Source organism: Sus scrofa, unplaced genomic scaffold (genome assembly GCF_000003025.6).
Source record: "Sus scrofa isolate TJ Tabasco breed Duroc unplaced genomic scaffold, Sscrofa11.1 Contig1914, whole genome shotgun sequence".
Classification (NCBI taxonomy): Eukaryota; Metazoa; Chordata; class Mammalia; order Artiodactyla; family Suidae; genus Sus; species Sus scrofa.
Genome location: NW_018084979.1, coordinates 3,136,450 through 3,198,383, shown reverse-complemented (window position 1 = coordinate 3,198,383; position 61,934 = coordinate 3,136,450). Strand labels below are relative to the sequence as shown.

The following is a 61,934-nucleotide window of genomic DNA, read 5'->3' as shown; positions in this document are numbered from 1 at the left end:
GGTAGTGTGTTGGCTCGGGTCTGAGGCCACACCACACAGTCTAAGAGGAGGTTTAGAGTGGGGCCTGGGGTCATGCGTCGTGGAAGCCCCACCCACAGACCCTCCAGGGTCCTGCCCTCTGGCCTCTCCTCGGGGGGACTGAAATCTGTATCCCTTCAGGGTAAAATCAGCCATGAAGTGGATACAACAGATTCCATCAAGTTTCAGGAGCACTGGGAAACTTGAACCGGGGGAGGGGGGCCGTGGTGACTCCCAAGCTCACAGTGGGTGTCAGAAGGGAGGGCAGTCTTGTGGACAGGTCCTAACTCTGCAGTAATATATTTAGGTTGCTAAGCATTTTATTTTTGTCTTTTTAGGGCCGCATCGTGGCACATGGAGGTTCCCAGGCTAGGGGTCGAATCGGAGCTACAGCTGCCGGCCTATACCACAGCTCACGGCAACGCGGGATCCTTAACCCACTGAGCAAGGCCAGGGATTGAACCCACAACCTCATGGTTCCTAGTCGGATTCATCAACCACTGAGCCACGACAGGAACTCCTTAATTTTATTTTATTTTTGGTCCTTTCAAGGGCCGCACCTGTGGCACATGGAGGTTCCCAGGCTAGGGGTCTAATTGGAGCGGTAGCCGCTGGCCTACACTACAGCCACAGCAACGCGGGATCCGATCCATGTCTTCAACCTACACCACAGGGATCGAACCCACAACCTAACGGTTCCCAATCCGATTCGTTAACCACTGGGCCACGACGGGAACTCCTGGATTTGATTTGTTAATATTTTGTTTGGAACTTTTAGTTTGCTCAGCAGAGAGACTAGCTTATGGTTTTTCCTGTCACCTTTTTCAAGTTTTAGCATCAAGGTTATGTTGGCGCCGTAGAACAAGTTGGAAAGTTTCCGCCTCATTATTTAGAAGGCTTTGTGAATGACTGCTATTTCTTCCATGTGCGACTTTTTCGTAGATTTTAGTTCTTCTTGTCATTAATTTTCTGGAATACAACTGCTGTTTTAAAAACCTGCTAACACCAACATCTGTGTTCACCCATGAGTCAATCTCTGTTTTCTGGTTTTTTCCCCATGTTTTTCTACCATCTTTTTGGTCTTGTGTCCCGGGATGACCGTTACTTTTTAATTTTATGCCGGACATTTTGGGCAAATAAGAGTGAAGGCTCTGGAAGACATTATCTTGCTCCAGAGCATCCTGGACCGTGGTCAGTCCGACAGCGTAAAACCACATCAAGCTAGCGCTGGCTCTAGTTTGCGTTCCCACTCGCAATTTGATCAAGTTGAGAGTATCTTATTTCCTTCGCTCTGTGTTAACATCTCTTCCCACTTTCCACTGGTTTGTAGATCTTGTCTCTCTGGCGGGTTATCTGTGTAGGAAGGAACTTAACCTTGCGTTCAGCCTGTGGCGAGGAGCCAGTTTCCTTTGGGCGTCCACCTTGTTTGCGGGGAAGTCGCCTATCACGGTCCCTGTCTCCGGCCCCAGCCCTGCAGTGACCCAATTGGACTTTCCGCTTCCACCTAGTCTGTTCCCACGCCCCGCCTCCTCCCGCCCCCCACCCCCAGCCTGCTCCCCGCCCGCAGACCCCCCGCCCCCGCCCCCAGGCTTCCCTGCCTCCTCGAGGTGTTCCTCAGACGCCCCTTGTCCTAGAGGCTTGTGCGAGCGGGGTCCCCACCTCCCCGTGCTTTCCTGACAGCACCGCATCACGGGACACCGCAGAACGCCGGCTCTGCACGGGTTATCACTGCAGCCTGCAATCAAGAAAGCTGCCAGAATTGACGGAGTCGGGATTCTGTATCCTATTTAAGACCTGTCCACTAAGAAGTTATTTTTCAAAGAAACCTCCCCCGCTTTCGACTTTTACGATTTAAGGGACTATCAAAGGAGCTGCGGCTGCCACGCAGCTGCCTCTCCCCTTTCGCCCCCGCCCCCGCCTCGCCCTCTTCCCCGCCTCTATCCGTCCTCTTCCGCCTTCCCCGCCCCGCCCCCGGGTGCCCGGCGCAGGCGCACTAGGGCCGCGCGAGGAGACCTGGGAGCCGGTGGGCGGGGCGGCCGAGGGCGCGGGCCCAACGGCCAACGCGGCCGCGCGGGAACTCGCGCGCCAGGCCCCGCCCGCGGTTTGAACCGGAGGCCCCGCCCCGGCTCTCGGCCAATCAGCGGGCGGGGCGGCCTGCTCGGCGGCTCTTTGTGGGCAAAGCTGCGCGGCCCCGCCCCGGCGGCTCCTCCTCCGGCGGCCCCGCCCCTCCCGGCGGCCCCTCCCTCCGCGGCGGCGCGGGCGGCGCGGACGGTGTGCGGCCAGGTGAGCGTCTTCGCTGGGGCCGCGGGCCTTTGTGCGCCGGCGGGACGGCCCGGCTTCTCCGTCTCGGGGCTTCGGGGAGGGTACGGGCAGCGGCCCGGGGCGCCTGGGGGGTGCTTGGGGGAAGGCCCGAGGCGTGGGACCCGGAGGGCCGGGGGAGGAGGGCCGCCGCGACCTCTCCCCCCGCCCGCCCGCCCGCCCGCCCGACGCGCGAGCCGCCACCTGGAACTCCCTGTGCTGCTGCCGCAGCCTCCACTTGGGCCGTCTCGCAGCGTCTCAGAAGTCGTATCGCCTTGGCTTTAACCAAACTGGAGCTTTTTCAGGAGGAGGAGGGACCCTTAAGAAGGGTCTGCGGGCTGCCTCTGCGCGGCACCCCGCGCCGTCGTCCTGCCTTTGACTTGGAAGGAGTCCGAGCAGGCCCTCCTGCTTCTTTAGCGGCGGCTGCCCCGGCCCCCACCAAGACGACCTGTAGGGACCCTGGCTCCTTGTCCGGCCGACTTGGAGTTACAAGCCCTGAGCGGAGCGCCCCCGACTGCCGCTCTCTGTCACCCCCATCCATCCTCCCGGCCTCCTTCCTTCCTTCCATCCGTCCACCCTTCTTTCCTCCCACCCACCCGTCCATCCGCCGTTTTCTGTTTCCCTCCTAATGTGCATTCCTTGCAGAATGAGGAGTGGGTGGGGGGTATCAGCAAGGGAGGGCTGGGATTTCCATTGGGTCCTTCTGGCAGAGCTGAGGTTTGCTGGGACTGTGTTGCCCTCCAGGCCGTTGCCTCTTTCTCTGGAAGCCCGAGGGCAGGGCTGCCTCCCTGTGGCTGGCTGCGTGCCCGTGCGTGTTGAGTGTAGGTTCTTTTCCTTATGTCTTGGTTTCAGCTGCTTCGAAAAGGATTGCTAAGGATATTTCGCAATAGTTTCCCTCCTCCCGGTACCCCTCTTTAAGCGGGTCAGGGAGTATCTGGGAGCAAATGATGCCAGCCTTGGGTGGCCTGAAGCTGGCGCTCTGCGTGTGTTCCCTGCCGTCTAGAGGAAGCAGGGAGGGCCGTAGGATGTGGGAGGAGACGGATCCCCGGACCCCGCTGCTAAGGGAACTTCTTCGCTGGGCTCCTTGTGCCTGCCCGGTCCGGCCTCGGTCGGATAACTAGGAAAAGTACCAGACACGCGCTGCCACAGCAAGCTTATTGCCCCCAAAGCAGGATTACCAGGAAAAGCGTCTGCCAGCTAGCTGTTTGCCTGGAGAACCTGTGGTCCCGGCAAATAGAGGGTTCCCCTTCCTGAGAAGTTTGCTGTTTCCTTTTCTGGGGCCCGCGGGGCCTGTGCACAGGGCCAGCAGGACTGAGTTAGCTGTTCTGTTAAACCAGCCAGAAGAGGTACTCTCCGTGACAAGGTTGCGTTTCCTATTGTGTGACCTCCCTACGTGCAGTAGCTCTTTATTTTCAAGTTACGCTGTGTCTTATAATTGCAGTTTCAGACTAAGCAGTCAGTCACGACCTTTTGCGTTTTTACAAACGGTGGCACGTTTTATCTTGGAAAGAGGGCTTCGAGTTTCCGTCAACTTGCTATTAAGCGCATTCCCAGGTCTGTATTTTACCCCAAGCACCAGAAGTCCCGGACGTCAAGATTAGCGCTGGCTTATGAGAAGAACCGAGACGGACAGTGGAGGGGTGACCCCCGCGCCCACTTGGAGGCAGTGACTCGCCTGCTCCATCTTCTCCCATTTTTCTCTAGTATTTCAAAGCAGATCTGATCGTGAGACGGAAACGGAGAATGTTCTTGCTGATGTGCCTTAACCTGAAGCTCAGGAGAGTGCTTGGCAGTGGCTGAAGGTCATGGTGAGAGTTTGGCCTTGGCCCTCCCAGCCTGCTGCTCTGGACCTGGGAGTCTGCATCTTCCACCAGCTCTCGGGATGGCTGGCCACACGGTGTGGGAGCTGCTGCAGGATAAGCAGCCTGGGCGTGACTGGGGTCCCCTTTGCCGGGGGTGCTCTGGGCGGGCTGCCCTCGGGCTGCAGCATAGGCCGCTTCCCAGATTAGGGGCCAAATCAGAGCTGCGGCTGCCCGGCCGCAACCACACGGGGTCCGAGCTGCTCCTGTGACCCTCGCCGCAGTGTGCAGCCACCCCCCTTCATTTCCCTCGGTGCGCTCGGCGCTTGCTCTGGAGGAGGCGAGGGGCAGGGCTGTGCCATCACCCAGGGCAGACCCTGCAGGCCAGCTGTCCATTGACATTGGAGGGTTTCGAGTGGCCCACGCTGAAGGCTCAGTGGGACTGGGGCATGGAGCAGACACGAGGTGAGACCTTGTGACGGACGCGGAGGTGCCAGGCGGGTGATGCGGCCTGTTGTTTTGTTTGTTCAGAACTTGACCGCCAGTGAGGCACTGCTGTCAGGACAGCCTGCGGGGAGCGGGGTCTGGGGTCTGTCACTGGGTGTTAGGAGGGTTCGGTGCCTTCAGGCCACAGTCCCAGGCTGGGCAGGGAGCTGGGACAGCCCAGCCTAAGGGCTCTGTGTCCCCATGTCTGCCCCAAAACATCTCTCAGGGGCTCTTTCGACCATGCCGTGTTCTTGGTCCCACGTACAGATGTCTGCGGGGGGGATCCTCATAGGCCACCTCCTGGGCTCAGCCTCCTCCAGTCCCCCCAGCATAGCCCCTGGGGGTCCGCTCTGGGGTGAGCACTGCCCGTGGGCTGCACCCTTCCTCAGGAACCAGTCCGCAGTGTGGCACAGGAACAGTGGAGGAGCTGCCTGCCTTTGGAACATGACTTTGAGTCTGTTGTGTCCTGGCACACGTCCGGCAGCGGGTGGTGCAGCAGTATCTGAAATTCAGATTTAAATTACAATGTGGCCGGCCCCCATCACCTTGTTCATTTATTTATGCGTTTTTGTTCATAACGAAGCTCATTTCCTGCAGCGGAGGGCACATTCTGCCACGTTGTCTCGTGCCACCCGAGCTCCCGCCTGTGTGGGCTCTAGTTCCAGCACCCAGAGGGCTCCCTCCCGCCTCGGCCCTCGGTGGGTTAGCGCCGTCTCTTCTGCAGGCTCACACAAGCAGCGCCACTCGATACCCGTTTTCTGTTGTGCACGTGGCGGGTTTTTATTGGCGTGGAGGAGGTTTCTGTGCTGGGCCGGTTTCTGCCGTGCGGCACAGTCACCCAGCCGCCCGCACGCACGCATTCCTTTTTCACCTTTTCCATCAGGTGGTTTATCCAGGAGATGGGATGGAGTTCCCTGTGCTGTGCCGCAGGGCCTCCTGGCTGATCCATTCTGCATGTCGGAGTTTGCATCTACTGACCCCGACCTCCCCGTCCAGCTCCCCCCCCCGCCCCGCCCCCTTGGCCACCGCTGGCCAGTTCTCCAGGTCTGTCCGTCTCTGCTCTGGAGGTAGGTTCCCTTGTGCCATATCTTCGGTTCTGCGTATAAGTGATATCATACGATGTTTGTCTTTCTGAATTACTCCACTCAGTGTGGAAGTCTTTGGCTGCATCCATGTTGCTGCGAATGGCATTGTTTTGTTCTTTTTTCTGTTGGAGTCGTATTCCCTTGTGTATATGTACCACATCTTAATCCATCTTTTGATGGAATTTAGGTTGTTTCCCTGTCTGGGCTTGTGAATAGTGCCGCGGGGAACATGGGGTGGCTGTATCTTTCTGAATGAAAGTTTTCCCTGGACACACGCCCAGGAGTGGGGTTGCTGGGTCATGTGGTGGTTCTATTCTCAGTGTCCTGGGGAACCGCCATACTCTTCTGCAGAGGGCTTGTGCCAGTTTACCTTCCCACCAACAGTGACGGGGGGCGGGGGGGTGTCCCTTGTCTCCACACCCTCTCCGGCGTTTGTCATTTGCAGACTTGTTAATGACAGCCATGCCCTCTGGTGTGGGGTGGTACCTCACTCTGGTTTCCGTTCCCGTTTCTCTAATAATTAGCGACGGGGAGCATCTCTTCATGCGCCTGCTGGCCATCTGCATGTCTTCTCCGGGGGAGGGTCTGCTTAGGTCTTCTGCCCATTTTTCAGTTGGGGTCTTTGTTCACGTGTTTTAAGATGGGTCGTCGTGTGACCTTGGGTCCGTCGTGGATTTTGCTGCTGAGTGTTAGCCCTGCTAAGACACCCAACGCTTCACCCACTCAGCTGGCGTATTTTTTTTTTTTTTGTCTTTTTCTTTTTTTTGTTGTTGTTGTTGTTGCTATTTCTTGGGCCGCTCCCGTGGCATATGGAGGTTCCCAGGCTAGGGGTCAAATCGGAGCTGTAGCCACCGGCCTACGCCAGAGCCACAGCAACGCGGGATCCGAGCCGCGTCTGCAACCTACACCACAGCTCACGGCAACGCTGGATTGTTAACCCACTGAGCAAGGGCAGGGACCGAACCCGCAACCTCATGGTTCCTAGTCAGATTCGTTAACCACTGCGCCACGACGGGAACTCCAGCTGGCATATTTTGAGTCTTAACGTTACTCCGGGGTGTGCCCCGGGCTGGCGCTGGAGGCAGGAGCAGGCGGGAGTGCGCAGGTGTGTGGGGTTGGGATGTGGTGGGGGCGGGGACCACAGGCCCGCCTGGCACTGGGACAGTCGTGGAGCACTGGGGGCTCCGAGCCATCGTGGACAGTGGACCGGGTCACCCGGCCTGGCAGGCGGCGCGTGGTGCTCACCGGGCGCGTGGAGTCGCTGCGGGCTGGGTGCTGGCGCGGTCGCTGCCGGCCCGCCAGGCGGGTTGGGCGCGGAGGGCGCGCGGGAGAGGCAGGCTCCCCAGCAGGGGCTGCGGGGTCTGAGGCCCGGCTGCCGGGCTGTCGGAAGTGGCGCCAGCTTTCGCCTAACGGAGACACACGGCGACCAGGGAGGGCAGCTCTGCAGGTGCCGAGGGAGAGCCGCTCCCGGCGCCTCGGCCACCGCCTCCCGCTTATCCGCGTTGCGTGCAGAGCCGATGCAGGCAACGGCCGGCCAGGCAGAGGAGAGGCGGCTGGCCAGGCAGAGGAGAGGCGGGCGTCCTCTTCCGAGCGGCCGCAGCCAGGGGGCCCCCCGCAGAGCTCGGCGGGGACCTGGGCAGCGAGGCAGCCGGAGGGCTTCCCGGCGGAGGTGCCGTAAGGCTGGCGAGGCTCGGCCCCGCCTGGTGGCCCGGGCACCTCCTCCCCGGCTTTCTCCGGTGGGCCCTCAGTCGGCGGTGGGGACAAAAGCAACGGTCGAGGCCCGGTCGTGGGGCGACCTTTACAGGGTGGCTGCTGTGGGCGGGGTGCCCTGTGCAGCTTCCTGGCGGTGGGTCCGCCGGGGTCTCTGCCCCCCTCCCCAGGCCTCGGGCCACCGACCTCCTGTGGACCGTGACTAAAATGGGTTGGGGTGCAGAGTCAGGATGTTAAATTGGCTGAAAAGATGCTAAAAGCCTAGAATGATGGACTTGCCAGCGACAATGCTTGGAACTTAATTTTTTCTCCAACACAGGGTGTCTCTTTGTAGTTTGACATAATTTAGATTCATTCTCAAATAGGCTTAGACATTTTAAGGCACTGATTTTTACACAGTTGAGGGAAAAAGACTAAAAGTTGAACTTGCAGCCAAGACAAAACACTTGAATCCTCTATTGCTCGAAGCAGTTGAGGTGCTTTTCATGGGTTTGGGTGGTGAGCTGGCTCTTTCTTCGCTGATGGTTGACAGGCTGGTGTTGGGAGCGAACGGCCGTGGCTTCGGGGGCTGTATTCGTATGTTAGACCTGTTTGCTGTTCTGGGGAAATGAGTCTGGAGGGGAACGAGCTATGGTCACTTAATTAATTGTTTGTGGCCGCACCCGCAGCACATGGAAGTTCCCATGCTGTCCGCTCCTCTGCCCACTGCGCCGCAGCGGGACCGCCCCAGATTTTAAACTTGTTATTTTGGAATAATTACAGGCCCACAGGAGGTTGGAAGGGAATGTCCCAGAGGTGCACCCTGGCTGTGCCTCCCTGCCTCTGCGTCAGCTGCCCAGACGCCCACCCGGGAGGCTGGTTGCCAGGAGGCACAGCCGATCCGGGTTGTGTGTACCTGTGCTCCTTGCGCATCAGGGGAGCTGGGGCACAGGAGGGGCCCTGACCCCCAGGTCCGCGCGGGTGCACCCTTCATGGCCACACGCCCATCTCGTGAGGTAGAGGCTGTGCTTTGAGACCCGTGGCCGCCGGTCACTCTAGGGAAGCAGGGCTCCCTGCCCGGAGGCCTTGTTTCCAGGGTGGGGCTGTTACGCGTGGATCCGCCGTGAACACGCTTGTACTTTGTTCTGCGGGAACTGTGGTTTTCGTTTCTCTGCCATACGTGCCCGAGAAGTCACTTAATCTAAAAAGGTTTTTTAAACGTTGAGTACACAAGAGGTGAGAAATGTGACGCTGAAAGGAGACTGGAGGACAGGGGAAGTTTTTTCTAGGGTGGGGGTAGGCAGGACGCAGCCTGTTCCTCCTGCACCGCAGGGCCTCCCGTCCTTGGCTCGAGGATGCCCAGGCCCTGGCCTCACGGCTGCCGCCGTCACAGGAAACCACAGGATTGGCTTTTAAAAGAAGGAAATCCAGACATTTGCGTGGTTAAAAGGTCCTACCTCGCTTGGTGACTAACTCAAATGAATTATTTAAGATAAAAATGTTTAGCGACTTTACAAACTTCAGAAAGTCCGTGCAGTACAGCTTAACTGTGTTCTGGAAGGGGCAGTGCTTGTCGTTGGCCGCACCCGTGAGGTGGAGGGGGCGGCTGGGGCCCTGGCTCCCTCTTGCTCTGCTTTTTCATTCCCCGCCTGGGTGTCTGTTCAGAGAGCAGCTTTCCCGTCGTTTTGCCTCTAAGAGCAGAGGCACAGCGAGCTGGCTCTGTCCGCAGGTGCCAGCCCCAGCCTCGGTTGGTCCAGGTGAGGCCCAGGAGTCAGCACCTTCATCCCGCGGTGCCGGTGCCGGGTCTGCTCTAGGGACGCCCTGGTGAAGACCCCGCCCCGGCCTTGACCTTCCAGACCCGGAGGGAGGGAGGAGCGGGCAGGGGGAGGTGGCCTCAGAGGCCCCCGACTGCAGGCACCAGGCTCCCTGCTCTGGCAGGTGGACAGAGCTGCCCTTAGAGGGTCCCCGCGGGCTCTCTGCAGGGCCAGCGTCTCCCCTGCAGCCCCGACGGCTTTGGGGAGGGCCGTCTGCACGCAGAAGTGGCGGTCAGTGACCAGGACCCCGTGGTCAGCCGGCCACCTCGCTCTGCCCAAACTCCTCCGTCGCGGGGCGGCAGCGTGAGGTGATCTGCTGCTTTTCGAGCCCAGCTCTTTCTGATGCGCTTCTGGTTTGGGTCCACTTTTACCTTTTCTGAGGGAGACGGTGTCTGTCCCAGCGGCCTTCACGGGGTCGGCGTGAACGAGAGGTGCACAGGGACTGTGGCCGCCGGGTGGCCCCTCCGTCCCGTCCTGACCCCTGTCGGCAGGGTCCCCTCTGAGGGTCCAGGCTGAGCCTGCGGCGGGGCGGCTGGGATCCCGCCCTGGGCTCTGAGGCGTCTGTCTTGGTTTCCGCAGGACGCGATGTTTGCCCGGGGGCTGAAGAGGAAGTACGCCGAGGCGCAGGAGGCCCAGGAGGCCGCGGCCGTGCCCGCCTACGGCCTGCAGCGGCAGTCGCTCCTGGACATGTCTCTGGTCAAGCTCCAGCTCTGCCACATGCTGGTGGAGCCCAACCTGTGCCGCTCCGTCCTCATCGCCAACACGGTCCGCCAGATCCAGGAGGAGATGAGCCAGGACGGGAGCTGGCGCGGGGCGGTGGCGCCGCAGGCCGCGGGGCGGGCGCCGCTGGAGCGCCTGGTCTCCACGGAGCTCCTGTGCCGCTCGGGGACCGCGGCCTCTGAGCTCTGTGCCCGCCCGACGGCTCCGGCGCCAAGGGGCCCGAAGAGCGGCGGGGACGAGGGCGCCGACCCGCGCGGAGACGGAGGGCGCGTTCCGACGTCGCTGGATCAGATATTGGAAACTCTGGAGCGCAGGAGCCCCGGCTCCGGGGACGAGCTCTTTGCGGCCGTGGACGGCTCCTACTACGACCTGGACGCCGTGCTGACGGGCGCGGCGGCCCACGAGGGCCTGGAGGCCTTGAGCCCCGCGGCCGCCGCCCCTCCCGGCTGCAAGTCGGACCTGGGCGAGCGGGACCACGTGGTGGAGATCCTGGTGGAGGCCTGAGCCGCGGCCGCCGAGCGCTGGTGTTGGCACGCAGCCCCCGGAGACAGCCGAGCACCCGTGTGCGTGCCCGCTGTGCCTGCAGCCCTGGGCCAGCCCTGCGGTTCGGGGCCCACCCGCCCCCGGGCCGGGCAGTCTTCCTGCGGGCAGGTGGTCCCGCCGGCCCCTGGGGGCGTCCCCCGAGGCCTGTTTCGGCTCCGAGGAGGAGGAGGACGGGCCCCCAGCTGTGTCCGGCCTCGTCCAGCGTTAGATAGACGACGTTTCTAAAATTGTTGTACATGTTTTTGGCAATATTTGGTCTTGAGATATATTTTTAAACTTTTTATACTTTTACCACTTTAGGTTTTTTTAGCTATTTTCTTAAAACATATTTTTTCTATACACATCCTCTGCTGCTACATTAGAAACTTTTGTAACCTAAACGGCTGCGGTTGTATTTCACTTTTTTAAGGTTTAAAACACTTCTCTTCATAGCAGGCGGCCGGCACTGCCCTCAGCCTGCAGTGTGTGTCCAGCACCACTTCCACTGTAGCCTCGACGTCCAGCCTCCGTGGGCACCGCGTGGTCGGGGTGGGGCCAGGGCTGAAGGCGGGGCCTCGTCCCTGGGTGTCGTCACCAGGTCTGCTGCACAAACCAGGTCTCCCTGCGACTCACGTGCTGACATCGGAGGGTTTTATTTACGCCTGTTCATGTCGGAGTGTCCTCGGAGGCGAAGGGCAGACCCCTCTCTGGAGGCCCTGGGCGCCTGGCCTGTCTCCGGCGGCCCCTCCTGCGGTCTGAGCCCCAGGACTGACCCTCCCCGGGGGACCCCGCTCTCCCTGTGTGCCAGGTGTGCTTGGGGAGGGCACGTGTCCGGGCGTGGCTGCCTTGGAGGCTGGTCACGTTTGCTCCGTCAGATTGCTGCTGGGGCAGACTTTTAAGACTAAGCTAAGTCTGGGATTGAAGAAATCGGGACATGTCATTTATGGAGCCTCGAACTTCAGGGCCGTTGGTGGGGTTGGCTGGGCGGTGTGTCCTGCCGCCCGGACCCTGAGCCCGCCCCCAGCTGTCAACGCACAGCTTTCCCTTGTTTACAAGTGAAGCTCCGCTCTCTCCCCACTCCCACCCCACGCTTCCCATTTTTCACGCTTTTTCAAATTCTCCAGCCCTCAGCCACGAGGGGTGGTTTTTTGTGCAGGTGCGCAGTCTGGCGTCAGCGGGCACGCCCCTCTTATTAAACATCACCCGGCGGACGGGACGTGTTGTCGTCGCCTCCCATGTCACGGTGCCCTCGTGCGTCTTTTCTTCAGAGGTCACCGGGGCTGGACCGTCTGTGGAGCCTGTCGGGTGGCGGGGATTCCACACGGATGTGCCCACAGCTGGGGGGGCGTCTCCATAGCCCGACGCACTGGGCTCCCAGGCAGCCCTCCCTTCCCGGCTCGTGGGTAGGAGGCGGGGTGGGGGCCGAGCCGGGCTGGGCAGTTGGGTCACCGCCGGCTGTGGCTCTCGGGGTCGTTGCCTTCTGGTCGTGAAAGTACTGCTTTCCTGTGGAAGGCAGCTTAAAGCCTAGGTGACATCTGGTGAGATGGGGGTTGGGGGCACTCCTGGCTGGAGGACCCGGGGGGAGTAGAGTCAGATTTGGGACCTGCATCTGGACACTGGGCTGGCGGGGGAGGAGAGGGCTCGGCTCAGAGCCAGCAGAGCGGGGGTGGCAGCTGCAGGGACCGTGATGAGTTCGCATGTGTGGAGTGGCCAAGGGCGCTGGGGTGTGGGGTGACCGCCCCCCCATATGACAGGGGACATCAGGTCGCAGTGTCCCCCATTTAGGTCTGACACCTGCATTGATGGTGCTGGCGTCTTGAGGAGGGACACGATGCTGGGTCCCACCGTGTGTGTGTGTGTGTGTGTGTGTGTGTGTCCCGCTGGCCTCTGAGGACAGGGAGGGCTCCCTGACAGGGTTTCCCGCTCCAGTCCCCACAGAGCTGCTGATTCCGCAGGGACACGGCTTGTCCAGCTTGTTTTGTGTTTAATACAGTTTTACAAAAGTCAGTGCCAACCGCTTGTCTTGCAGCCACGCCCCCAAGCCTGTGCCCCACCCGCCTGGAAACCCTGGCCGGGGGCGCCCAGGGGCATCGTGCACAGGGCTTTCCAGGTCCCTGAACAACTGCTCCCAGCGACAGACCCAACCACGTGCGAGGCCACCCTCTGGGCAGCCAGTCCGGACCCTCACAGCGCCCCCGGGGCCCTGGAGCCGCTTCCTTCTGTCCCGTTGGGCTGGGGCGGGCGCCTTCAGAGGGCAGCCTGATGCCAGCCGGCGGGGGCGGGGGGGGGGTCCCAGACCACCCTCCCAAGAGGTGAGAAAACAAAATCCCCCACGGAGACACAGTCCTCCCGCGTCAGCAGACATCACTCTTGCACAGCGTCATTTCGAGGTTACGGGGGGTGAGAATCTTCTTCCTCGGAATCCTCATGTGCTGCCCAGCGCCCCAGAAGGGCGTCTTCAGGAAAAGGCTGTAAGTGACCAGGCCACCTTGTCTGCCCCCCAGCGTCCCTGCGAGCTGGCGGGAGAGGAAGGCTGGGGTTGGGGACGGCACGTGCCCACCGGCCCTCGGCGTGTCTGTGTGGCAGTGTCTTCCCCCCACGGTGTCACCACAAAGGCGCTCAGGACAGAGGAGCAAACGGGACCTCAGCCCCGGGGGGCCCTTGGTTCCCTCATCCTTAAGACCCGGCCTGTGGCCCCCAGGATGTCCCCTGAACCACACGTGGGGGCTGCGGAGGGCGCGTCGGTCTCATTGCTCTAAGCATCCCGGCCACGCGCCTCCAGAAGGTCCCACCTCCTTCCCTGTGGCGTCTCCACGGAGCAGAGCGGCAGCCCTGCAAGTGGCCCTGTGTGACCAGATGAGGGCCCCCCCTCGTGTCCTCGGGCCTCCCTGCCGCCCTCGCCCCCTCCCCGACATGGCGCCCTGCATGCCAGTGACATCAGGGCACCACGTGCCCTCCCACCTCCCCTGAAGCGGGGGTGTGCCAGAGCCAGCCCCAGCCAGGCTCCACCGCCACGTCCCGCAGTGCGGGGTCCGCCATGTGGTCCTGGGTGGGCAGAGCTGGGGATGGGCCCTCCAGGCAGGGCTCAGGGCACCGTCGCGCGGTGGCCGTGGCGCTCCCTTCTCAACACCTGGCCCGAGGGTTCCCGTCGGGGCCCCGCCCTGACCGCGTCTCCCCGTCGGGGCCCCGCCCTGCGCGGCTCCACAGGCCCTGCAAGCCAGAGGCCCAGGAAGCAAGCGAGGCCCAGGGTGGGCCCCGGCCGCCAGCGCTCACCTTGGTCTGGATCAGGGCCCTGCAGCGGCGCAGGCAGAAGCCGTGCGCGCCCGGCTCCGCGGGCTCCGCCAGGTCTGGCTGTCCCTGAGCGTGGCCCTGGGGAGCAAACCGGGCTCAGCTGCGCGGGGGGCGGGGGGGGGCTCAAGGGTCGTGTTCGCTCGTTTTCCCGTCCTAACCGCCTCCAGCACGGCCCTCTGGGAACCAGCAGCGTCGCCCGCCTGCCACGGACTGCGGCGCCCCTTCTGAACGGAGGTCCCGGCTGCCGCCTCCCCCCCCGCCTTCCTCCTGCTGTTCTGGAACCGGGGGCCCTCAGCCCGGCCTCTCCCACGGCTGCGAGTTCCACAGCGGCTGAGAGGAGCCTCCGTACAGCAGGCGTCTCTGGGGCCTGGCGAGCCTGACAGCCCTGAGCCGGGGCCGCCGGGGCCTCCGAAGCCTTTCCCCGGCCACCTCCCTGCTCTGGCTCTGCCGCCTCCCACCCCAGGCGTCAGGGCGCACCTGGCGGCTAAACCCGCACCTGCGCCTGCTCCTGCGCCGGGCGGTCCCCGCTGCCTGCCGCGCTCACACTCGCCCACAGCACCCGTCGCCCACCGGCCCGGCAGAGCGCGCCCCCCGCCTGCCTGAGGCTGACCGCCCTCTGCAGCTCCTCCACAACCCAGCAAGCCCCCCTCCCCCGAGGCACCTCACCTGAGCGGCGTCCACCCCCAGCACGAGGAGGAGGCTTTCCCGGCAGTGGGACGCGCCCCAGAGGCATCGGGAAGTCGACGTGCACGCGGCGCTCTGAAGAGCTCCCCAGACTTTTCTGGATTCAGAACTGGCAAAGAGCTGCATTAAGCACAGGTAACCTGACAAGACTTCAGGAGGGAGGCAGAGAGGGGCTGGAGCTCTTAGAGTTCTGGAAGCAGCCCTGGCCGCCTCGTTTCTTTGCTCATTTATCCAAGCACCTGCTGCTCTGCAAGTGCCCGGATGCCCCTCTCCCGGCCTCTCCCCACAGAGCGTGTCCCTGGCGCTGCATGACGGTGTCACCCCCGAGTGTCTCCTCCGAGGGCAGGTGTCCACTGTCTCGTTACCTGAAGGTCCCTGATGCCCAGGACTCTGCTGCCAGAGCTGCTCACACACAGAGAAGAGAAAGCTCAGGGGAGTGAACCCTGCCCAGTGTCTGCTGTGGCCCCACCTCTGGGGGGAAGGTGCACGGCACCGACGGGCACAGCCCCGGTGGGTACCTCATACCACCTGCCTGCTGGCCTGGACCACCACCTGGGAAAGCAGTGCGTCCAAAGGGCACACCTGCCACCTGGGCTGTGCTGCTCAAAGCCTCTGGGCTCTGGCCTCTGTCCCCGGACCCAACAAAGGCGCCGTGGGCAGGGGTGCTGGCTCAGGCCCCAGCTCCGACCCCCGCCAGAGCCCAGGAGGGCCTGCCTGCAGAGCTCCGGACGAAGTCCCGGCCTGCTCGGCGCAGGGAGCAGGGAAGCCAGCTTCCCCCCCCGCGCCGACCCTCCGCCTCCACCTCCTCCCTCTGGGATCTGGGTCAGCTGCTCAGGTACCATCTCATAATCTACTCAAGCTAAGTTAGTTTTTCTGGGGTTCCCATGATAGCTCAGCGGTAATGAACCCGACTGTATCTATGAGGACATGGATTTGATCCGTGTCCCTGCTCAGTCGGTTAAGGATCCAGTGTTCCCATGAGCTATGGCGTAGGTCACAGATGTAGCTGGGATCCTGCGTTGCTGTGGCTGTGGTGCAGGCCGGCAGCTATAGCTCCAATTCAACCCCTAGCCTGGGAACCTCCATGTGCCACAGGTGCGGCCCTGAAAAGACAATAAACAAATAAATAAACTGGTTTTTCTCTCACTGCTTAGTGAAAGGGTGTCTTAGAAAATGGCCATCTGCAAACAAGTGCCTCTGTGACCTCCCTTAGGGACCTGGACCTGGGAGAGCCAGCCCTGCAGGCAGCCCCAGGATCACAGGCAGGCTGACAGTGTCTCCAGGGTACTCGGTGTCACCTGACAACCCCCCCAGGAGCCCCTGTGCCCAACACCCAGGCCCGCTGGTCCCTCCCACAACTCCAGCACTTGCACCAGACCCAAGGCACTGCCTGGCCTGCTTTGCTCCCGCAAGCCGGTGGGGGCTGAGGGGAGGCTGGACGTGGCCCCAAGGTGTGGGGCTGTGGCACCCTGTGGCCAAAGGTGGCAGGGCCTGGGGAGTGACACTGTCTCTAGAGGTGGCAGCAAAAGACCCCCTGCATCTGTCGCATCCACTATAACCGCAGAGCTGCCCGAGAAAGGCCAGCCCAAGTGTGAGTTCATTACCACAGTTTATGCAGAGGTTCGAGGCCAGGTTTTTCTTCATCACTTGTTTCTAAGAAATGGTCTAAGGCAGAAACATCCTCCGTTGCCTGTTGGGCTGGTACTTCTTGAAAAGCAGACCTAAAAATGTTCTCATAGCTGAGAATGGGCTGAAAAAAAAAAAAACCATACCAAAGTTAGAAGAAATACATCATGTCACTTTTTCCAAATATATAATTTTGGTACAAATGAAATTTGTAAGTGATTATACACCATTGCTGCTACTAAAACATAGCTTGTTTGTTCCCAGGAACTGCTGCACTGGGCATGATGCAGGGAGAAGGGCGGGAGGGCGCGTGGGAGAGAGGGGGACCCCCGATAAAACACCAGTGCCGTCTCCCCTGTGGTCACCGCCGTGAAATCGTCCTCGAAGGCCTGAGGTTTGAGGCTTGTGAGTTGGCGGGAAGTGCTGGCAGGTGGGTGGGGAGCGGGGTCGTGGCAGACCCGGTTGGCTGGGAGAGGCGGCCTGTGTGTGGTGTCTGTATTCACACAGGCTTGGGTCAGCAGGTACCGAGTCCTGGACACCAGGCCACCTCCAGCCCAGTCGCTGTACACATACTGAAATGTGGCCCCGGGTGAGGCTTTCTAAATAAGATGACAATGAAATGCCCCTTTGCCCGTGTGCCCTGACTGGGGCCAGGCCAGGAGAACACAGCCGGGTTGATGGAGAGCGGGCGGACGGGAAGGCAGAGGCCAAGGACGGAAAGTAGAGGGGACAGATGTGACGGGACCTGGGAGGAGGGCACAGAAGGCGCCCAGCCCCTGAGCCGCCTCCTGGGACGGTCCATGTCTGCAGCCTCATTTTTTCCTGGCTTGGGAGGAGGGGACGGCCAGCCACGCGGCCCGGGACAAAGGCCCAGAGAGAAGCAGGCCCCCTCCCTGGCCAGGCCACCACAGCCTGAGTGTGTGAAGCGCTTCCTGTGCAGCACCGTGAAGACGAGCCCTTGAGAAATACCTCGGCAGGTGCGATGGCGGTGGCTTCTGTCCACGCAGGGCCACCCTGGCGAGGCTGGGGGGAACCACGCTCTCTCTGGGCAGAAGCGGTCCTCGGAAGCTGAGGTTCTGTGGGCCTCTCCGGGAGTTCAAAGGACTGAGAGAATTGTTCAGACCTGGCTGAGGATTCCTGAAAGCCTTCGAACTCCCCCCAGGCACCGGGGTGTTCCCCTGGCTCTGGGCCACTAAGGGTGCAGGTAGACAAGCCCTCGTGGTGCCCAGAAACCCTGGGCGAGGAGGCTGCCTGGGCGAGGAGGTCTGCAGCGCCACCGCTCTGCTTTCCAGGTGCCTCGCTGGCATCACTGTCTTTAGAAAGCGGGCAGAGGGAAACCCCACCTGCTTGCTCTGTTAGGTCACTTGGAAACCTGCGGAGAGGGGGCATCTGGCCAGGCGCTCCCCCCAGCTCCCGCTGGCCTTGCATGTTGGTGCCACCAGGCCCGCATAAACGCATTGGGCAGATGCTCAGGAGTCATGCACACTGCGGTGCTGGAGCTGCTCAGGGCTGGACAGGGCCTGGGAGCGTCGCCTGCTCACCCGCTGCCCAGCAGCTGCTGGCGGCTTCCTCCAGAGTACGGACGGCCTCGTGGGGTCCAGTATCGCTGTGGAATGGACATAAGCCACAGACGCAGCCTGGTCACCCGGAGAAAGTGACCGGAGCCGCTCTCCGGCTTCCTCTTCCCGACGCCCGGGCGCCTGGCCCAGCTGAGGGGCGTGTCCTGGAGACCTACGAGGTGCTGGGGGTCAGCACGGCGGGAGGCTAGACGAGCGGCAGGGTTCGGCCTCGGTCGGGGCGGGCAGGGTGTCTGCGAGGCCCAGTCTGGCACAGCGCTGGACAGTCCAGGTGCCTGCGGGAAGGCGGCACCCGGGGGTCCCCAGAAGTTGGGTCCGGGGCTCGGGTAGTTCCCCTGACAGGTCCGGCTGGGGTCCGAGGCGGCCTCTGAGGACCCCGGCTCGGGCCTGGCCTGCAGCTCCTGAGGGGTGGACTCGGGGCGCGCTGGGGCTCCGGCGTCAGGCTCCAGCCCGCACCCACCTCGGCCCCGTCACCGCCTCCGCCCGTGGCCTCCCAGGTCTGCCAGGTGCCCCCTGGGCCGGCGCAGGCCCGTTGCTCGGCAACACTGCGCGACAGCCCCGCTTCCGGCGTCTGCCGCCCTGACGTCAGCGCGCCGGCGCGCGCGGGCGGGGCAGCTCTAGGCCCCGCCCTCTCAAGGCGGAGCCTGGTCCGCAGAGGGCGCGGACTGGGCGGTGGATCCGGGCTGGGCTTCGCGCTTCGCAGCCCCGCGTGAAGAGAGGCTCTTGTTTGGTTCGGTGAGCGCTTCGGCCGCCGCCCCACACGGCCCCGCGCTCGCAGTGGGCATCGGGTGCTGCTCCATGGGCCCCACCTGTTTTGCCAGATCCTGTGTCCCCAGAAGCTGGCCTTCCATGTGTGGGCCTATGACGGTTCGCTGCCTGCAGGCAGGAGTGGGGGCGCCACCCCTCCCACTTGGGTCCCATGTCGTGCCCTGATCCTCGGGCGAGTCACCACCCAGCCCCAAGGCAGAGCAGGGCCAGAGTGGGTCAGGGACACCCTGATCCTCTTGCAGCCACCTGCCCGGAGGCAAGGGGCACTGATGAGCCAGCCTCGCCCTCCTGCCAGCTCCCTTCCCCGGCATCCCCGGCCTTTCCCCACCTGTCCCCATGCCCACTGTCCACAGGTGCAGCCATCAGGCCCTGGCTGCAGCCCTGATCCACGCTCTGTCCCCAGTCCACCTGGATGCCGTACTTCTCCACCCTGACCTCCTGTGGATCTGCCTGGGCCCTGACCGTTTTGCATGAGTCACTGTGCTCCCCCCGGGCCTTCTCAGCCAAGCCACCGAAAACTTCAATTTTAAAAATTGCCAGGTGAGGTCATTCTCTGAATGCTGGACCTCAGCCTCCGCCCTCCCCTGCTTCCTGAGGGCACAACAGCCAGCATGCAGTGTCCGAGCACTGCCGTCAGACTTCCCGGCGCTGGCACCCACCTGGGGACACGGCTCTCTCCTGCCTCAACATCCCCCAGGGAGAGTGGTCCCTTGCTGTCTCACCCACTGCCCTTGCCATCCTCATGCCCAGCGCCTGCAAGGGGCAGGGGGTGTTGTCCTCGTGTTCAGGGGAGGACACTGAGGCCCAGGCCTGAGTGAGAAGGGTTGCTGGGGCTTGAACCAGCTCTCTGACCCTAGCGATTTCCTGTGTCCTGTGTGGGCCTCCGAGAGGGGTGAGGATGGCGCTGTGACCCTCGGGGGACAGAGTGAGGTGACCCAGGCACAACGCAGGCACCATCGGGTTGCTGGGCATCACCTGGTGTGGTCCCTGAATGAGGCCTCCCGAGGAGCCCCTTCCTGATCCCCAGAGCTCGAAAGGCAGAGGGACTTTATCCTCTCTTTTCTTCTCTATTTATGTATCTGCTGTTGTCTCCTTAGGGCCGCACTCGCGGCATATGAAGGTTCCCGGGCCAGGGGTCAAATCAGAGCTGTAGCTGCCAGCCTACACCACAGCCACAGCACTGTGGGATCCGAGCCACGTCTGCGACCTACACCACAGCTCATGGCAATGCTGGATCCTTAACCCACTGAGCGAGGCCAGGGATCGAACCTGTGTCCTCATGGATGCTAGTCAGGCTGAGCCATGACAGGAACTCCCAGAGGGACTTTACAGACATGAGCACATTAAGGCTCTTAGACGGGGACATGGTCCTGGATTAAACTGTTGAGGTTGAAGGAACCACAAGGGTCCTTCCCAGAGGGAGGCAGGAGGGCCCACGTCTGAGAGCGAAGACGGCAGGATGGCCGCACAGGTCTGAGTGAGGCCGGGCCACGAGCCGGGAGTGTAGGCGGCCGCTGAATCTGAGGGAGGCCAGGACAAGGATCAGCCCTGGAAAAAACCTCCAGAAGGAACATAGCCCTGCCGACCCTCGAGCTGTGAGAGAATAAGAGGGTGGCAAAAGCCACTGTGCGTGCGAGGTTGTTGGCTCTGGCAGCCATAGGACACTGGCACCCCGGCTGGCCCCCGGCTGCTCTGCTCAGGAGGTGCTGCCTTGGGGGGTCCAAGACTCAGAGGGGGCAGCAGAGGTGACCCCAACGCTGGGTCCCGGCCCTGGATGCAGGAGGGGGTAAGGAAGCCCAGGTAGCGGACAGGTGGCCCCTGGCTCCTCAGGCTAGTGTCTGGGCGGACTGGGCGTGACGCGGGGCCGGAGCCAAGGGCCAGGTCTCCGGGTAGCTGTTGAAGCTTAAAAGGCTTCACCTGCTGGGGGAGACTGGCCAGAGGGGGCAGGTCCCCATTAAAGGGGGGTGTGTGGGACACAAGCCACAACGCCCTGAGCTGCTGGGGTGGCCGCAGCGTGGTCAGAAGAAAGGCCATGAGCCTTCCCGGCTCCTCTCGGGACCCCTCATCCGTCCCTAGGCCCCAGCCCTGCTGAATGGTGGCTGGGGGACAGCTTCCCTTCTGCCATTGCCCAGCCTCCCTCCCCTGTCTCGGCCTCAGGAAGAAGGGCCGGCCTCCACTCTGCCCGGAGCCCCCGTGTCTTGTGCCTCCCAGCATTGCCTACAGAGCCATGGGGAGGGGTCCCCACCTGAGTGTCCCACTCCTCTGCCCCGAGACTTGGGGTGAGTCTAGGAGCACACCCCCCCCCCCCGCACGCCCCGTTGTGCCACTGCGGCTGGGCGGGGCAGGGATTCTGGCAGAGCTATTTTGGCTGCTGCTGCGGCTGCTGCAGAGGAGGCATCAATATTGATGCTCTGGGCATCCCTGCCTACAGGCACGGAGAGCAGCCAGCCTGGCGGGGCAGGTGGGGCTCTGCCGAGGAACTGGGGCAATACTGCCCGCAGCCCTGGCTCTTCACCCTGGCCCCACCCATGCCCTGCACCACCAGCCCTGTCTTGGGTAGCCAGCCTTGCGAGGCTCCAGGCAAGCCTGAGACCCCTGACCAGTGGGCCAGGCTGGGGCTGGGGTGTGGCCCCGGTGTCCCCGGTGCGGCGGTCCTAGGGAGGAGGTTGAGCCTGTGCGTGCCGACAAGAGAGGGCATGGGCCACCGTGCCCCCCCAGAGGCTGTCCCTGTGGGGGTGACATGCAGAAACGGTGTGGGGCCTCGCGTGTGCCAAGGGTGCCCTGAGTTGGGCCCACAGCTATTCCTGAGCCATGCGCAGCTGGTGTGGCCGTGCCCTCAGCGGGCATCTGTCCCCAGATGGAGACATCAGGAGGGGCTGGAGTGGCACGCGGTGACCGTCTCCTGGCTGCGCAGGACTCTGGCAGGCTTGCGGGGCGACTGGGAGGGCAGGGCATGGCACAGAGGGGTTTCACAGGCCCTACGCCGGCAGCCTTCTCCAGTGTCCAGTGCCATGATCCGGGGGCCAGGCTGGGGCTTCCAAAGCCCCCACACGTGGGAGGCCAGCTGGGGTGGGAGGAGGCAGGGCCCAGGCTGGCTGCAGTCACCATCTGTGGGGTGCACTGCCTGAGGGGCCACCTTCCCAGAGATGAAATGGGGCCCCAGGGGGTCCATGGGGGGGTGCCAGCCCTCTGCCTCAGAGCAGACAGGAGCGGGGGGCAACTGCTTGGGCTGGCATGGGGTGGTCCTGCCTACCCTCGTCCTGAATCCGGGGCCCTGAGCCCGTGTGGAGTCCCTCTCTGCAGAGTGAGCACAGTCCCAGCAGGAAAACATAAGCCCGCCTAGCCCTCCCCATGGCCAAGGGCAGAAGTGGCGCCAGGGAGGGTCCCTGTCGCAGCCTCCCTCAGGGCCCTGCGTGGGGCCGAGCTGCCCCAGCTGTCCTTGAGCAGCCACGTGGCACCCCTCCTCCTGGCCTCCCCTTCCCCACAAGTAATGGGAGCCACCATGGGCCTGCGTGTATCCCGCTGGACGTTCGGGACATGTCACATGGGGTGAGGCCACTTCAGTTGGACAGGGCTCAGGACCCTGAAGACTTACCCAAGGTCACACGCCTAGTAGGGCAGGGGACAGAGAGCTTGTGATGATTACACAGAGTCGCATGCAGAGGACAGGCAGGCTGAGACCCCCGACAGACCCCAGCAGATGCCAGACCAGCCAGGGACACAGACAGCTCCCTCCCCGACCTACGGTGACCGGTTCCCACACGGACAGGGCAGGGCAGGGCCTCTGGCCCCAGGGCAGCGTTCCCTGGCCCAAGAGAAGACACCAGGGGAGGAGACATGAGACCCCTGCCCCAGCGTCCCCACCTGAAGGACATGGCTGTGTCTCACTGTGCCATGGGCTCGAGGCGCGGGAGGCTGCCAGGGCCTCTTCCCGGCAGTGGTGTGTGTGTCCGCTGACCTGCTGCTGGAAGGCTGCCCGGCTGCAGCCTGGCTAACAGGAACTGCGGGCATGAGTCAGCCCGCTAGACGGCCTCACCTGGGCCCCCCGGCTGGGCTCTGTGCGTGAGCCCACGAGGGCACACCTGTGTGTGTCTGTGTCCTGTTGTGCCTCTCCCAGCACGGGGGCCCATGTGGGTGCATGTGTCTGAGCGGGTTCCCAGGCACCTGTGTGTGGGGGTGTGTGTGTGTGCCTGTCCCTGGTGTGGGGGGGCATTTCCAGGTAGACCTGTGTCTGCGTATTGCTGTGTCATCTCATCTACAAGCATTTGTGTGTCTGTGTCACGCGTGTGTTTGTGTCAAGTCTGTGTGTCTGTGTGGTGGTCCTGCTGCAGCCTGGCCCCCTTCTGCTCCAGAAGTAGTCGTGCGTCATCTGTCCTAGGGCCACTGGTACCATCCCCGGGCAGCCCCAGGGACGGTCCTACATGGCGGTGGCGGTGCTTTTCCAGGTCTGTTCTGGCACAGGCTCCCCTCCCCCAACCCCAGCAGGACGGTGTCCCCAGGGTCCAGGCTGGGCCTCAGCTCCCTTCCTCCTTCCTCAGAAACAGAACCCTCCCGGGCCCTCACCCCCTGCCCATTCTGGCAGATGCACCACCCTCTTGCAGGGCTCCTGATTTCCAGCAGTGCCCCCCTGGGGCCACCCCAACCACCTAGTGGGCTTTCTTCAGTCCATACCCAGGCCTGCCGCCCCCTGCCCCCAGCCCTGCGGAATCTAACTTTCAGCCACGTGAATCAGCCTGGGCTCTCTAACTCCCCTCCTCTGCACACACTGCAGTGTTGCTTCTCTTCAGAATACTGTTCTGCCCGGCAGCCCTTCCAGGACCCTTCCCACCCCCACCGTTGCACCCCGCCGTCCCACAGAGCACACCTCCAGACCGCCCCCCCCGGGGGGCGGGGGCAGGGCTAGGGGTGATCACATGCCGTGGCCTCCCTGGGCTCTTGCTGCCCCCGGCCCAGGGTGCCCTGCACCCCAGCATAGGACTGAAATACTGGTCTCCGGACTGGGATGCAAGTCTGCCGTGCGCAGGTCAGGTCGGGGAGGCTTGGCGCGGCGCCTGGGGACCCCTCCCGGGCAGGGATCCAAAGTCAACACTCTGGACTCAGGCCTGTCGGGGGCGCTAGACAGGGCCAAGCTAGGGGCGGGGCTGGCCTGCAGCAGGGCGGGGGCGGGGCTCAGACAGGAGGCAAGACGTTGGGGTTGAGAGGCGGGGCCTCGGGGGCGGGGCCTCGGCCGGGCGGGTTCAAGGATGGACTGGGGCGTGGCGTGGCCGGCAAGGGGGCGGGGCCTTGCGGGCAGCAGCCAATGGGCTGAATGAGGCCGGCGGCACCGCCCGCGCTCGCTCCGCAGTGGTCGCGCGCGGGCTGGGCGGGCCGGGGCGGGGTCCGGGCAGTGGCTGGGTTGCGGGGCGCCGGCTGGGTCCGCAGTCCGCGGCCGACCGCCAGCGGCAGCGCACGGCGGTAGGGACTGAGCGCGGAGTTCGCCGGCCCCCCGGGCCGCCCGGGCGCCTAAGCCCGAACTTGCGACTGGACACGACGGGCCGCCGCCGGCCCGCACCGCCCGGCCGCCAAGATGTGCGACTGCTTCCACATGGTGCTGCCCACCTGGCCCGGAGCCCCCGGCAGCGGTGCGCCTCCTCCCCGCCTGCAGCCCGCTCCCCTCGGGGCGGGTGGGCTCCGCGCGGGGCGCGTGCCGGGTGGTCCTGGGGCGCGCAGTGTGGGCGGGCTGTGGCGCCGGCCAGGGTCGGGGCGCCTCCGGGACCCGCCCGCGGGCTCGGAAGCGTTTCTGCGCCTCGGGCGCTGCTTGGGTCCCTGCCTTCCTACCCCTGCGTCTCGCCTTTTACCTGTCCCTGGCTCTCGGCCTCCCACCCCCCTCTGTCCCTGCGCTCACTTTGTTTCTCTGGGTAGCTGAGTGTCTCTACCACTGTCGCTCCTGGCCTCTGGCTCTGTCACTCACTGTCCTGTCTCACCCTCTCCATCACTGTCCCCCTGCTGTAGCCCTCTGGGACGTTGTGCTGTCCCTAGAGGCAGCTGTCTGCGAGGGCTGCACGTGTGAGTGGGCCGTGACTGCCGTGGGTCACCAGGATGCCTCTGATCTGTTTTGGGAAGAGAAACCTGGCTGGACCAGGCCTTAGGGTTATTGGTTTTGCTCCAGGACTGCGGGCTGGGCTAGTCTGGGTCCACCGTGTCGCTACCGTGTGTCTGAGGTCTGGGGCTTGCTGAGGGGCCTGAGTCGGGTCGGAGCTCAGGCCTCAGTCCCAGGGCCAGCATCCCTTCCCCTGTGTGCCTCTGGCCGCAGAAAGGGAACCAGGTGTTCTGTCTGTCTTTCGTCTGTCTGTCCCTGCCCTGGGCCTGGTTCCAGGGCCTGGATGTCTCAGCATCGTGGAAGACAGGGTGAGGTGGGCCAGGGACAGTCTTTCCAGCTCTGGGTCAGTAATGCTGCAGCCTGGCCACACCCAGGACACCTGGCCCGTTGCTGGCAAGGGCGGCTGGGGCCACACTGCACTGGCACAGGCGGAACCCCACTCCCTGGGGAAAACAGAGATCTATGCTGATGATGGCACTGCTGATGCAGGGGGGCTGGGCACCTCCTGTTGGCATTTGTCCCGTTAGCACTGAAGCCCAGCTGACCTCCTGTCTGGGCCTCCTTTGACCAGGTAGGAGCCCAGGGCACCCCGTTTCTCCCTGGACAGTGGACAGGAGACTGATGGGCCCCTGGCCCCTCCCCCTGACTGTGGTGGGCCCTGGGGATCTGCTGCATCACGGGGAGAGGAGAGGGGGCCCAAAGGACTTGGGGTCATGGCTCCACCTCCAGCGTCCCACCCTGGCCCCTTCCTCACTCAAGGGCTGCCTGGGGATGCCCAAACGGCAGAGCCTCCAGCCACCTCATCCAGCCTCCAGCCACCTCATCCACCCTCCTGCTCCTCCCCCACGGAGGCCCTCATTCTTGCTTTGACTTGTGATTCTCTGGCCTTTGGGGCAGTTCCGCCTGGGTTGCTCTTAGGGAACACGATCAGTGACTCTTTTGGGGCACTGGCAGGAGACCTGCTGGGTCAGAGCCCCCAGCGGTTCTGTCCAACATGCAGACTCCCAGGCCCTCCCCACCCTTCACAGGAGGCCAAGGAACAGGCATTCCTGATAAGGACCCATGGAGATTCAGCCCAGGCCTTTTCCAGCCGCAGTTCCCTCCTAGCAGGTCAGAGGGGCAGGGCCTCCTCATCCCTCATCCGCCCAGCCCAAACCTGCCCTCCTGGGCCAGCCACTCCAGGTCCTCTGAAGACCCCTCCCAGAGCCTGTCCGTGCCCCAGCCAGGAGCCAAGGGCGGGGGGAGCCATCTCTGGTCCAGCGGGCATGGAGGCTGCCCCCTAGTGGCTGTGCTGGGAACACAGCTGCCCAGGGATCCGCCCAGCCTAACCCGCCTGGCCCCTCTGAGTAGCCCCCTTCCACCCCACTACCGCCTTCCCAGGAGACCTCCCCCTGTTCCTGAGTGGGAAAGCAGGTGCCCTTGGGTGCACCACCCTCACGCAGGCCCCCTGCATGACACCCGGCATGGGCCCCAGCTGTCACATTCCTTCCTGCCCCAGGGGCAGCTCGTTCTTCGCTACTGAGAGCTGGGTCCCAGGCAGCTGGACGGCAGCTAGGGAGCCCCCTTTCCTCCTCTTGGCCTCTGCCCTGCACCTGAGGCCCCTCCCACACCCACCCTGAGAAGCCCCCACAAGGTTCAGAGAGGCCCCTGGGGCAGGTGACACACCGTGAGGGGTATCCGGGTGGTCTCTCCCTGGCAGGGGGGCCAGGAGACACCGGGCCTTTCTTTAGAGCAGTGCGGAGCCCGGCAGCCTGGTGACGGCCCCGCCCTTCCGAGTGGCGCTGCTGGCAGCCGCTGCACAGCCCTGGACCCGGCTGTGGCCTGGATTTCCAGTCTGGGAACAGGAGGGACTACAGCTGCTCACAGCCCAGGCAAAGCAGAGAGGCAGAGCTGTGTACCTAGAAGGCCAAGGGCCGGCCCAGCGAGGTAGCCTCTGTACTGTCCAAATGGGAGGCGGCCCCTGGCTTGTCCACACTGGTGGAGGGCTGTGTCCCCATTTTGCAGACAAGGACACTGAGTCTTGGAGCTGTGAGGCAGCACCCTGCCCCAGCGTGGGGCCTCTCTGGCCTCCGCAGCAGCCAGAGCAGCCATGGCGCAGGCGCTGGCGCTGCCCACCAGGCAGAGGCCTGCAGAGTGGGCTCTGAGGGAGACAGGGGGAGGGCACGCTGGGCTGGCGTACGGACGCTCCCGACACTTTAACGAGAGCGATCCTCAGAGCCACTGCTGGTGACGGTACGTGTGACCCTGACAGCACCCCGCTTCTTTTCCTTGTTGGGAAGCAAGCTGGACAGCCCGGCTCCCGCCTTGGGCCTAAGGAAGGAGGTGGGGCCTGGGAGTGGACAGGAGGGTCCGGTTCCCCAAAGGCGCCGTCCTCCCTCTGTGCGCCCCCTGCCCCCACTGGGGGCTCATCGTGGCCGAGCCTGGGGCAGGAATGCCCTGGGGGCCTTCTTGCCCTCTGGTTAAGCTCTTCCATCCTGAGCCTGGCCAGACGCTGCCTTTTCCGGGAAACCCGCTGGACTGCTGGATCCTCCCCTGGCTCCGCTTCACACCCAGACCTTGGCTGAAGGCTTCTGTGTTTCAGGCTCGGCCTGGGGCTGGTTTGCCTGGGAGCCAGCGAGCACGTGGGCCCAGGAGGAGTGGGTGGGGCACAGTCAACCTGGGGTCCCCGGTACCCACTTCGGGGGTAAGAAGCTCAGATCTCCCTCGCTGAGTCCTCTCCCTGGGTGGAGGCAGCAGGAGGCAGAGCCTAGGCTCAGGGCTAACGTGGGGGGTGCCATCCCCCCCTCCCGCACCTGCGCATCCCAGGGCCCGGGTCTCGGGAGCGCATGAGCCATTTGAGGAGCAGGGCTTCATTCCATTCGGCAAAGGCGAGACACCACCTCTGCCAGCAGTGCCGCCTGGGTGCCCAGGGGAGTCAGGGAGGGCTTCCTGGAGGAAGGGCCGCCTGGTGGGGAGAGCATCGCGTGCGAGAGGCCTAGTGAGCATGTTGACTGGGGATCTGCAGGTGGCTTAAAAGGGCAGGCCTGGGGGTGAGGGTGGGAGTTAAGGGTGGGGAGGGGCAGGGACCAGGCTGTCGGAGGGAGGACTCTGTTCTGAGGGTTTGGGGGCTGGTCCCATGGGGGGGTGGGCCCAGCGGGGTTGGGGGCAGTGGGGGAGCTGAGGACTGAGAGGAGGGAGGCCGGCGCCCCCAGAGGGCGAGACACCTGTGCCAGTCTGACGCTCCCCTGACACTCACCACCCCCCATCCTATGGGCAGCTGCCCCTTTGGGCGGAGCCTGCTCACACCGGGAACCGTGAGGGCAGCTCCTGCCTGCCCGCCTCTTCTCCAGGTTTCCCTTCGCTTTTCCTTTGTGGGGAGGCACGGGCAGCTGGGAGCTGAAGGTCCCCCTCGCTGGGGTAAATGTGTAATAGTCAGAAGCACTTTCTAAAACGGAAAGATGGAGCTGGGCCCAGGAGGCCTGAGGGGCTGGGGCGGGCCGGGAGGTGGCGCCCCCCTGCGCCCACTGGGCGCCACCGCGGTAACCTGTTGGGGGGGTGGGCGTCAGCCGCCCTCCAGAGCCTTAGGGAGGAGCAGGAGGCAGGCACGTCTAGCCAGGGTGGATGGCCGAGCGGGAGGCAGAGCTGCGGGCTCCCGGCTGTCTGCCTCCTCGGGCTGGGTGAACCTCCAGGAGCCCTGGGAAGGGTCTAAGCCGTGATCCTGCCTGGACACGGCACCAGATGTGGGTGTCCACAGCCCGGAGGACAGCCGAGGCTCAGAAAGGAGCGGGCCAGGGTCCTCACCCCAGCTCGCCTCCCCATCACAGCAGTGGGGCGACAGGGGTGACAGGCTTGCTCGGCCCAACTGTCCACCGGAGAGGCTGGCGTCCAGGTGGGTGGGAGGCCCTGGAGGTTAGACCCCCCTGAGCCGGGTCAAGGAGCTTTGTTTGGAGTTGAGCCTCCAGCTGGCTACCTGCCCCCCGGGTGGGGCCCGTGGGCAGCCTGCCCGGGGCTCCGGGCGTTCTGCCCTCTCCCTGAAACCCCCCGACCCCGGTCGATGCTCTTGTTCCCCAAGAACCGCCAGCCTCGCTGGGCCTCCTGGGGAGGGAGAGGATGGCCTCCTGCGGACGCCGGGCTGCAGGACACCTCCAGGCGGCTCCCTCCCATTGGGCTGGCACCAGCACCTGCGGGCCCCTCCGTGACACATCCCCTGAGGTTGCCATGCCTGCCCTGGCCTCCTCACCAGCTGATTCACTATCTGCTGGCCCCAGCCCTGCCCTACCTATTCCCACTGTGATTCCAAGGAGGGGCCCAGGGTCCAGGCAGCTTTGAGCTACAGCTGCCTGTGCACCAGGAGTCGGTGGGCATGGGCCAGACCGCCTGCCCCCAGGAGCAGTTGGTGCGGCAGCTCGGTAGACGCCACGCCTGTCGTCTCTTCAGCTGGCCCAGCACCTGCCTGGCCTCCTGGAGTCCAGTTCTGCTGGAAGGGGGCCCTGGGAGCCGAGGCGGGTGGGCAGGGCCTTGCCTAGAGGCCTTATCTGCGGGGGAGCCAGGTATGTCCCTGCGGGACTGTGGCCGCCCAGGGACAGAGTTGTCCCTGCTCTGTGGTCCTGACCCAGAGCCCTGTGCCTCCAGTGCACTCCCCTTTCCACCCACCATCCTGCCAGCACCCACCTCCCATTGCCCGGGAGCCCCAGCAGCACAGCGCCATGAAAGGCTGCTGGCGCTGCCACCTTTCAGGGGAGACAGTCTGAGGTCCCAGCTGGGAGGGCGCTTGGGGCCAAGCAGGTGGCATTGTGCACACGCTTGGAGTCTGGGGAGGGCCTGTGGCGGGGGGCAGAGCACGGGGTGTTGAGATGGCGCAGCTGGAGGAGAGGGCCCAGTCCCCAGGCCACACTCCCTCTGGCTGTGCCAGGTGGGAGCCCAACCAAGGCCGTCACCACGTTCCAGGGCCGGTGGGTGGCAGCAGTGGAGGGGGCAGGCTTCGGGAGGGTGGGGAAGGTGGGGAATGGCTTGGTTAGTTTGGGGCACCCAGGCTCAGGAGAGAGCGGGGTATGACCCTGCTCCGTGCCAGCGTCCCCCCCGTTCCAGCTGAGTCAGCCAGCCCAGCCCTGCCCTGGGGGAGGTGACAGCGAGGTGGGGTGTCAGGCTGTAATCCAAGGGTTCCCAGGTGAGAAGTGTCTGGGCTGGGAGCAGGCGACGTCCCTGGCTGGCAGGCCAGGCGGCTTTCCTGTCTCCCTGTAAACAGGGGGCACGTGATTGTTAGGTTTTTAGGGAGGCGGGCCAGGAGGGGCCTGAGTGAACCCCGCCACCGGTGTCACGGCGCAGGGCCTCTCACTGTCTCCCCACCAAGGCTCCCTGCCTTGAGCTGCTGGACCCTCCTCCCTACCTGGGGGCCTCTGAGCGGCCGCCCCATCTCAGGCCACTCCTGGCCTCTTCTGTTCTGGTGGGGCCTGGCCCCACGGCTTCTCTTGGTACCTGCAACCCTCAGCTGCCTGGGGAGCCCCCAGCTTGGCTGACCCTGGCCTGGTGGGGCTGGTGGGGCTGCGGGCGCGGGCCTGAGCCCCCACTGCCCTGGGACCCAGGCTGGGCCCTCGGCTGGGCCGGCCTGCCCCGACCTGCTCATGTGGGAATGCAGGGCTCCCAGGCCCGGGCAGGCCTGGGATCCAGCAGCAGACCTGCAGACAGGCCTGCCCGGGCCTGGGAGCCCCACCTGGAGCTCGGAGGGGCCTGGGAGCCCCAGTCCTCACCCTCTGCCCCTTGGGGGTCCCCTGGCCCAGGGCCTGGGAGTCCTGGGGTCAGAAGGGAGAGGTGACAGGCCAGGCAGGGGGGCTCTGGGGAGTGGGTGAAGTGGGGGTCTCGGGCCTGCCTTCCTCAGCCACCACTTATATCCAGATGACTGGGGGCGTGTGTGGAGGGGTTAAAGTGCTGGCTCCAGGGCCTCACTGCACCCAGCTCATCAGATGCCCTGGAACTTCGAGGGGCGGGTTTGGCTGAAAGGGCTAGAGGGCGGCCGGGGTCAGGCTGCCTTTGAGGCGGGCAGCGGTCAAGGCCACTCTCCCCAGGTCACTGGCCCAGGCCATGGATGGGCTCTCTGGCCCTGCTCTGGCCCTCGTGGCCTTGGCTGTGGAAGGGGCTGAATGGGCAGGGGTCTCAGCTGAGCCTGAGGGGCCGTGTAGCGCGAGGTCCCAGGGAGCAGGCATCTGCGTCCCCCTTGGGTGCCTCCTGGAAGGACCCCCGCCTGCCCCTGGGGACGTGCCTCTCCTCCCTTCCCTGCACCCCCAGCCCCCAGCCTCTGCCGCAGCACCTACAGGAAACTGGGGTGCAGGGCCCAGCCTGCCCGGACGGCCTGGGCTGACATCTGCGTCTGTCCACCTGTCTGTCCGTCCACCCCGCAGGACCGGACCGGGCCGGGCTGGGCAGGGCGGGGTGGGGTGTGTGGTGACTCACTCATCCCCGTGCTGGGCTGCTGGGCGGGCGTTTCCTCCCTCGGTCAGTCAGCTGCTCCGGCTGGTGGGGGGGCCTCTGGGGGCGGGGCGGGGTCCCCAACTCCTAAGCGGAGGGGGCGGGGCCTGGCCCAGCCTGGAGCTCCGCAAGGGGCCGCCCACTCCCTCGGTGGGGCCGGGGGCTTGGCCAGGCTCAGGCCGCCTGAGAAGGGGCCTCAGGGCGGGGCAGCGGAGGGAGGGCGGAGGAGGGAGCCTCCCGGGAGGACAGCCAGAGGGAGCTGCCCCAGCCTGGGCTCCTCACCTCAGCAGCAGCGGCGAGCTAGGAGGACGGGCGGGCGTCTGCCTCGGTAAGCGGCCGCACCCTCTGCCCCCGGCCCCTGCCCTCCACCCGTTCAGCCCTGGGGCGCCTGGCCCCTCACCACCCAGCAGGCCTGGGGGCTGGGGTCGGGGTGGCAGAGCTGGGCCGGGCAGCTCCCCCGGTGCGTGCTGGAGGGGTGGGCTTGCCAGGTCACACGGCCAAGGGCATCAGCATGGCCATGTCAGGACCATGTGGGCTGGAGGGGCCCTGGGCGATGGCTGCTGTCCTTCACGGGATCATGCCACGCTGGGATGCTGGCTGGGCTGGGCTGGGGCCCGGGGGTCCTGTCAGGGTGGACGGGAGCGTGAGGACGCGCTTCCAGTGGCTGGGCCCTCGGCGCTGCCCTGGAGCAGAGGGCGAGCGCGGGGCCCACCTGCCGCCCTCCCAGCCCCCGGCCGGCGGGATGTGCGCCTTCCAGGGGGCTCCCTTCTCCATAGCATCCAGTCACTGCTCTGGCGTTTGTTGCGCCAGGCTCCGAGTGCTTGGGAACAAAGTGCCCCAGGAACCTGGGGCCAGGCCGTGGCCAGGAGCAGTGGCAGGGTGGCCAAACTGGTCTGCGAGGGGTGGGAAGAAACGGCCTGTGAAGAGGGCAGAGGGCAGGGGGCGGCAGGCAGGCACCGGATCCTATCCCCCAGGCCCGGCTGTCTCTCCGCAGCAGAGTTATCTTGAGAAATATCGGGGGCGGGGGGGGGGGGGGGCAGGTCCTCCGCAGCCAGTGGGTGTGCCTTCCGAAAGTCGAAAGTCTCATGACGAGTCAGCCCAGCTCACAGGGTCCTCGCGAGGTCCCAGGATGGGGGGAGGCCGAGCATCCCGTGTGCCCTCTCGCGCACTGGGCCGCAAGCCCAAAGGCAGCGTCGGGAGGAGGGAGCCGCACCCGGGGCCCCACTTCCTGGGCTCGGACCTCCCCTGGAGCTGTGCCCTGGTGCTTGAGGGAGGGTCCCCGGCCCAGATCCTCAGTCCACACCCCACGCCCCCAGCCCAAGCTCTGATCGCCGCCCCAGGGTGAGCCCTCAAGCCACCATCTCGGGCCCCTTTTGTCTGCAGCTCTGCTTTCATGGATGCCCAGTCCCACCACTGCCCTGGTGACATGCAAACTCCCTCCTACACCCGGGCCCACCTGGAGGCTGGAGCTGGGCCCCAGGGGCAGCCACTTTGGTTACAAGCTTGGGTTTTGTTTAAGCAAGCCTGCCTACTCGGGGCCCTCTGAGAACTCCCACTTGGCCAGGGACTGGCCTGCACTGGGTCCGGGGCCCAGGGGGGGGTTGGGTGTGTGGAAGTCAAACACACAGCTTCCTCCTGCCCCCCCCCGCCAGCCCTGCAGCTCCCCAGGACTCTGCCCCTCCCCAGACACCCTTCCTGGAGGCCCCACCCCAGAATATGGCAGTTCCTGGGAGCTTTTCTGCTGCTACCCTCCCCCCATGCACCCAAGTCCCTGGGAGGCAGGGGCATTTGAAGCCGTGGCAGTTAGGGTGAGGGGCTGGACTGACAGGTAGACCAGTGGGGTGCGGGGGCCGCAGGGCCCTGAGCCTCGAGGAGGAGGGGAAGGGCATTTGGGGCGGCGCGGGGTGGCAGCATGTCACCTCCACATCCTTGTAAAGGAGGGCTTTGGTGACCTTGTTATTGTCAGTCATTACTCGTGGAGACCGCCGGGTCTGGAGGTCTGCCGGCCAAGGCCAGGTGAGGCAGGCTGACTTCCCGTGCACTTGGGGTGCAGGGGGGCCCCTCAGGACACGGGGACGGGCCGCAGAGGGCTCTGGGGGGACTGGCGTGCCTCCTCCTCCCTCCCCAGGGGCAGGTCCAAGGCCGGCAGGCTGCTGGTGGCCTTGCCTGTGGCAGGCAGCATTCTCTCCTTGGGGTTTGTGGGTCCCCGGGCCAGGCGCGGCAGCCAGGGCTCCTGCCTTAGGAAGTGCAGAGGGACCCAGAGCCTGACACCGTGCCAGCACTTCCAGGGGTGTGACCTTGGGCTGGGCCTGCCCCCCACCTCCCTGAGCCCTGCTTGGCGTAGGGATCCCTAGGGATCCCTAGGGATCCGGTTCCGCTCCGCCAGGCGGCAGGTGCTCGAGAGGGCGGGGCCCACCGGTCGGGCGGGGCGGCGCCCCCCCAGCAGGGTCCAGGCCGGGGTGTGGCCCACCCCCAGCTGTGAACCCCTTGCCCACCCCGCCCGCCAGGAGGCCACCGCGGAGCAGACGGGGGCGCCTTCCAGCGCCTGACCCCCGCGCACAGCCCCAGCGCAGGCTCCCAGCGGGCCGGGCTCAGGGTCCCCGCCCGTGGCAGCCGCGGCCCGGCCTGTCCCGGGTCTGGACGGACGCCGCAGAGGGCAGGCAGGGCCGCTGTGCTGCTGTCTGACTCAGGGCTGCGGAGGAGGCCGGGGGAGGAGGGGCTGGGTTTCTGGGCGGCTCCGCAGACCTGCCCGGCCCCGCTGCCTGTGCCCCTGCCCCAGGCCCTCGCCCCCGACGGCCCCACCACGACGAGCCGCCACCGGGCGAGGTGGGCGGGGGAGGCAGCCCCGCGCGGAGGGCTGAGGGTCCCTGCGCCGGTGCCCTAGGACTCAGCCTCGCCACGGCCGCCTGGGGCAAGTGGCTTCCCCTGTCCGGCCTCAGTTTCCGATGGCACCCGCTCTGGGGTTGGCAGTCAGGGCTGGCTGCAACTGGAAGGGAAAACTGAGGCCAGAGAGGGTGGGGTCAGCCGGCCTTGCCCTTGGCTCCCCTCCCACCAGGACAGAGGCCCCACGGGGAAATAGGCGGCAAGGCGCCCCCCCACCCCGCGTCCCCCCTCCCGCCTCCCAGTACCTCCCCCTCCTCCACACCCTCCCCTGCCCCCATGTCCCTCTGGTTGTTCTGGGTGGGCAGAGTGGCCCTCTGGTGACATCCCTGGGGAAATCAGGGCTCAGAGACGGCCAGGCTTGCTCAGGGTCACAGGGCAAATCGGCCAGAGAGCAGCAGTAGCGAACCCGCACTCCCACCAGGAGTTGGGCTTCCCGCACCTGCTGCACGGGGACAGGGAAGTGCTGGTGCCTGTGCTGGGACGCTGTTCCCTCTCTCCTCCCTCCAAGCCCTGCCGGCAGGGCGGGTGGGAGTTGGGAGTAGGACTCTACTCCCCTCTTGTCACCAATGATGCAGTCACAGCTGGGGAGGGTGTGGCCGGCCCAGAGCCAGGACTGCTGTGAGCGTGGGGGCCACTTTTCCTTGGATTGCTTGGGGTGACTGGGGAGCCCTGGGCCTGGAGTGGCTTGTGGAAACGTTTTAGGTAAAGGGCTTGGTGGCGGCAGCGCCCTCTCCAGGTGTGTCTCCATCTTCAGATTTATTGGCATAAAGTTTAAAATTTCCTCATTTCAAATGTATGTAGGATTTAAACAGTTTTTGAAAAGGCACCGATCCCAGGTGTGTAGCTGGATGTGTTTTCCCCAAATGGACACACTGGTGTAACCAGTTGCCCCAGGTTGAGACACAGGCTCTTACCACCGCCAGGGGCCTCTCCCTTCTCCACGGGCTCCCAACACCCACGCGCCGCTGTGGCCGTGAACCTCACGCAGTGGAGTCGGTGTGAGCTGTTTTGCGTCTGGCTTATCTTAGCGCCAAGGGCTTGGAATTCCCCCATGTGGCCTGCGGAAGCGGCCGGTGTAAGAAGAGCCCACCGGCGGACACAGGGCGCCACGGTGTCTCGTTCTGCTGCTGGACACTGAGCTTTCCGGTTTCTGGGAGCTGCCCGGTGCCAGATGGATATTTGCGTACCTGTCTTCTGGGGAACGTAGGCCTGCATGTCTGTTGGGCAGCTCGAAGGAGGGGTAGGAGTCACTGCCAGGCTGTTTTCCAGAGGGGTTGCGCCCCGGTGCCTACGCCAGGGTGGCAGGAATCCTGCCCGTGTGCCTGACGCTCGTCGGTGTGGTCAGCCTTGGCCACAGCGGTCTTCCTGGGAGTGGAGTGGCTCCCGGGAGTTTGGCTCTTTGTTTGTTTGTTTGTTTTGTTTGCTTTTGCTCTTTGGGGCAGGGAGCAGTTCCTGCCCCACCTAGTGCGTGGGTTAAAGGATGTGGCGTCGCCTCACCTGTGGCTCAGATTCAGTCCCTGGCCTGGGAACTTCCATATGCCATAGGTGCTGCCATAAAAAAAATTGGCATTGCCTGACGACGAAGGCGGCACCTTTCCATACCTTCATCGGCCAGTTGGATGCCTTCTTTTTTTTTTTTTTTCCGTCTTTTTGCCATTTCTTGGGCCGCTCCCGCGGCATATGGAGGTTCCCAGGCTGGGGTTGAATCGGAGCTGTAGCCACCGGCCTACGCCAGAGCCACAGCAACGCGGGATCCGAGCCGCGTCTGCAACCTACACCACAGCTCACGGCAGCGCCGGATCCTTAACCCACTGAGCAAGGGCAGGGATCGAACCCACAACCTCATGGTTCCTAGTCGGATTCGTTAACCACTGCGCCACGACGGGAACTCCTAGATGCCTTCTTTTCTGAATTGTTTTTCCAGTGTTTTCTTGCCCATTTTTCTATTGGGTTGTCTGTCTTTTCCTTTTGGTTTGCAGGATTTCACACGTCCTGGTAGGAGGCCTTCGCTTGGTAAATGTATTGCAAATCTCTTGGCTGGACCTCATGGTTCCTAGTTGGGTTCGTTTCTGCTGCGCCACGAAGGGAGCTCCTTGTCTTTTTTTTTGAAGGATAGTTGGCTAGATGTAGAATTTATGGTTGGAGTTCCTGTTGTGCTGCAACGGAAACGAATCCAGTTAGTATCCATGAAGATGCGGGTTCAATCCCTGGCCTTGCTCAGTGGGTTGGGGATCTGGCGTTGCGGTGAGCTGTGGTGTAGGATTCAGACATGGCTCAGATCTTGTGTTGCTGTGGCTGTGGTGTGGGCTGGCAGCTGTAGCTCCAATTTGACCCCTAGCCTGGGAATTTCCGTATGCTGCAGGCGCTGCCCTAAAACCAAAAAAAAAAAAAAAAAAAAAAAAAAAAAAAAATTTACGGCCAACAGGGTTTTTCTTTCAGCAGTTTGAATATATTGTTCCACTTTTTTCTAGTTTAAATGTATTGCTGTGGCCTTAAATGTGATGGGCTACTTCTCTCTGTTGCTTTGAAAATTTTCTCTTTGCCTTGAATATTTTGATATTCATTTTCCTTCAGGTTGGTTAATTTCTATTAATCTATAAGCTTTTCCAGGCCTTCCTCTGGCATCTCAGCTCGGTCACTCTAGGAAAATTTCACTTCCACCTTTCCAATTTCCACTTCCACCTTCCACTTTTGGTTTCATTATGATTTCTTCATTGAGCTGTTGTCGTCATATTTTTCATGAATTCTTTACACATGGTTTCCTTCGCTTTTTAAAAGAAATTTATGAAAGTTGCTTTGACGTTTCTGCAGATCCAACATCTGTGGACATTCAAAGGCAATTTCCTTTTTTTTTTTTTTTTTGCTTTTTAGGGCTGCATTTGCGGCATATGGAGGTTCCCAGGCTGGGGGCTGAATTGGAGCTGTAGCCGCCGGCCTCCACCACAGCCGCCGCAACGCCAGGTCTGAGCCACGTCTGTGACTTACACCACAGCTTGCAGCAACGCTGGATCCTTAACCCACTGAGCGAGGCCAGGGATCGAACCTGCAACCTCGCGGTTCCTAGTCGGATTTGTTTCCTCTGCGCCACGACCGGAACTCCAAAGACAATTTGCATTAACTGCTTTGCTCCTGAGTTTTTTCTTTCTTTTTTCTTTGCGTGTGGTGTAATTTCTGTTGAATGCTGGGTGTTACGGTTTATGTATATGGTCGTAACATTGGATTTGGATTCCTCTCGGGGTTGGGATTATTGTTTCATTTGTATGTGCGTGTTTTTTGTTTTTGCTTTTTTTGTTTTGTTTTGTTTTTGTCTTTTTGCCTTTTCTAGGGCCGCTTCCTGAGGCATATGGAGGTTCCCAGCCTAGGGGTCCAATCGGAGCTGTAGATGCTGGCCTACGCCGGTGCCACAGCAACTCGGGATCCGAGCCTTGTCTGCAACCTGCACCACAGCTCACGGCAACGCCAGATCCTTAACCCACTGGGCGAGGCCAGAAATCGAACCTGCACCTCATGGTTCCTAGTCGGGTTTGTTAACCTCTGTGCCACCACGGGAACTCCTGCTTCATTTGCATGTTTGTTTAGTAACTTACTCCGACTAAATCCTTGCAGTCTCCCTACTCCGTCTGAGCCGCGCCCCCATCCCGCCTGGCTCGTGGCCCTCAGACCTGACCTCACCACCTCTCCTCTCAGTGGCTGTGGGTCCTTCTGGACTGCTGCGTGTGTTCTCAGACTCAGTGATTTAGCCCTGGGTCCAGGGTCACGCCACCCCTTTGGCAAGGCCGTCCTCTGCTGGGCTCCGACCCCAGGCCCGGCGTCTGTGGCATCTGCCCGCAAGGCACCCCTGACTTGTCCTCTCCCTTCGCAGTGTCCGGTCGGCAGCTGCAGCCGGAGCCGCCAGAGGCAGAAACCGAGGAGGACCACTCTGTAAGTGGGGCCCAGGGAGGGCGCGTGCCCATCCTGCTCCGGGCTTGAGCAGTGCCCAAGTGCCTGCGGGTAACCCGACTCTCTCCTCCCCACCAGGTGACGGAAGGGCCGGAGGTCATTCGGCCCCGGCCACAGGGCTCCTCGCCCGTCTACGAATGTGTGACTGAGGGTGCCGGCTCCAGACTCCAGGTGAGCCCGCGGGACAGACACCGGGCCGAGGGCGTGGGGGCCACAGGCGAGCACGCCTCCTCCTGCATCACGTGTGTGGCAGCTCCCACACGTGTCTCTGCAGCCACACTGCCCTGCTGCCCCTTGCTGCTCCCCAGGTCGCAGCCATGTCCACTCACTGCCCCTTCTGACTCCTCTGCCCCTCCCCTGGACCCTCCCTTCAGCAGGCCAAGGCGCGGTTGGGATGGCACATGTGTGCATGTGGGGACCGACCTTGAGCTCCTGGGTGCAGCGGGGCCCAGCACATGTGCACGCATGTGTCGTCCCAGGAGAGGGGCTGGGCAGCATCCCCACAGCCACCCTGGAAGGACCGGCGGGGGGGCGAGGGGACGCTGTACTAAAGGACAGATTCTTGTATGATTTTGCCCCCCCACCCCCCACCTTGGGAAGCATGAGGCCCAGAGCCACCTCCCCCCCGGAACTCGGCTCTGCCTGCACATGGCCACACACCGGGTCCTGGGCCCCTGAGCTGGGGCGTCCAGGCCTCCCCTCCTGTGTCCCGTAACCCTGATGTCTGTCGCTGCTGCAGGAAGACGCGCCGAGGAGGCCAGGCTCCTCAGGGAGACGGAGGTCCTGGTGGAAGCGGGACTCAGGGGACTCGCGGACGCTCCCCAGGATGAGCCACCTGGAGGTGGGTGTGCGGGCAGCGGGGCAGCGGGGAGGGGGTCTCTCTGGCCGAGGGGCACCCGCCAGGGACTCCTGGGCCAGAGCAGGAAGGCTGGCCGGCCACGCTCCTGCGCCCCAGGGAGGCGAGCCGGCCCCCTGCACAGCGGGCCAGGCCTCCCTTAGAGCCCAGACTGCCAGGTGGCTGTACCTCGGGGAGCAGCCCCTGTGCTCCCAGCCGCGCCCAGGGCCCCGGGACACCGTGGGCTCCCCGGCCACCTGCTCTGCACAGGCGGCCCCGCAGTTCTTTTTTTTTTTTGTCTTTTTGCTATTTCTTGGGCCACTCCCGTGGCATATGGAGGTTCCCAGGCTAGGGGTCGAGAAACGGAGCTGTAGCCACTGGCCTACACCAGAGCCACAGCAACACGGGACCCGAGCTGCGTCTGCAACCTACACCACAGCTCACGGCAACGCCGGATCGTTAACCCACTGAGCAAGGGCAGGGACCGAACCCGCAACCTCATGGTTCCTAGTCGGATTCGTTAACCACTGCGCCACGACGGGAACTCTGGCCCCGCAGTTCTCACGCCCTCCCAGATCCGAGGACCAGCGGGTCTGAGGTCAGGCCGGCCGGCTGTTCGCAGTAGAGTCTCAGCACTTCCGACCCTCTGTGGTCTGAGGACGAGCCGCCTTTATGCTCTCGGGGTGTGGATCGAGCATGGTGATGAACGGGAGCCGGTGGACAAGGGCGTTGGCTGGGAGTGGGCACAGAAGCCTCTCCCGTCTACTCGCCAAGTCCTGCTGGGCCTGGATGGGCTGCTCCTGAGACTGGCAGGTGGGGGCTGCTCCCCACTGAGGTGGCCGCAGCCAGCTTCCCAGAGCCTGGACTCAGCCACGGAAGACCAGCCGCCGGGGGTCCTGTCTCGCCCTGCACGGCTCGTTGATGGGAGGGGTCTGGGGTCCCCGGCCCTGACCGCCACGGTGGGATGGTTGTGTGCTCACTAAGGCCCTGCTGTGCTTCTTCCCCCGTCCATGCAGGAGGCGACAGAGGTGACGCTAGAGACAGAGGTGGAGGCCGGAGCCAGTGGCTACAGTGTCACAGGTGGCGGGGACCAGGGCATCTTTGTCACGCAGGTGCTGAAGGACTCATCAGCCGCCAAGCTCTTCAGCCTGAGAGAAGGTGCCTGGCCACCCACCCCAGGTCCCAAGGTCCCATCAGGATGGGGAACTGGGGGAGGGACGGGGCCATGCTGGACTCTGGAGGATGCCTTGAGACGATTCAGCTTAGTGCAGTGGGGCCGCTCACTGTCCTGGGTTCTGTCCCCTGGAAGCAGGGGGCCTGAGGGAGGGCAGGGGCTGGGAGCCTGGGCAGGGCCCCTTCTCTGTCACCCGCCCCGCAGCACCTCCCGTGAGCACCTGTGAGGCTGGGGTCACTGACGCTCCAGGGCTGTGTCTTTGTCCAGGGGATCAGCTTCTCAGCGCAACCATATTCTTCGACGGCATTACCTATGAAGACGCTCTCAAAATCCTCCAGTACTCAGAGCCCTACAAGGTCCAGTTCAAAATCAGACGGAAACTTCCTGCCAGAGAGGACAAGGAGGGGGTTTCCGGCAGCGCTCAGCATGGTCTGAAGGGCAGTGAGGAGCAGGTGAGGTCACCGTGGCTGCGCGGCCAGCCCCAGCCCGGCTCCCTGCACCCGGGCTGAGGCTGGGCTGGGGCCACCCTCCCTCGTCCCCAGTCCCAGGGCCTCCGGCTCCTCGTCCCGGCACCAACAGGTCCCCTCTCCATGTTTCAGGAGCAGGATGTCACAGATGGAGGCTCAGAGACCCCGACCAGGACGCTGGTGGGGGACGGAGACCAGGAGAGACTCATCTCCAGGCCCAGGGAGGGCAGGCGGCCTCAGAGGCACAGGCTCTCCTGGCCCAAATTCCAGGCTATACAGAGCAGGCGGGCGCCCGGGCCCCGGAGATCCCGCAGCTCCTCCGAGGCCGATGAGAGGAGGGCTGCACCTGAAGTGTCACCCGGGAGCACAGACACAGAGGCCCAGCACCTGGCGGAGGAGCGCGAGCAAAAGGCAGGGCCAGGCAGCCAGCAGGGTGGAAGGTTCCGGAACTTCACATTCAGGGTGAGCTCAGGCAAGAGGCGCTCCCCGGCAGGGAGACCAGGCAGGGGGACAAACGAGGGGACAGTCCAGGCAGGGGTTCTGGAGGAGGCAGAGCTGCCCCCAGAGCCCGGCCAGCACAGCCTACCTGGAGAGGGAACTCTGGGGCAGGAGGCTGCCTTGGCACCCCGACAGACCAAGACAGACAAGGAGCTTGAAGAGACAGCTGGGCAGGCAAAAGAGGGGGTGGGCTTAGCCCCAGGAGAGGGCCGGGAGGGGCTGCAGGGCCTGGAGGGTGGGATCGCCAGGCTGGCTCTGCATGACACCGCAGACCTGGGAGCCCGCCGGAGCCAGCCCACAGAACTCCGCGTCCAAACACCCACTCTCACGACACCCAAGTTTGGAATTGCCAAAGAGAAAGCGCAGGAGACAGAAGAGGGAACAAGAGCGCTTCCGACTGGACCTGGGTGGGCGAGAGGCCCTGAGGACATGGAAGCTAGGCGGGAAGATGTGCGGAAAGTTGACGCTCAGGAGACCCACCGGCAGGTGGGCCAGCTGCCCCTGGAGGCCGGAGGAGGCAAAGAGGAAGACAGGCTGCAACAGAGGCGGGGAGAGGGCCGGGGCGAGGCCAAGGATGAGGAGGGGACGGAGGGAAAGACGAAACTGCTGAAGTTCAAACTGCCAGCGTTCGGGTGGTCTCCAGGCAAAGACCACAAAACAGGAGAGAAACCACAAAGAGAAGGAGAAAAGAAGAAAGAAACAGAGAGACAAGAGAGTCTAAAGATGGACATGAAAACGGGAGACGAAGAAGACAAAGCAAAAACGGACAAGAGGGAAGACACACAAGGGAGAAAAACAACACGAGAGAAACAAGAAGCTGAGGAGATAAAGCTTGAGCTGAGCCTAGGGGACAAGGAGGTGGCCGCCAGGGACAGCAAGTTCAAAATGCCCAAGTTCAAGATGCCTTCCTTCGGCGTGTCGGCGCCAGGCAAGTCCGTCGAGGCCGCCGTGGAGGTGTCCCTGCCCAAGGCAGAGGCGGACGCGTCCGCGCCGTCGGGGCAGGCCGCCGTCAAGGCCGGTGACCTCAGCGCTGAGCTGCCCTCGGCCGAGCTGGACGTCAAGGGCCCCGAGCTGGGCGGGAAGCTCCCGGAGGGCCAGCTGCCCGACGCGGAGCTCAAGGAGCCGGCGGCCGGAATCGCACTCAAGGGCCACCTGCCCAAGGTGCAGATGCCCAGCATCAAGGTGCCCAGGGTGGACCTCCGGGCCCCGCAGGTGGACGTCAAGGGGCCGAAGCTGGACCTGAAGGGCGCCAAGGGCGAGGTGAGCGCCCCCGACGTGGCGGTGTCCCCGCCCAGCGTGGAGCTGGAGGCCCAGGCCCAGGCCCAGGCGCCGGGCGGCAAGCTGGAGGCCGACGTGTCCCTGGGGGACAAGGAGGTGGCCGCCAGGGACAGCAAGTTCAAAATGCCCAAGTTCAAGATGCCTTCCTTCGGCGTGTCGGCGCCAGGCAAGTCCGTCGAGGCCGCCGTGGAGGTGTCCCTGCCCAAGGCAGAGGCGGACGCGTCCGCGCCGTCGGGGCAGGCCGCCGTCAAGGCCGGTGACCTCAGCGCTGAGCTGCCCTCGGCCGAGCTGGACGTCAAGGGCCCCGAGCTGGGCGGGAAGCTCCCGGAGGGCCAGCTGCCCGACGCGGAGCTCAAGGAGCCGGCGGCCGGAATCGCACTCAAGGGCCACCTGCCCAAGGTGCAGATGCCCAGCATCAAGGTGCCCAGGGTGGACCTCCGGGCCCCGCAGGTGGACGTCAAGGGGCCGAAGCTGGACCTGAAGGGCGCCAAGGGCGAGGTGAGCGCCCCCGACGTGGCGGTGTCCCCGCCCAGCGTGGAGCTGGAGGCCCAGGCCCAGGCCCAGGCGCCGGGCGGCAAGCTGGAGGCCGACGTGTCCCTGGGGGACAAGGAGGTGGCCGCCAGGGACAGCAAGTTCAAAATGCCCAAGTTCAAGATGCCTTCCTTCGGCGTGTCGGCGCCAGGCAAGTCCGTCGAGGCCGCGGTGGAGGTGTCCCTGCCCAAGGCAGAGGCGGACGCGTCCGCGCCGTCGGGGCAGGCCGCCGTCAAGGCCGGTGACCTCAGCGCTGAGCTGCCCTCGGCCGAGCTGGACGTCAAGGGCCCCGAGCTGGGCGGGAAGCTCCCGGAGGGCCAGCTGCCCGACGCGGAGCTCAAGGAGCCGGCGGCCGGAATCGCACTCAAGGGCCACCTGCCCAAGGTGCAGATGCCCAGCATCAAGGTGCCCAGGGTGGACCTCCGGGCCCCGCAGGTGGACGTCAAGGGGCCGAAGCTGGACCTGAAGGGCGCCAAGGGCGAGGTGAGCGCCCCCGACGTGGCGGTGTCCCCGCCCAGCGTGGAGCTGGAGGCCCAGGCCCAGGCCCAGGCCCAGGCGCCGGGCGGCAAGCTGGAGGCCGACGTGTCCCTGGGGGACAAGGAGGTGGCCGCCAGGGACAGCAAGTTCAAAATGCCCAAGTTCAAGATGCCTTCCTTCGGCGTGTCGGCGCCAGGCAAGTCCGTCGAGGCCGCCGTGGAGGTGTCCCTGCCCAAGGCAGAGGCGGACGCGTCCGCGCCGTCGGGGCAGGCCGCCGTCAAGGCCGGTGACCTCAGCGCTGAGCTGCCCTCGGCCGAGCTGGACGTCAAGGGCCCCGAGCTGGGCGGGAAGCTCCCGGAGGGCCAGCTGCCCGACGCGGAGCTCAAGGAGCCGGCGGCCGGAATCGCACTCAAGGGCCACCTGCCCAAGGTGCAGATGCCCAGCATCAAGGTGCCCAGGGTGGACCTCCGGGCCCCGCAGGTGGACATCAAGGGGCCGAAGCTGGACCTGAAGGGCGCCAAGGGCGAGGTGAGCGCCCCCGACGTGGCGGTGTCCCCGCCCAGCGTGGAGCTGGAGGCCCAGGCCCAGGCCCAGGCGCCGGGCGGCAAGCTGGAGGCCGACGTGTCCCTGGGGGACAAGGAGGTGGCCGCCAGGGACAGCAAGTTCAAAATGCCCAAGTTCAAGATGCCTTCCTTCGGCGTGTCGGCGCCAGGCAAGTCCGTCGAGGCCGCGGTGGAGGTGTCCCTGCCCAAGGCAGAGGCGGACGCGTCCGCGCCGTCGGGGCAGGCCGCCGTCAAGGCCGGTGACCTCAGCGCTGAGCTGCCCTCGGCCGAGCTGGACGTCAAGGGCCCCGAGCTGGGCGGGAAGCTCCCGGAGGGCCAGCTGCCCGACGCGGAGCTCAAGGAGCCGGCGGCCGGAATCGCACTCAAGGGCCACCTGCCCAAGGTGCAGATGCCCAGCATCAAGGTGCCCAGGGTGGACCTCCGGGCCCCGCAGGTGGACGTCAAGGGGCCGAAGCTGGACCTGAAGGGCGCCAAGGGCGAGGTGAGCGCCCCCGACGTGGCGGTGTCCCCGCCCAGCGTGGAGCTGGAGGCCCAGGCCCAGGCCCAGGCGCCGGGCGGCAAGCTGGAGGCCGACGTGTCCCTGGGGGACAAGGAGGTGGCCGCCAGGGACAGCAAGTTCAAAATGCCCAAGTTCAAGATGCCTTCCTTCGGCGTGTCGGCGCCAGGCAAGTCCGTCGAGGCCGCGGTGGAGGTGTCCCTGCCCAAGGCAGAGGCGGACGCGTCCGCGCCGTCGGGGCAGGCCGCCGTCAAGGCCGGTGACCTCAGCGCTGAGCTGCCCTCGGCCGAGCTGGACGTCAAGGGCCCCGAGCTGGGCGGGAAGCTCCCGGAGGGCCAGCTGCCCGACGCGGAGCTCAAGGAGCCGGCGGCCGGAATCGCACTCAAGGGCCACCTGCCCAAGGTGCAGATGCCCAGCATCAAGGTGCCCAGGGTGGACCTCCGGGCCCCGCAGGTGGACGTCAAGGGGCCGAAGCTGGACCTGAAGGGCGCCAAGGGCGAGGTGAGCGCCCCCGACGTGGCGGTGTCCCCGCCCAGCGTGGAGCTGGAGGCCCAGGCCCAGGCCCAGGCGCCGGGCGGCAAGCTGGAGGCCGACGTGTCCCTGGGGGACAAGGAGGTGGCCGCCAGGGACAGCAAGTTCAAAATGCCCAAGTTCAAGATGCCTTCCTTCGGCGTGTCGGCGCCAGGCAAGTCCGTCGAGGCCGCCGTGGAGGTGTCCCTGCCCAAGGCAGAGGCGGACGCGTCCGCGCCGTCGGGGCAGGCCGCCGTCAAGGCCGGTGACCTCAGCGCTGAGCTGCCCTCGGCCGAGCTGGACGTCAAGGGCCCCGAGCTGGGCGGGAAGCTCCCGGAGGGCCAGCTGCCCGACGCGGAGCTCAAGGAGCCGGCGGCCGGAATCGCACTCAAGGGCCACCTGCCCAAGGTGCAGATGCCCAGCATCAAGGTGCCCAGGGTGGACCTCCGGGCCCCGCAGGTGGACATCAAGGGGCCGAAGCTGGACCTGAAGGGCGCCAAGGGCGAGGTGAGCGCCCCCGACGTGGCGGTGTCCCCGCCCAGCGTGGAGCTGGAGGCCCAGGCCCAGGCCCAGGCGCCGGGCGGCAAGCTGGAGGCCGACGTGTCCCTGGGGGACAAGGAGGTGGCCGCCAGGGACAGCAAGTTCAAAATGCCCAAGTTCAAGATGCCTTCCTTCGGCGTGTCGGCGCCAGGCAAGTCCGTCGAGGCCGCGGTGGAGGTGTCCCTGCCCAAGGCAGAGGCGGACGCGTCCGCGCCGTCGGGGCAGGCCGCCGTCAAGGCCGGTGACCTCAGCGCTGAGCTGCCCTCGGCCGAGCTGGACGTCAAGGGCCCCGAGCTGGGCGGGAAGCTCCCGGAGGGCCAGCTGCCCGACGCGGAGCTCAAGGAGCCGGCGGCCGGAATCGCACTCAAGGGCCACCTGCCCAAGGTGCAGATGCCCAGCATCAAGGTGCCCAGGGTGGACCTCCGGGCCCCGCAGGTGGACGTCAAGGGGCCGAAGCTGGACCTGAAGGGCGCCAAGGGCGAGGTGAGCGCCCCCGACGTGGCGGTGTCCCCGCCCAGCGTGGAGCTGGAGGCCCAGGCCCAGGCCCAGGCCCAGGCGCCGGGCGGCAAGCTGGAGGCCGACGTGTCCCTGGGGGACAAGGAGGTGGCCGCCAGGGACAGCAAGTTCAAAATGCCCAAGTTCAAGATGCCTTCCTTCGGCGTGTCGGCGCCAGGCAAGTCCGTCGAGGCCGCGGTGGAGGTGTCCCTGCCCAAGGCAGAGGCGGACGCGTCCGCGCCGTCGGGGCAGGCCGCCGTCAAGGCCGGTGACCTCAGCGCTGAGCTGCCCTCGGCCGAGCTGGACGTCAAGGGCCCCGAGCTGGGCGGGAAGCTCCCGGAGGGCCAGCTGCCCGACGCGGAGCTCAAGGAGCCGGCGGCCGGAATCGCACTCAAGGGCCACCTGCCCAAGGTGCAGATGCCCAGCATCAAGGTGCCCAGGGTGGACCTCCGGGCCCCGCAGGTGGACGTCAAGGGGCCGAAGCTGGACCTGAAGGGCGCCAAGGGCGAGGTGAGCGCCCCCGACGTGGCGGTGTCCCCGCCCAGCGTGGAGCTGGAGGCCCAGGCCCAGGCCCAGGCGCCGGGCGGCAAGCTGGAGGCCGACGTGTCCCTGGGGGACAAGGAGGTGGCCGCCAGGGACAGCAAGTTCAAAATGCCCAAGTTCAAGATGCCTTCCTTCGGCGTGTCGGCGCCAGGCAAGTCCGTCGAGGCCGCCGTGGAGGTGTCCCTGCCCAAGGCAGAGGCGGACGCGTCCGCGCCGTCGGGGCAGGCCGCCGTCAAGGCCGGTGACCTCAGCGCTGAGCTGCCCTCGGCCGAGCTGGACGTCAAGGGCCCCGAGCTGGGCGGGAAGCTCCCGGAGGGCCAGCTGCCCGACGCGGAGCTCAAGGAGCCGGCGGCCGGAATCGCACTCAAGGGCCACCTGCCCAAGGTGCAGATGCCCAGCATCAAGGTGCCCAGGGTGGACCTCCGGGCCCCGCAGGTGGACGTCAAGGGGCCGAAGCTGGACCTGAAGGGCGCCAAGGGCGAGGTGAGCGCCCCCGACGTGGCGGTGTCCCCGCCCAGCGTGGAGCTGGAGGCCCAGGCCCAGGCCCAGGCGCCGGGCGGCAAGCTGGAGGCCGACGTGTCCCTGGGGGACAAGGAGGTGGCCGCCAGGGACAGCAAGTTCAAAATGCCCAAGTTCAAGATGCCTTCCTTCGGCGTGTCGGCGCCAGGCAAGTCCGTCGAGGCCGCCGTGGAGGTGTCCCTGCCCAAGGCAGAGGCGGACGCGTCCGCGCCGTCGGGGCAGGCCGCCGTCAAGGCCGGTGACCTCAGCGCTGAGCTGCCCTCGGCCGAGCTGGACGTCAAGGGCCCCGAGCTGGGCGGGAAGCTCCCGGAGGGCCAGCTGCCCGACGCGGAGCTCAAGGAGCCGGCGGCCGGAATCGCACTCAAGGGCCACCTGCCCAAGGTGCAGATGCCCAGCATCAAGGTGCCCAGGGTGGACCTCCGGGCCCCGCAGGTGGACGTCAAGGGGCCGAAGCTGGACCTGAAGGGCGCCAAGGGCGAGGTGAGCGCCCCCGACGTGGCGGTGTCCCCGCCCAGCGTGGAGCTGGAGGCCCAGGCCCAGGCCCAGGCGCCGGGCGGCAAGCTGGAGGCCGACGTGTCCCTGGGGGACAAGGAGGTGGCCGCCAGGGACAGCAAGTTCAAAATGCCCAAGTTCAAGATGCCTTCCTTCGGCGTGTCGGCGCCAGGCAAGTCCGTCGAGGCCGCCGTGGAGGTGTCCCTGCCCAAGGCAGAGGCGGACGCGTCCGCGCCGTCGGGGCAGGCCGCCGTCAAGGCCGGTGACCTCAGCGCTGAGCTGCCCTCGGCCGAGCTGGACGTCAAGGGCCCCGAGCTGGGCGGGAAGCTCCCGGAGGGCCAGCTGCCCGACGCGGAGCTCAAGGAGCCGGCGGCCGGAATCGCACTCAAGGGCCACCTGCCCAAGGTGCAGATGCCCAGCATCAAGGTGCCCAGGGTGGACCTCCGGGCCCCGCAGGTGGACGTCAAGGGGCCGAAGCTGGACCTGAAGGGCGCCAAGGGCGAGGTGAGCGCCCCCGACGTGGCGGTGTCCCCGCCCAGCGTGGAGCTGGAGGCCCAGGCCCAGGCCCAGGCGCCGGGCGGCAAGCTGGAGGCCGACGTGTCCCTGGGGGACAAGGAGGTGGCCGCCAGGGACAGCAAGTTCGTTGTTCCTAATTTTAACGTGTCTCTCTTTGCATCTTCTTCCACGAAGAGTTCCGTTTCATCTTCTCCGTTTACTCTCGATGGTCAGCATGGTGAGTCTGTTTCCTCTTCCAGCCCGTCGGATTCTCTCGCCAGTAGCTTTGATGTTCATATTTCTAAAGACCCCGAGGCTGATGGCCCCCCTCTTGGACCAGAAAGTGACCTAATCCCCTTGAAGAAGTCACCTTTTGAGATTCCCCAAGTGTTTCCCTCCCCCGAGTCGTCCTCTGCAGAGTCCTCCGCGCCTGATGGCTCTGCCGTGGGTCCTGTGCTCCCGAGAGGTGGTGCCCCGTTCTCTGAACTCAGTGCCGAGGGCTCCTTCAAGGGGGCTGTTCCCACAAGGGGGTCCCCCCTGAAGGTGCCGTGGCTGGGCTGGCCTGGGTTTTCGTCTGGCAGGCTTGACCTCAGTGGCACCCATGCGGAAGCCCCCTCCTCTCCTGGCGTCACTCTTACAAAATACCGGGAGACCCTCCCCAGTGTGGCCGTCCTCCCGGAGCTCCCTCTGGAATCCAGCTCTGGGTCCCAAGATGCTCGCCTTCCTGCGGCAGGAGGTCCTGCCAGCCTCCCTCCCCTCGAGGGCGGCGCTCCTTCCCCTGCCCAAAGTCCCGCTGGCCCAGTGGATCCCCTGTTTCCTGCATCTTATGGTCGGGTGACTTTTCCTATATTTCATCGTCCGAAGTTTGCCTTTTCCATCCCCAAGGCAGCCGAGGCTGAGCTGGATCCCTGCACCGTGGCGCGTGACCTCGCCCAGTCTGCTCCGAGCCCTGGGTGGGGTCTAGACTCTGCAGCTGAGGAAGCCCCCGGGCTCCTGTCGCCAGGCTCTCAGCCATCACGCCTAAGCGTCTCCGTGCCGCGCAGTGGGGGGGCATCCGAAGCAGCTTCAGGGGAGGCGCCAGCTGAAGACGCAGGGCGGGAAGGGAGAGGCGGCCCTTTGAAAACGCAGCGGATCCAGCTTCCCTCATTCAGGCGGTCCCCCGAGAAGGGGGCGGGGCGGGCTGCTGTACCTGCTGTGACTGTGGGTGCGGGTCCAACGGGCGCGCTGCCCGGGGTGTGTGTTTCCCCAGTGGAGGTGCTTCCTGAGAAGGAGGGGGAGGAGGGGGCCGCCCCGTCTGGCTGCACAGGGCTGCAACCCACCCCTCCCTCACTGCAGGCTTCAGAGGGGGCTGCCGGCCTGCTGCGGGGAGACCCAGCCGTTTCTCTCTCTTCCGCCCCCAGGGGTGAGGCTGGTGTGGGGGGCCCCCGCACAATGGCGGCCCCTCCAGAAGGAGCAGGAGTGGACCCCCACCTGCCGCAGGTCCAGGCTCCCCGTCTGGGCTCTGCCGATCTCGCCCTCAGACTTGGCAAGGCCAAGGCAGAGGTGAGCTTGTCTGCAGGCGGCCCGCCTCAAGAACGCCGCCTGTCCGCGGGAGATGGCAGCCAAGTCCACCGGCCTGGGGACGTTGCCGCGAGCCGCCTCCAGCCGTCCTGCGGGTCAGCACATGCGGAAGCCCCCGTGGTGGAGAGTCCGGAGGCGGCCACAACAGCAGGCTCACAGGGGGGCTGGTTTAGAATGCCTGCCCTCCGCCTGCCCAGTGTCCGGCGCTCCGCCAAGGAGAAGGGGGGTGCCGGGGCGTCTGCTGCCAGCACAGCCAGGGGAGGAGAAGTCCCAGCCGCAGTGAAGGGTCAGGGGGTCCAAGTTCCTGGGTCAGACGTGGAGGCAGCTGTGTCCCTGCAGCCCCCGGAGACGGGTGCCGACGAGGCAGCTGCCGAGAGCACGTTGTATGCAGACGTTCTAAGGAGGAACCTTGATGGTCAAGGCTTGGAGCTGCACCTGCCTCCTGCCGGGGTGTCCCCTGCTGACCTTTCCACTGCTCAGGTCAGCGTCCGACCAGGCGATGGCTCCCTCCCTCTTCAGATGCCTGGCGGGAGACTTTCAGAAGCCCGAGCTCCTACAGGAGAAATGGATGCGACTCCCCCTGCTGGGCCAGCCGGACTGGACCTTGCTGGGGGGGCAGAGAGAGCAGAGGAGCGGCCCTCCCTGCCCGAAGGTCCCGTTAGACTGAAGGCATCCAGGACAGACCGGCCGTCCCAGGTTTCCGTGGTTGACATGGGGCAGCCCTGGGAGGGCTCCGTGCTGACGGTCAAACTGCCCAGGTTAAGTGTGCCGAGGTTTGCCTTCCCGGACGCCAGCTCTGAGGCCGACGTCTTTATCCCCGCCGTGACCGAAGTGAGCAGCCTGGACGACGCCCTGGGCACCGAAAGCGCAGGAGTCTGGGGTGCCAGCATCCTGAAGGCGGGCGCTGGGGCTGCTGGGGGGCAGCCTGTGGCCCTTGACCTCTCCCCGGAAGCTTCCCGCATTTCCAAGGTCAGAGTGCACATCCAGGGTGCTCAGGGAGAGGGCCCAGAGGTCGCCGTACACCGCAGGGTGACAGCAGAGTTGGTGGACCTCTCGGGACCTGCGGCCATTTCCACCCAGGTCGTGCGGGAGTCAGAGATCCCTGCGTCCGAGGTCCAAAGGGCTTCTTACGGCTTTTCCCTGCTGAAGGGGAGGGTCCCAGAGCCCCCCACGCAGGTGAGGGGGCAGGACTCTTGGCCGCCGGAGGGCTCACCAGAGGCTCCCAAGCGAGCGGCCCCGGGGGCAGACCGCCTTTCTGGAGACCCGCAGCCGGACACTGGAGAGGCCTTTGAAGTGGTCTTGCCTGGCGCCAGCGTGTCAGGCCGGCCAGCAATCACACCCGACGTGCACACGGAGCCCCAGGGTGCAGACAGCGGCTCGGACGAGGAGCCTGCCGAAATTCTTGAATTTCCCCCGGAAGAAGACAGTGAGGAGGCAGCCGCCTGCCTGGCAGAGGAAGGCAGGGCTGCGCAAGAGAAGCCAGAAGGAAAAAGATCTTCTGGCCTGTTCAGGTTTTGGCTTCCAAACATCGGCTTTTCTTCCTCCGTGGAGGAGACACGTGCTGATCCCAACGTTGACAGGTCGGCCCCCGTCCAGACACAGCCTGGGCCCCGGCCCGAGGCGGAACCACCCAAGAAACAGGAGAAGGGAGGCTGGTTTCGATTTCCCAAATTAGGGTTCTCCTCCACGCCGACCAAGAAAAGCAAAAGCTCCGAGGACACAGTGACTCCAGCAGAGCAGAAGTCCCAGGAGGAAGCCGTCACCTTTTTCGATGCCCGGGAGAGCTTTTCCCCGGAGGACAAGGAGGAAGGAGAGGTGGCAGAGGCCATGGGCACTGGGCAGGGCACCGGAGCCATGGTCACATCCGCGGCAAGAACGGAGTTGATCCTGCTGGAGCAGGACCCAGACGCCGGGGACGAACCTGCGCCCGGACCGGCCTCCCAGGGAGGGCAGACGTAGAGCCAAGGCTGGCCGGCGGGCCGGGCTGAGGCGGCGAGTGCCCCCCCCCTCCCGGCACCAAGAATAAGCAGAAACTCCTGAGGAGCGCGGGGCCGCCGTCACACAGCCCTCCAAAATGTGGACAGGACACGTGGCTTCTCACCCCCCCATGCAGGGTCGCGTGCTCCAGACCCCTGCCAGGCCCTTGAGAGGCGACCGTGATGGCCATGGGCGTGGAAGCAGTTTGGGGATGATTCCCACCCTGCACCTCCCCGTGGAGGTCCCTCCCTGGGTCAGGCAGGGCCCAGCACCATCCCCCCACACACACACCTGCTCACTCACGGGCGCCCCCCTGTGGAATGTCTCACCGGGGCACTTTGGGGGCGCTCTGTGCCCGAAGGTTCTGACTCCGCACAAGACGCCTTCTGTGCCCCCCTGCCTGCTCGTGCCCGCTCGTGCCCGCTCGCGCCCTCTCCAGCACACACAGCCCCACGCGTGTCCCTCAGTGTACACGCTGCTGCGAGACGGCAGGGGGCTCCCCTTGGCTGTGCCCCGGACAGGCAATAAAGGACGTGCTGCTCCCCCAGTGACGGCTGCAGGGTCTTCTGTTCCGACTTGAAACCCACCCCTGCCCCCTGCCCTCCCGGTCCTAAACTGCTGGGCTGCTCTGGAAGCAGAGTCCAGGGCGGCTCTGGGAGAGGGCGATCTCTTGCCTCCTCAGCCAGCAGCTGCGAGAGGCCCCCCAAAGAAGGCTCGCCCTGAGGTCACACTACGCCCCCCGCAGGAGGGCAGCGCGGGGACGAGCGCTGAGCAGAGCCGGCACAGCAGAGGGTCCTGGGCCTGCAGGAAGCTTCCTTCACCACAGCAGCCTCCCTCCAGGAGGCAGGTCCAAGGCGAGGTTGAGGAGGTTCCCACGACTTTCCAGGGTCTGATCTCCTCCCAGCTGCCCGCCCACCTCTGTCCTGCTGGGAGAGCGGGCTGTGAGCCCCGGAGATGGGCCCAGGGGGCAGCCAGGCGCTCCCGAGGCCCCCATGGTGGAGCTGCCCTCACAGGGCCTGGGAGGCTGGGAGGAGCAGCCGGGGCTCCCTGCCCGCCGTGGGCGGGTCTCATCTCTGTAGCCGGCTGGGCAGGTCCCCCCAGTGAGGGATGAGGAAGCCTCTGGAAAGTGAGCTGACACAAGGCCCCTGGGGGGCCGTGAGGGCGAGGGGGGCGGGAAGGCTCAGAGGGACTTGGTCCCTCAGACAGGGAGGCATTGCACACACACCCCCCCCACAGCCCAAGGGCCCTGCCTGGCCCTGTGCACCCGACAGCCCGGCGAGGGCGGCCTGCCTGGCTCTGCGGGCTTCCGTCCCTTCTGCACCTGGAGTCAGGGCCTGACATACGGGGGCCCGGCTGCTGGAGGCCAGACAGGCAGCTGGAAGTCCCTGGGGAGCCCCTGAGAGCACAGGCCCCCCTGGCCTTCCGTGTGGCCTCTGTGTGTAAGCCACCTAGGCTGTGTGACAAGATCGCCATAGATTAGTGGCTTAAATCAACACACATTCATGAGCTCCCGGTTTCTGTGAGTCAGGAGTCCAAGCAGAGGTCCGCTGGGCCCCCGAGGCTGAGGTCAAAGCATGGGGGGCGGGGGGCTGTGGTCTCATCTCCGGGCTCACTGGGGAATAAGCCCCTTCTAAAACCCACAGGGCTGCTGGCAGCCTTGACCGCTCACATGGTGGGTGCTGAGGCTCTGTTTCTCGCTTGCTGGAGGCTGGAGGCCACTCCCAGGGCCCTGCGGCAGGGGCCTCTCCCCGGGACAGCTAGGGGCTTCTTTCATCGAACCAGCCGGGGACAACCCCACCTCTGTGCCTCCTACCTCTTCCAAGCCAGGCAGGTGCCGCCCACCCTCCGGGGAGGGGTCACACAAGGTGTGGGTTCCAGGAGGCAGGGTCGGCGCCCACACTCCAGAAGGGGCCACCAGGGCTCTCAACCTCATCAGGCTGGGTCTCCTGTGAGGGTGTCTGCTTTCCCACTGAGGTGTGGCCGCCAGACCCAAGGTGTGTGAAATGGCCTTGAGCTGGCTGCGGGCTCTCCGCCTGTCATCCCAGCCTGGCCCGGCACGTGGAGCCCTCCCACCGCGGCTGACCGGCCTGGGGCCCTGCCGCTCCTGGGGCGTTGCCCCGCAGCATGGTCAGGGGGTGGGACCTGGGGGAGGGAGCGCCGAGGGCAGTTCACAGACCAGTCCCAGAGGCCCTGGACGCCACACAGGCCCGCGTGGACCGATGGCAGCCTCTCCAGGGCCTCGCAGTTTTGGGCAGGGAGCCAGGCTGGGTTTGGGGACAGGTCTGGGCAGGGAGCCAGCTGGCTCTGGGGACCACCCTCCCAGGGCGCTGCGTAGAAGGGGTCCTGCACCAGCCCAGCCCAGGGGCCCAGAGGACGTGGGGGCAGGAAACTGGCCCAGGATGGACCTGGCGCCCACTTGGGCCGCTCCCTCTGCGGCCAGGGTCTCCTCACACTGAGCCAGCACCCAGCTCTAGCCTAAGGTGGCCTTGGGCGCCTCAGCCAGGGCGCTGGGCTCGGAAGCCGAGGTCAGAAACACCTGACTGGAGGCCCAGCGCTCCTGCCAGAGGAGCAGGATTCAAGTCCTCTGACCAGGACTGAAGTCCTGCCTCCGCCAGGCCGTGCCCAGGAGGGGTGAGGGCCGGGGATGCGTGCCGTCCCCACACCAGCTGCTGTCGCTCCCCCAGCTCAGACCCAGGTCCTCTGGGCTCTGGCCCCCTTCCACACCAGGGCTGGGTGCAGGGGCATCGGGCTCCGCAGGCCTGGGCCCCTCCCCTTAAGAACCAGCCCCTCCCCCACAGGCCTGGGTACCCCCCCCCACCTCGGGCATAAGCCCCACCCTCATAGGCCTTGATCCACCCACGAGGCACCAGCCCCTCCCCCCCCCGAGGCCTGGGTCCCCCTCCTCTTGCTGCACCAGCCGTCTGCTCTGTCCCCGGGTTCCTGTGGGCCCAGGACTGGGCGCTGGGGAGAGTCAGAGGCTCCCGTGGCAAACGCCCAGCCCCACGCGGACACAGACCCCTCGCGGGTGGGTAACGGCTGATCTCCAGACGGGCGCTGAGAGGGCGGGCACAGCCCCACACAGACTCACACCAAGATGGGGAGGCACACACGTATTCTAAAGGCAGGAGTTGTGGTTCTCTGGGAGTCGGGGAGGGGCATCCTGGAGGGCTCCCTGGAGGAGGTGGGGTTTAAGGGGCTAGATTTGGAGAGCAAAAAGTTTGCACCTGCCCTGCTCAGGGCAGTGCTGCCCCTGACCAGCGCTTGGCAGATGGAGCTGCTTGGCGTGCAGACTGGGGACCCGGCAGCGAGGCCTGACGGGAGCAGTGGGGCCCCACAGCCGAGAAGGGCTGGACCTCAGCCCTGCCAAACACAGTCCTGGCCCTGGGCCTGCCCGTCTAGGCCTACAGCATAGCGGGAGCTCCAGTCTCGCTCAAACAGTTGCCGCAGCTGCTCCTGCATGGTGGCCACCCCCGGCTGGGTGTGGGGGGCCCGCTGGCTGACCACCAGGCCCACCCCCGAGGTGCTGGTGAAGTAGTCTTCCGACCAGTTGGACGTGCCTGCGGGCAGGTGGGCGGAAGGCGACGCTGGGTGACCCGGCCCAGTCCTGTGGCCCCAGACGCAGCTTGGGGGACAGGTGGGCCCATGGGCCACTCTGCCGTCATCCAATCCCGGCCACGTGGCCCCTCTCCGTGGTGGGGGGCAGCCAGCTCTTTCCACGGAGACGACTCCCACATCACCCTGGGAGCTGGGTGCCCGGGACCTGGGATCTGGGGACTCCCCTGTGGGCCCGGTGACAGCGGGGCTGCTGCCTGCTGGGGAGACCCTGACCCTTGAACAGTCCCCCTCCGCGTGGTCCCGAGGGGACCAGGCTGGACAGAAGAGCAGAGCCCCCTCCAGCACCCCAGCCACGGCCCGCCGACGCCGCCCCTTCCGTAGGCTTGTGTGGCCTGCGTGTGCCGTCACTCCCTGGGTGCCTCTAAGGGCTCGGGGGCCCTGGCCCTGCTCACCTATGTAGGCCGCCTTCTCCGTGACCATGAACTTGCTGTGGTTCACTCTGCTGAATGGGATGTTGGAGTGGTTCCCCACTGGCACGATGAAGACTTTCTGGGGACAGAGAGGGTGAGTCGGGGCGGGCGAGGCTGCTTCCCCACCCAGCAGGGAGCGGGGCCTCACCACGTCCACGGAGACGTTGGCGGCGGGGTTGCTGAGGGCCTGCAGGGAGCGCAGGTAGGGGAACATGCTGGGGTCCGTGTTGAGCCAGCAGCTGACCAGCAGGCGCACCCGCACGCCCCTGCCGACGGCCGCCACCCGCAGCGCCGTGTCCAGCGCCGGCCAGTATCTGGGGAGGGGTGGGGAGGGGGTGCTCAGGGGTCCTGGCGGGAGAGGAGACGGGCCAGGCGCTGCCCGCAGCAGGAGGGGCCTCCACCCTCCAGGCCCGTCCGGCTCCCGCCCGACCCACCTGGGGGGGTGGCGGAAGCGGGAGGTGGGGAAATACTCCATCACCGAGGCGTAGATGAACTCCCGGGCGCCCCCCATCACCGCCAGCAGCGCATCCAGGTCCCGGGTGCGGCCAGCCGGGCAGAGTGCGGGCGGCGAGGCCTGTGCGGGCAGAGCGGTCCCTGAGGGCACTGCGGGGCCCACCCTGAGCCACCTGTTCCTGGACTGGGGCCCCTCAGGGCCCCCACCCCCCAGCGCTGGGAACCAGGAGGAAGCCAGAGCGGCTGCCTGGAGAGGTGGCGGGGGAGGAGGGTCTGCTCAGGGCCTCGGGGCCGCTGCTGTGCCTGTGTAGCTGGGCTCCCACTCAGGGAGGCAGCCCTGCGTCCCCACTTAGACCAGCACGGGGGCACCAGCTGGTGGGCATGACCGCGTGCCCCTCATCTCCCTTCCCGGCCCGCGCAGAGTCACGGAATCGCTTGACCGACTGCCCCCCTTCCCACCCGCTCTGGTCCCGCGTCAGAGCCCTTTGACCACCCACAGTGAGCCTGGAGACCCCCAGGGCCTGTCCCCACCCCCGCCGCCCGTCTCCTGTGGAGGCCGATGAACGCGTCCTCTCCTGGCGCTCGGCCCGCCTCCTGGCACAGCCCCGCACGCCGCGACCCCAGCCCGGCCCACGCCACTGGCTACAGGTCATTGCCCTGAGGACCTAGCCGGTGCCGTGGTGTCTGCAGGGCGGGCCCAGGGTGGGGTGGGGTTCCCAGTGGGCACCCACAGGTCTTACCGAGAAGTAGGCAGCGGTGGGCACCCCGTCAAAGTGGTCCTGGAAGGGGTGGAAGCGGTTGAAGTGGGTGGAGACGTTCCGGGGCCAGGGTTTGGGGAGGACAGCCTTCGGCGCCCCCAACACCCAGTAGGTCTGGAAGGTCTTCTCCAGGTCCCGGGCCAGGCGGCTGCAGTTGTAGATGATGGCGCCGAGCTCCTTCACCTGGGGGACCCGGGCAGGGGCTGTGGGAGGCGCCCCTCGGAGGGGCCGTGTGGCCCCAGGGGCTAGGGGTGCTGGCAGGTGCAGCCCCCAGATGGCTGGTCCATCGCAGCCTCACCCATCCGTGCTCTTTACCACGGTGTAAACGGCACCTGTACTGGGCTGGGGGAGCCTTCCCGTGGGGTGCCCAGTGGGGTCTGTTTTTCTTTTTCTTTTTTCGGCTGCACCTGCAGCTTATGGGAGTTCCTGAACTCGGGGACAAATCTGAGCTGCAGCCACGGCGACACTGGATCTGAGCCACATCTCTGGCCTATGTTGCGGTTTGGGGCAACCCTGGATCCTTAACCCACTGAGCAAGGCCAGGGATCAAACCCGCATCTTCTCCAGCACTATGATGTCAGGTTCTTAACCTGCCCAGCCACAGTGGGAACTCTGGCCCCTGCTTTTCTTGAACATTGTATTCCAGCATTCAAAACAGTACCAGAAAGGATGGACCACGCATAAACGCACAAAGGAGAAAGAAAGACTCATTCTTCACTGCCAAGTGACAATCGCTGATACCACTGGGGACCACATGTGTTTAAAGCCTCGCTTTTCCTGAAAGGGCTTGTGCCCCGTGCGGCTCCCTGGATAAGGTGGCCCCAGCATCTTCCGTGTGCTTCCGTGACATTCTGCCTGAGTCCGAGCGGTCAGCATCGTGCAGCCCTGGGGGCTTGGGGAGGGCGCCCTCCAGGCAGGTCTGGGACTCACCTGTGTCAGGGACCGCCAGTCCATGTTGGCGCTGCCCACGTAGACGTGCCGCCCATCCACGACCCAGAATTTGGAGTGCAAGACGCCGCCGGTGAACTTCCCCATGGGCACCTGTCGCACCTGGGCTCCTGGCCGAGCATGCAGGACAGCGGGTCAGCTAGCCTCGCGCTGAGCCAATTCGCAGCCCTTTGCGGTCAGGTCCATTCCTATCTCCTCCCAGCAGCCCCTCTCAGTGGATGTTATCAGCACCCCCATTTTACAGGTGGGAAAACTGAGGCATCGACCTGCCCGGGTCCCTCCAGGCAGCCTGGCTCCGTGAGGATTGTGCCTGCTGCCTCTTGCTCCTGGCTGAGCCTCCGCCCACAGGTCCAAGCAGCTGGGCTCAGCAGGGCCCGGAGACCCCACCCTGTGCTCTGCCCATGGGAAAGGACGCGTCAGGCTCCTTGGAACCGGCCCCGGGGGAAGCCCACTGGAAGGTGCTCGCAGCCCTGGGCCCCTGGCCTCCCCCAAGCAGCGCCACTGCTCTCTCCCTGTGCCAGGGCAGTGGCAGGTCAGCCCCTGCCCCGCCCCGGGGGCCAGGGGCCCATGGCGCAGGCACCTACCTCGGGCCGCCAGGACCTGCAGGTCGGTGGACTTCCTGGCCAGTGTCGGGGCGCTGGTGGCCACCACCAGGGAGACGTTCCTATCCAGCAGCTCCTGCAGCTTCTGCAGAAGGGCCTCTCCCTGGGAGAGCAGGCCAGCCGTGAGGGGCCACCCCTCCCCCCTGGAGGACCCAGACCTCTCCCAGGAGGCCACCCCGACTGCCCACAGCTCCATCAGACATGCCGACCGCCAGACGGCACCCTGACGGCCTGCAGCCTCCGAGCAGGGGAGGGGCCAGGCGTACCAGCCGTGAGGACGAGTCGTTGACCCCAATGTCAGGCCCCGTGAGAGACCAGTAGAAGGAGGCCACGTGGATGCTCTCCTGGGCGGCGTCCAGCAGCTGCAGCCAGGCCTGGGCCAGGGGCTGGGCGGACGGACTGCCCACCACAGACGGCAGGTCCTGAGGGATGCTCTCCACGAGGACAAGCCTGCAGAGGGAGGGGCCGAGCATGCGTGCGGGGGCCACCAGCCTGCCTCGCGTCGCCATCGGCCGAGCCCAGGCCAAGGGTGCAGGAGGGGCCACACAGGGCAGGGCAGGGCAGGGTGCAGGGAGGTGCCGCGAAGAGCGGCCCGGGCCAGGGACGGAGGTGTGGGGGCCTGGAGTTGCTTCAGAGGGAAGGGCTGGCTGGGGAGCTGAGCACTCTCTCCTTCAAGGCGCGTGCGCACAGTGGGTTCCTTCCTGGGGAGGTGCTGGGATTCCAGGAACCCATGGCGGGCCCCCTGCTGCCACCTCAGCTTGGCAGGACCTGGGCTCACCACCTCGCCAGGTCCGTGGGGGGCAGCCTGTGTTTGCTGCCAAGAGCACCCCTGGTCATCCTCCCCGCCCCAGCCTCCGCCCACCCCCCTCCTCTTCCAAGAGGGGGTGGCGGAGGGCAGTGCACCCTACTGGGGAGAGCCAGCGGAAAGAGAGGCAGCGGCCAGAGACCCCACCCCGCAGAGCCCAGAAGCCACTCACCGGCAGGAGTCATTCTGCAGCTGCCGGGCCTCCCCTCCCAGGGCCTCCCAGGCCAGGCTGGAGCCAAGGCCCCAAGTCTCGGGGGGCCCTTCGTCAGGGTGCACTTGGCCCTGGGTGGGAGGAGAGAGCACCAGCCACAGGAGGCAGGCGAGAGTCACGGCGCCCAGCCACAGCCCGGCCAGCCACCCCAGCACCTGCAACTGGAGAAAGACGTCACCACGGGCTCCCCAGATAACGTGGCTGTGCCCTGCCTGGTGGGCCTGTTGGACCCCAGTGTCAAGACGGACTATCCCCATGCCAGGGAGGGCCAGGCCTGTGGCAGGGTGGGGCTGGCACGGGCAAGGATGGCATCGGGGGGCCTGGGGCCCACCCTAAGGCCATGTGGTAACTGGCTGGCTCCCTCTGAGACTGAGCAGGGGGCCCCCGTCTCCTGTGCCTGGTTCGGCCACAGGTCCTACGGGTCTGCTGGGCACCCTCCCTCCGGTCCCCAGTCCTACCGTGCCGGCCCCCTGGTCCCCTGCGCTTCGGAGCCGCACGGAACAGGGCCACGCAGGGGCTGCCGATGTTCTCTGCAGAGGCCTCAGCACCTGCACGGGGCGACCTGGCATCACCCACAGCTCCAGTCCCGGCTGGCACAGGGCCTGGGCAGCTGCCCTCTGGGGATGCCACCCCGTGAGGACCCAAACACCCAGTGCTGCATCCCCCCCTGACCCGGCCTACAGCTGGCAAGTCCCTGGCCTGTCTGTAGTGTGTGTGTGTGTGTGTGTGTGCGCGCGCGTGTGCCCATCTGTGCCTGGGGCACATGTGAGCACTGTTTTCCCTCTCGGACTCCCTCTCAGTGGGCGTGCGGGCGTCTGAATCTCAGTTCCTCGTTTCAGCCACAACCTCAACGTGTCTGCTGCTATTTCTGCTTTCGGGCTTGGCCCTCTCGACACTGGGCTGTAAAGAGCTGCTTCCCTGCCCAGGCTGGGCCCCTGTCCTGGGAGCCAGGCAGACCTGGCACAGAGCGCGTTGCTGCTGGGGGGCTGGGGCCGAGTCCGAACCCTGGTGCCCTTTCAGGGCCCTCCCTCTGCAGCCAGCGGAGGACTGAGGACTCCTCTTGTCCTGCAAAGCAGCCCCTCCCACGCGAGCTGGCCCCCTCCCCAAAGCACCTGGCTCAGCCCAGCCTGCTCCCCCCGCCTGGCCCGGCCAGCCAGCCTCTGAGAGGCCATGGGGGCGGGTGCAGCTTCCCTCCTGGCCTTGGTGGGGAAGTGGCCTCTGGGCCTAGGGGTGCAGTGCGGTGGGGCACACTGGGGCCTGGAGAGCCAGGCCGTCAGCATGGGCCCCGTAGGCTCTGTAGGGCTGTCCTCCCGCAGGACACGCGGGCCGGCCTCAGTGTGGGGAAGGCGCGGCCGCAGGGTATGGGGGCTGTGTCTGTCCTGAGCCAGAGCCGTTGGTGGGGGGGACAGGAAACCAGAGCCCCTGAGGCCCAGTGCCCCCATGCTGGGGAGCCCCCCAGATGGGAGTCAGGGTGCCTCCCCACCCCCATCCGCAGAGGGGACCCCTGGGCCTCTTCACCCCAGGGCACCCCCTCAAGCCTCCGTAGTGAACCGGCAGCCGGGACCCCTCACTGAGTCTCAGGAGGGGCCGTGGGTGTGCAGGCCTGGGTGGGAGCCCAGGGCCAGCCTTGGATAGGGCTCCCCGCCGTGCACCCTCGGGGCCCCAGGCAGCCAGCAAGGCCGGAGCCCAGCAACCCTGCCCCCGCAACCCCCGCCTGGACTCAGGGCCAGTCCGAGGCCCCTGTCAGGCCACCCATCCCCAGAGCGTCTCCTCCTCCTCGGAGCTGTTGGGAGCCACATGGGCCTGGGGAGGGTGCCACCTGGGGTGGGGGGGCTTAGGCAGCTCCAGCCCTGGGGACTCTTCGTGTCCAGGGGTGGGGCCAGCTGCAGGAGGGGACCACCCACTAGAGCTGGCATCTCAGAGCTGGGAGGGGCTGGGAGACCATAGTCCCCCAGCCCCGCGTGGCAGCCGTGGGCCCTGCAGCCGTGGGAGGTCAAGGCTGGAAGGGCGGGACTGTCTGTTCGACCGGGTGTGGGGCACGGCTGCCCCCAGGGCTGGGGCAGGGTGCTGCGGTGGGCCTGTGGTCAACCTGCTGGGAGACCCTGAGGCTCTGGGGGTCCAGGTTGCCCAGCTGGTAGAGGAACAGGTGGTCTGCCGGCCCAGCTGGAGGCTTTGTGACCCTCTGCTTAGGGCTGCTGGCAGTACGAGGCCGCAGGACAGTGGGCCCCTGGCCTGGCCCTCCCATCAGGCCCCCCGCACTTACCTCTGGGGGTCCTGCCTTGGCATTCATCTTGGCTTTGCCGGCAGGCTCAGAGGCTGCCTCTGGGCTGTGCACCTGCCTTCTCTCTGCAGCCGCTTCCCCTTCTAGCTACTTCCTCCTGGTCCTAGAACCTCCCTCCACACCCGACAGACATCCGGAGCTGGATGGGCCAGTGCCGGGTGGGGCTAAGAACTTTCACCTCCAGAGAAAATGCCCCCCCCCCCAGATACCAGCCTGTGTGTCTGAGTTAAATTCGTGCAAACCGCTGAGACCCAGAGAGCCAGGGCTTGAGCCACTCTTTCTCCATCACACTGACCAGGTTCCCAGGCTGGCAGCCGTCAGGAGCAGGGTCCCTCAGGCTCTCTGCTCCCAGTCCCTAAGGGTGTCTGGCAGCTTCATGGCCCCACAATGGCTGCTGGAGCTCAGCCATCACCTCGTGCTCCTAGCAGAGCATAGGGATACCCCAGAGGAGACATCCTGGGAGTCCCGCAAGACGCTTCCACTTGTGTCTCGTGATTCAGGACTTAGCCACGTGGCCGCATCTAGCTGCAAGGGAGGCTGGGAAATGGAGCCAGCTCGGACCTCCATCCTGGAGAAGGCAGGTGGGCGGCTCACCTGCCTGTCTGCAAAGGCAGGCCTGGCTACAGTTTGCCGTACTCAGCCGGGAGCTCTGCCTCCCTTTGCCCCCTCCCCCCACTCGGAT

The 61,934-nt window shown here is 65.3% G+C and overlaps 4 protein-coding genes across 14 annotated transcripts; 2 read left to right on the top strand and 2 right to left on the bottom strand.

Moving 5' to 3' along the window:
• The first annotated feature begins 2,220 nt into the window (after positions 1–2,220).
• Positions 2,221–10,832, top strand: CDCA4 (cell division cycle associated 4). Of its 4 annotated transcripts, none has more exons than XM_005656479.3 (3): positions 2,280–2,301; positions 5,485–5,668; positions 9,769–10,832. In XM_005656479.3, the coding sequence occupies exon 3, from the start codon at positions 9,775–9,777 to the stop codon at positions 10,411–10,413; it is 639 nt and encodes a 212-aa protein (XP_005656536.1). In that variant the 5' UTR covers positions 2,280–2,301; positions 5,485–5,668; positions 9,769–9,774; the 3' UTR covers positions 10,414–10,832. The 4 variants fall into 4 exon arrangements, with proteins under 4 accessions (XP_005656535.1, XP_005656536.1, XP_005656537.1 ...); XM_013989267.2 differs by lacking the exon at positions 2,280–2,301 and adding an exon at positions 2,493–4,124; XM_005656478.3 differs by lacking the exon at positions 5,485–5,668 and having other exon boundaries at positions 2,221–2,301.
• Positions 10,833–12,398: 1,566 nt separating this feature from the next.
• On the bottom strand, positions 12,399–18,076 carry CUNH14orf79 (chromosome unknown C14orf79 homolog; the record flags this gene model as incomplete). The annotated part of the gene is made up of 7 exons (XM_021081658.1): positions 12,399–12,947; positions 13,705–13,800; positions 14,389–14,515; positions 16,011–16,156; positions 17,002–17,136; positions 17,574–17,638; positions 18,070–18,076. Coding segments are annotated over 7 exons (738 nt in total), but the record flags the coding sequence as incomplete, so codon positions are not given.
• Positions 18,077–23,928: 5,852 nt separating this feature from the next.
• AHNAK2 (AHNAK nucleoprotein 2) lies at positions 23,929–51,716 on the top strand. Its single transcript, XM_021081503.1, has 7 exons — positions 23,929–23,998; positions 37,643–37,701; positions 37,798–37,890; positions 38,459–38,560; positions 39,571–39,712; positions 39,996–40,180; positions 40,328–51,716. Exons 1-7 carry the CDS (start codon positions 23,944–23,946, stop codon positions 51,149–51,151), a joined length of 11,460 nt encoding a protein of 3,819 aa, XP_020937162.1. The 5' UTR covers positions 23,929–23,943; the 3' UTR covers positions 51,152–51,716.
• Positions 51,717–54,264: 2,548 nt separating this feature from the next.
• PLD4 (phospholipase D family member 4) lies at positions 54,265–61,386 on the bottom strand. 8 transcript variants are annotated; one of them, XM_003128759.6, is made up of 11 exons: positions 61,235–61,386; positions 59,430–59,519; positions 58,933–59,132; positions 58,222–58,405; positions 57,938–58,058; positions 57,336–57,463; positions 56,388–56,588; positions 55,629–55,768; positions 55,343–55,508; positions 55,177–55,273; positions 54,265–54,726 (listed from the first exon to the last, which is right to left on the bottom strand). In XM_003128759.6, the coding sequence occupies exons 1-11, from the start codon at positions 61,259–61,261 to the stop codon at positions 54,524–54,526; spliced, it is 1,557 nt and encodes a 518-aa protein (XP_003128807.2). In that variant the 5' UTR covers positions 61,262–61,386; the 3' UTR covers positions 54,265–54,523. The 8 variants fall into 8 exon arrangements, with proteins under 8 accessions (XP_003128807.2, XP_013844725.1, XP_020937165.1 ...); XM_013989271.2 differs by having other exon boundaries at positions 56,388–56,426; XM_021081506.1 differs by having other exon boundaries at positions 55,343–55,768.
• Positions 61,387–61,934: the final 548 nt, after the last annotated feature.

Coding starts and splice junctions, on each gene's coding strand:
- CDCA4 (XM_005656478.3), top strand. CDS start 9,775: ATGTTTGCCCGGGGGCTGAAGAGGAAGTACGCCGAGGCGCAGGAGGCC.
- AHNAK2 (XM_021081503.1), top strand. CDS start 23,944: ATGTGCGACTGCTTCCACATGGTGCTGCCCACCTGGCCCGGAGCCCCC. Junction 37,702..37,797: donor AAACCGAGGAGGACCACTCT/GTAAGTGGGGCC, acceptor CCTCCCCACCAG/GTGACGGAAGGGCCGGAGGT. Junction 38,561..39,570: donor CCAGGATGAGCCACCTGGAG/GTGGGTGTGCGG, acceptor CCGTCCATGCAG/GAGGCGACAGAGGTGACGCT.
- PLD4 (XM_021081504.1), bottom strand. CDS start 61,261: ATGAATGCCAAGGCAGGACCCCCAGAG. Junction 59,520..61,234: donor CCAAGGCAGGACCCCCAGAG/GTAAGTGCGGGG, acceptor CGCCCCGTGCAG/GTGCTGAGGCCTCTGCAGAG. Junction 54,727..55,176: donor GGAGAAGGCGGCCTACATAG/GTGAGCAGGGCC, acceptor ACCTGCCCGCAG/GCACGTCCAACTGGTCGGAA.